Source organism: Monodelphis domestica, chromosome 7 (assembly GCF_027887165.1).
Source record: "Monodelphis domestica isolate mMonDom1 chromosome 7, mMonDom1.pri, whole genome shotgun sequence".
Taxonomy (NCBI): domain Eukaryota; kingdom Metazoa; phylum Chordata; class Mammalia; order Didelphimorphia; family Didelphidae; genus Monodelphis; species Monodelphis domestica.
Window position 1 is genome coordinate 2,831,143 of NC_077233.1, and position 62,877 is coordinate 2,894,019.

A 62,877-nucleotide genomic window follows, 5' to 3' on the forward strand; every position below is an offset into this window, starting at 1 on the left:
TAAATCATTTCCCTAATGAAAATTAGTGCAAAAATTTAAAATATTAGCAAGGACATTACAGCAATATTACAAAGGTCAAGGTGGGATTTCCACCAGGAATGTAGGGCTGGTTCAATATTAGGCAAACTACATCATAGCTGACTATATCAGTAATAAGAACGACAAAAGTTGTTTGTTTATGTCAATAGATGCAGATAAGACTTTGGTCAAAATAGAACACTTGTTTCTGTTAACACTGGGAAGCATAGGAATAAATGGAACCTTTCTTAAAATGATAAGCTATGTCTTATCTACAACCAAGCATTATCTGTAATGGAGAATAAACTAGAAGCCTTTCCAGAGATCAGAAATGAAACAAGGATGTCCACTGTCACTATTATTCATGATTGTGCTAGAAGTGCTAGTTATTGCAATAAGAGAAAGAGAAGGAATAAAAACAGGCAGTGAAGAAACAAGACTCATTTTTTTGGAGAAGTCATGTGGAAGGGGCAGTTTGGATGGTTCATTGGATTGAGAGCCAGGCCTAGCCACAGGAGGTTCTAGATTCAAATCTAGCCTCAGATACTTCCTAGTTGTGTGACCCTAGGCAAGTCAATTAACCCCCATTGCTTAGCCCTAAATGCTCTTCTGCCTTAGATGGAAGGTAAGGTTTTTCTTTTTTTTTTAATGTCATTTGAATATACTTAATAAGGAAAATAATTTAACCCACAGGGTGGGTAGACTAGAGAACGTAGTTTGCTTGGGGAAGAACTCCCTATTTGAGAGAACTGCTGAGAAAATAACAGCATTTGGGCAGAAATTAGATTTACGCCAACATTTATGCTACATGGTACAATAACCCAGATATAGCACCTGAATATTAAAGATTAGAGCATAAAAAATAATCAAGACTAGGTCAGTTACCTTTCACAGCTATGCCTGGGGGTGAACCACTTTGGGATACACATCTGTATTCTACAGTCCAGCCATGGTGACCTACTTATTGCTCCTCACATCTAATTTCCACTTTCCTTCTCCTGGCTATCCCCCATGCCTGGAATCCTCTCTTCCTTTCCCCCCTTTTCATCCCTGGCTTCCTTCAAATCCACTTGGTGTCACTTCTTGTAGGATGGCTTTTCTGGTTTCCAGAACTACTAGTGCCTTTCTTTAAGGTTGCTTCCCTTTTGGTTACTCGCTGTGCATGTGGATGCCTGTTCCAGCCCATGTTAAGGATGTCAGGTCCTTGAGGCAAGGGACAGCTTTTGCTTTGTGCCAGGATGTAAGCATCACTGTAGGAGTTTAACAATAAATGCTTCTTTAGTTTCTCCAGTCATACCTCAGCATATCTGATCTTATCTTTTCCACCTGGTTAATGCTTGGGACTCCTAGTGCTTTGAGCTTTTCAAGAGTGTCAGGAAGGCCTGAATTCAGATGTGGCCTTTGGTATTTGGGAGCTTTCTAGCTTTGGTCAAGTCACTTAATATCAGAACCTCAGTCTCCACATTTCTTAAATGAGTGGGAGTCGGACTTGACTGACCCTAAGGACTTTTCCAGCCCTAAATCTGATCCCTTAAATTCTTGATCAGCACTTTAAATATTTTCCTGAAACCCAAGCATTCTCTCAAGTTAAATCTAGCCAAGTTTAGAATATTTAAGATATTCATCTGTTAACCTTCACATTTTAAGTGTTTTTTAGTTAAAAGGCTCTTGTCCCAACCTGAAGAAAAATGCCTGTAGTCCCTGATGGGGAGGTTGAGGCTGGTGCATCACCAATTAGATATTTACAAGATGTCTGGCTGCCTAAGGAGAGGTGAAGCATTCCACCTCAGAAATGGAGCAGGTCAAGGCCACCATGTTAGTCAGCTGTAGATTTGAAGCCTGTGATTAGTAGTGAACTTTTACCCTGGGCAAGACAGGGAGAGCAGGTCCTCTGGGGTCCTAATCCACGCCAGAGCCTGCTAGGCAATCTTTTGTAACATGTCGAGGGATTTTTATGAGCTCTGGGCACTAAATTTAGAGATCTATTACTTATTGCTGTTATTCATTTGTACATAGCCAGATATAAGGTATACCCCTACCCCCAGCCATCCCTTGTCACAGTAAGAAAGGAAGACCAAAAGCACCGGGGCAAAACTAAGCTCCTGCAACCTGACAGCTGGCACCGTGCGCTGCCTCCCTGAAGAGAGAGAGCTCTTTTCTCACAGCTGGGGAGCCACTATAGAACCACAGGTTCCAGTTGGGCAAGTCCCCTCCCCTTCGTGGGCCTCAGTGGCCTCTCCTGTAAAATGATAGAGTTGGACGAAGGACCCCAACAAAATGACCATAAAGCTGGGTCCCCAGCTTCTTCCCTTCTACCCCCATTTCCATGATTAACCTTTTGCTGGTTTTCATGATTCTACTCATTTCACCATTCCTGGTTCATGTCAGCCTTTCCTTGCTTCTAGGCATGTGGTTGTGAAGTAGTGGATAGTTAGGAAGGCCTGGCATCCAGCCCTGCTTCCGACCCTGACTGTGTGACCCCAGGCAGTCACTTCACCTCTGCTGGCTGTGATTAGTGGTCTAGTGAAGTAGTAGTAGCAGTTTGTCGTGTGTCCCATAAGGATGGAATTTGAACTCGGGTCTTCTGATTCTAAATTCAGTACCCTTTCCATAATGGTCAGGGGAACCTTAGACAAAGCACATGGTTTACTTTTCATTGTGGGTTCTTCGTGGGTAGGGCACATGTTTGCCTATCTGCTTTGATCAGGTAATCATCAGATGACCATATGTTCAACTTCTAAGATTTAGCATTTCTTTTCTCCAGTGAGTTAATTTAAACATAAAATTTTGAATTAATTTAGGCTTTCACATTTTCCTAATAGATGACTCTGATTCGACTTAGAGGGAGATACAATAGGCCAAGAAGTTCTTTTTATTTTATCTTATTTTTTTTAAGGAAAAATTCTTTTTATGCCAACAGATATTAAAGAAAGTGCTTGGGCTTTTGGTTGTAGGAAGATTTTCTGGTCATCTCTAGCTTGGGAGTGTGTAGATTGATAGGAGATTAAATTGAATTTTATTCTCTGTGGGGTGAAATTTAGGTTTGAGAGGTTAATCTAATGATATGATGAAACAGATTTATTCGTTGAATACATTTGAAACTTTATCTTCTTGACAGGAGCAGGTCTTGCATTAGAAAAATTTTGGTTAAAATATTGATAAGAAGTTATACACTGTTAGCAGTATGGAGATAGGAATATAGCAGGTAATTTTTTTTAAAGAACAATTATCTCAGAACAGTTAGAAATAGACCAGATTGAGGAGAATTCAACCAAATTCAAGTCAGAAAAAAAATCTCTGAATGCTTGAAAGACCCACCTTCTAATCAAAGTAGAATGTGAAAATAATTTGATACTAAAGTTCAGACATCTAGATTTAGTTTAGGAAAATAGAAAGGAGAACAAGCATCTGGAAGTTCTGTGTTGGTTACACAGAAAGGGGCTTAATAGGTGTTTGTTGGCAGAATCTCTCTGGCAGAATGCCCTCTCCTTTTCTCACCTGGGATGGGGAGGGAAAGAGCTTTCAGAACAAACATGAACCCAGACTAAATTAAAATTACTCAGGATATGGCATCACTTGAATGTTGTAACATGTTGGCTCTTTGGTGAGTGTGAATCTAGCTGTTTCAAAGGGAAGATTATATTTGAAGTATTTGAAAAATGTAAATGGTAAAATTCTTCCACTTTTCCCTTAGGCTATATGGGAGAGGAATTTATGTAGGAGCAAGTGTCAGTTATGTTGGCTGTGTTTGAGACAAGATTTTTAGTAGGAAGTTGTGGAGTATAGACATTGCTGAATCTGTCTATTGTACCGTCTTACATAAAAACTTAAATAATCGCACATGCCTTGGTGCTAGGTGAAGTCTAGGAATGTAGTGATGAAAAATTGGCTCTCAAGTCCTTAAGGAGCTTCCCTTCCACTTGGGGATAGTGGGGGAGGAGATGGGTAAATCCCTAAATAGATGGAAAGCGATGTGGGATGAAGGAGTCTCCAAAGCTAGGGGAATGAATTGGGAAGGGCTTTCCTGAAGAAAGGACTCTGGAGCTGAGCATTGAAGACAAGCATTCTAAGAGGACCATGTAAGGGAAGTGAGAGTGCAAACATTCCAGGTATGAGGGCCACATGGGAGAGACGGCATGCCAAGTTTGGGAAGCAGCAAATAGGCTGGACAGAATGCATGAAAGGGAGTAATGTGATATAGGTCTGGAATTCCCAGAATTTTAGAATTGGATGGAATCTCAGAAGCCATCTTGTCCAGCCCATGCATGTCTGAAACAAACCTCATTGGCCTATTGGATAGCCTGGAGCCAGACTGCCAGCGAGAGGAGATTTTATCCAAGAGGCAGCATGGAAATTTCTTAACCAGGGTAGTGAGCCTGGGCCAGACCGATGCTTTGGGGAGGTGAGTTTGGCACCACTGGAGGACATGCAGATGCATGTAGGCAGAGTATTATGTGCAGACATGTATGTAGAAAGCACTGTTCAAGTGCTAGGGGAAAGACAGAGCCTGCTTGCAAGGAGCTCCCGTTCTAATAGGGGAAGGCTCTGTGTCTCTGTCTCTGGTTCCAGAAGCCAGCCAGGTGGCAAAGCCCAATGATTCATTGGGGGTTGCAGCAAAGGAGATTGCAATGCATCATCTTTCATATAATTTCCAATTATAAAACCATGTCCGTTTCTCGTGTTGAGTCATTTGCAATGTACCAAGGTGGCAACTGACTTAGTAGTTCTGTGTGGCTGCTAAGGAGGCTGGAGCTGCAGAAGAAGCAATTGGTAGGTCATATCTTCCCAAAGGTTGCTCCCTTGGAAGATGGATGAAGGGGCACCAGCACAGGGTGCATTCCCAATGGCAGTAACTGGTCAGCAGTTGGTAGGGAAATATTTTTCCTCCATATTTTAATCATAACTCTACATCTAGAGTAAATGGGGATTGTGGGTCTATTCCACAAATGAGGTTATTTCTCTTGATGACATGACTGGAGTTTGCTCAGTGGGTAGAAAGCTAGGCCTGGAGACAGCAGGTCTTAGGTATGTGACCTCAAACACTTCCTACCTGTGTGACCCTGGGCAAGTCACTTAACTCCAGTTCCCTAGCCTTTACTGCTCTTCTGCCTTGGAACTTATACTTACTATCTATTTTAAGACAGAAGGTAGGAATATTTTTTAAAAGGTCCTTATAGTTCAGAGGAGAGGGAACAGCTTCAGCTGAAGCTGGTGACTCTCTTGAGTGGAGATAAGGGTAGATAAAGATGGTGGAGAGAGAGAATTAATGTTACCTGGCTATGAATTGGGTTAGGGGAGTGAGTGGGAGAGGAAAGACAGATCTAGGGTGGGGAATGAGAAAAAAAAACATGCTAGTGGGTTGTACAGTATATATTACATATAGGTCAAAAGCAGCTCTTCTTAAAAATTAATTTAGTCAATTTAGAACTGTATTCCTTGGCTACAAGAATCACATTCTTTCCCTCCCTCCCCTCCCCCCACCTTTTGTGTAGCTGACTCACAATTCCACTGGGTATTACTTGTGTCCTTGATCAGACCCCATTTCCATGTTGTTGGTGTTTGCACTGCAATGTTCATTTAGGGTCTGCCTCCCCAGCCACATCCCCTCGACCCATGTAGTCAAGCAGTTGCTTTTCTTCTGTGTTTCCATTCCCACAGTTTTTCCTCTGGATGTGGAGAGTGTTCTTTCTCATAGATCCCTCTGGGTTATTCAGGATCACTGCATTGCCCAAAAGTAGCTTTTCTAACCAGTATAATCTCCCACATTTTCTGAACAAAAGTCCTCTGCTAAGGTAGTATCTTATGTAGGGGATTGTGGTCACTTTGGATGGTTGGCACATTTGGCAGGGATAGATGGTTGATACATGCCAGAAGATATTGACCAGGATGGTGAGAGAAGTGCTATAAGGGGTTAATTTAAGGAACCAGAGTTGTTTAGTTTTGAGGTTAGAAAAGAGGAAAACTATTCATTTGGAGGACTGCATTTTTTTCCTCATCGTAGCTATCTGTTCATTCATTCATTAATTTATTTACCAATTACATGTAATGACAAATTTCTACCCAGTTCTACAAGTTTTCCAAAGTTATGTGATTGAACCCCCCTCCCCCCTTTTTTTTAAACCCCTACCTTCCGTCTTGGAGTCAATACTCTGTATTGGCTCCAAGACAGAAGAGTGGTAAGATCTAGGCAGTGGGGGTCAAGTGACTTGCCCAGGGTCACACAGCTGAGAAGTGTCTGAGGCCAGATTTGAACCTAGGACCTCCCGTCTCTAGGCTTGGCTCTCAAGCCACTGAGCTACCCAGCTGCTCCCCCTTCCCTTTCCTGGTGCTGGCAGCCAATTCAATCTGAATTATACATGTATTATGCAAAACGTGTTTCTATATTTTTGTGAGTATCTTATGAAACCAAAACCCCAAAACAAACCCAAATAGACAATTGAAAAAATCGTCTGATTTGATCTGCATTCTGACTCCCAGAGTTCTTTCTCTGGAGATGGATAGCATTCTTTGTCATAAGTCCTTTAGAATTGTCCTGGATCCTTGTATTGCAAATAATAGCTAAACCTATCTCAGAGACATTTCTGAAACACCATCTTGGGGAAGAGGGATTCAGCTTGTTCACTTTGACCCCAAAATGTAGGACTTGATAAGGTAGTGATAGAGGTTGGAGAGTTAAGAGTTAAGATTGAAATATGGGAAAACATTCTTATATTTGGGAACTTTCTAAAATTGGAACATGCCAAATTGAAGATCTTTATGTAGAAGGAATTGCTGTTGATGTACAGGTGGACTAGATGTTCTATGAGAGAAGGGTGATTAGATTGGTATAGCAGTCAGCAAGCATTTTAATATAGTCTTATAAATATCTTGTTTTTACTTAAATACTTGCTGAGTAACATCCCCAACATTTTCCCCATGCTCTTCCTTCCCTTACTTACAGAACCATTCCTTCGAACAGAATTTTTTTTAAGTAGAAAAAGTAAAGAAGAAAAAATTTCAGCAAAACCAATCAATCCATAATCAAATGCGCAGCAGTCCACACTGTAGAGAGGATCCCTCTCTCAACCCCCTCATCTCTCCAAATGAGTGAGATCCCCTGGGGATTTTGGCAGATCTTTTTGGGGAAAAACTTCAACAAGCATTTATTAAGTGGATGCTAAGTGCTGAGGATCCCTAGGAAAACCAAAGCAGTCTTGTCCTCAGGGAGCTTAAATTCTTTTTTTTTCTCCTTTTTATAATATATATATATATAATATTTGTTTTATCGTTGTTTTAATAAATTTCCATATAAGGTTTCCGAAACGAAATGATTCATGTTGTCTCCCCCTTTTCCCCCTTCCCCTCCTCCTGGAGCTGACAAGCAATTCAGTCTTGGTTATTCCTTATTGTTACACAAAAAGTATTTCCACATTATTCATTTCTTATGAAACCAAACCCTAAATCATATACCCAAATAAGTAAGTGATAAATTATGTTTTAATCAGTATTTATACTCCTAACAGTTCTTTCTCTATAGAGGTGGATCGTATTCTTTTTCAATAGTGCCTCAGAATTGTCCTGGATCATTGTATTGCTGTTAGTAGCAAAGTCAATTACATTTGATTGTTCCATAATATTTCAGTTATTGTGTAAAATGAACTCCTGGTTCTGCTTATTTCACTCAACATCAGTTCACATAGGTGTTTCCAGTTCTTTCTGAAATCCTCCAGTTCATCAGTCCATTTGTTTCCAAGTCTTTGCCACCATTAAAAAACATAGCTATAAATATTTTTGTACAAATGGGTCCTTTGCCTTTTCTTTTTCTTTTTTTTTTTTTTTGGCCTCTTTGGGATACAGATCTAGCAGAGGCATTACTGTATCAAAAAGGTATGCATTCTTTTTATAGCCCTTTGGGCATAATTCCAAATGCTTCCAAGAATGATTAGATCAATTCACAACTCCAATAGCAATACATTAGTGTCCCAATTTTACCATATTCTCTTCAACATTTATTATTTTCCTTTATTGTTATGTTGGCCAATCCGATAGGTGTGAGATGGTAGCTCAGAGTTGTTTTAATTTGCATTTCTCTAATTAAGAGTGATTTAGAACATTTTTTCATATGATTATTGATAGCTTTGATTTCATCTGAAAACTGCCTATTCATATCCTTTGACCATTTATCAATTGGGGAATGACTTGGATTCTTATTTATTTGAGAGATAAGAGAAATTTATATCAGAGAAATTTGTTATAAAAAATTTCCCCAGTTTGTTGCTTCCCTTTTATCTTGGTTACATTGATTTTATTTGTTCAAAAATTTTTTAAATTTAATATAATCAAAATTATTCATTTTACATTTTGTAATGTAAACTTTTTATCTCTTTTTTGGTCATAAATTCATCTCTGTAGATCTGACAGGTAAACCATTCTACATTCCCATAATTTACTTATAATGTCATTCTTTGTGTTTAAATCTTATACCTATTTTCACCTTATCTTGGTATAGGGTGTGAGATATTGATCTAAACATAATTTTGTACTCTTTCCCAATTTTCCCAGAAGTTTTTATTAAATAGTGAGGTCATTTACCTCTAATCTATTCTATTGATCCACCCTGTTTTGATGATTACTGCTTTATAGTACTATAGTATAGTTTAAGATCTGGTACTTCTAGCGCCCCCCCCCACCCCCCCCATTATTTTTCTGGATACTCATGACTTTTTGTTCTTTCAGATGAATTTGGTTTTTATTTTTTCTGGTTCTATAAAATAGCTTTTTGGTAGTTTGATAAGTATGGCAGTGAATAAGTAAATTAATTTAGGTAGGATTGTAATTTTTATTACATTAACTCAGCCTACCTATGAGTAATGTTTTTCCAAGTGTTTCAGTCTAATTTTATTTGTGCAAAATGTTCACATGATTCCATTTGTCACGACAAGTAGATTCCCAAATGTTTTATATTGTTTCAAGTGATTTTCTGCTGTTCTATTGGAAATTTAGGAATCCTGAAGATTTGTGTGACTTTATTTTGTATCCTACAACTAGTTTTTAGTTGATTTTCTAGGATTCTCCAAGTATATCATTATATCATTTGGAAAGAGTGATAGTTTATTGCCTACTTTAATTCTTTCAATTTCTTTTTAATTGCTAAACATAGCATTTCTAGTACATAGTAAATAACAGTGGTGATAATGGGCATCTTTGCTTCATTCCTGATCTTATTGGGAAGGCTTCTAACTTATCCCCATTGCAGATGATATTGCTGATGATTTTAAATAAATACTGTATTATTTTAAGAAAAGGTCCTTTTATTCCTATGCTTTCTTAATGTTTTCAGTAGGAATGGGTTTTGTATTTTGTCTAAGGATTTTTCCGTATCTATTGAGATAATTATGTGATTTCTGTTGGTTTGATATGGTAAATTATGTGGATGGTTTTCCTAATTTTAAACCAGCCTTGCATCCTGGTATAAATCCCACTTGGTCATAATGAATAATCCTTGTGCTATATTGATGTAGTCTCTTTACTAGTATTTTACTTAAGATTTTTGCATCAATGTTCATTAAGGAAATTGGTCTGTAATTTTCTTTCTTTGTTTTTGGTGTTCCTTGCTTAGATATGAGCACCATATTTGTGTCATAAAAAGAATTTGGTAGGACTTCTTTGCCTATTTTGTCAAAAATAGTGTCTGAAGTGACTGAGGCCAGATTTGAACCTAGGACCTCCCATCTCTAGACCTTGCTTTCAATCCACTGAGCAACCCAGCTGCCCCTGCATGGGATTTTTTTTTCTGGGAAAATTCATTGATGACTTATTCAATTTTTTTTGAGATGGGATTATTTAAGTATTTTTTTCCCCTTTTGTTAATCTAGGCAATTTATATTTTTGTAAATATTCATCCATTTGACCTCAGTTATCAGATTTATTGTCATATAATTGGGTGAAATAGCTCCTAATAATTTAATTTCCTCATTATTAGAGGTGAAATCACTTTTTTCCTTTTTGATACTGTTAATTTGATTTTCTTCTTTTTTTAAATCAAATTAACCAATACTTTTTTTTTACCCCATAGAACCAGCTCCTCACCTTATTAGTTCAATAGTTCTTTTACTTTTATTAATTTCTCCTTTGATTTTTTTTTTTTAGGATTTCCAATGTAGTCTTTAACTGTGGATTTAAAATTTGTTCTTTTACTAGTTTTTTTTTTTTGGTTTTGTTTTGTTTTGTTTGTTTGTTTGTTTTTTGATTTGCACACCCAATTCATTGATATGCTGTTTCTCTATTTTATTGATATAGGCACTTGGGGATATAAATTCCCCCTCCCCCCCCAATACTGCTTTGGCTGTATCCCATAAATTTTGATATGTTGTCTACTTATTGTCATTCCCTTCAGTGAAATCTGTGATTGTTTTTACCATTTGTTCTTTGACCCACCTGTTTTGAAGAATTAGATTATTTAGTTTCCAATTAACTTTTAATTTACCTCTCCATGAATCCTTGTTGATTATAATTTTTATTGCATATGATCTGAAAAAGTTTTAATGCCCTAATACATGGTCAGTCTTTGTATATGTACCATGTGCTGCTGAAAAGAAGCTATATTTTTTTATCCCTATTCAGTTTTCTCCTGATATCTATTATATCTAACTTTTCTAAAATTTCATTCACTTCCTTTACTATTTATTTTTGGTTAGATTTATCTATTTCTGATAGGGGAAGATTGAGGTCCATCACTAGTATAATTTTACTATTGATTTCCTCAAGTTCCTTTAGTTTCTCCTTTAAAAATCTGAATGTTATACCATTTTGGTACATATGTTTTATACATGCAAAACATTTCCATATTAGTCATGTTGTGGAAAACACATGTAAAAAATTCATGAAAAAAATTTTTTAATAGTTTGCTTCAATCTACATTTAGACTCCATTAGTTCTCTCTGGAGATGGATATCATTTTTCATCATGTCTTTGGGAGTGCCTTAGATCACTCTTGCTGAGAATAGTGAAGTCTTTCACAGTGGATGCTGTTTCTCTGTACAGTGACCTCCTGGTTTTGCTCAGTTCCTGTTAAATCTTTTCAGATTTTCTGAAATCCTTCTGCTCAATTTTTATAACAGTATATTCCATCACAATCATATGTCCTAATTTATTTAACCATTCACCAATTGGTGAGCAGTTTTCAATTCTTTGCTGTGTTTTTGTACTAGTAGGCCCTTTCCCCTTTTTTGGCTTTCTTTGGGATACAGATCTTATAGTGGTATTGTTGGGACAAAGGTTCTGCACAATTTAAAAGTCCTTGGGGTATAGTTCTAATTGTTCTTCAGAATGGTTGAATCAGCTTACAACTAACTAGGAGCTTAAATTCTAATAGGCAAGACAACAAAAATAAATAGCCATGACATTTGGAGTTAGGACCTGGGTTCCAGAGCCCATGCTCTTCTCCTTATGTGTATAACCTGAGTGACCTCAGCAAGTCACTAAATTTCGCTGGGCCTCAAGTGTCCATATTTGTTATCTCTAAGGGGTCTGGCTTGGATGATCTCTGAGTTTTACATTTTTTAAAATCTCTAAACCCTTTAGCTCTATAGTTTATAATGATTTACTGGCCTGGTTGAGATGAATTGACTTCAGCCTTGTTTATGAAATCATCTTTGTTTGGCTTTTTCAATAAAGCAGGAAGTGAGGTCATCTTTTGTGAGTTGGGTTGGGGTGGAGTTGGAGTCTTGAAGATTTGAAGTTGTTGGGTGCAAATCATTCTGAATGGGGAAACGGATGGGAAGTAGTGAAGACCCCAATTAAGGTGGGTCTGTATTTGTAGGTAGATCCAGGCAAGCACTGACCTCAGTTTTCCAACTATGTACTCTTTGGGTCAGGTGAGAGGGTAGGCTAAGGATCAGCAGGGTGGGATAGACAATTAATAACTGCTTATTGGGGCAGCTAGGTAGCACAGTGGGTAGAATGCTAGGCCTGGGATTGGGAGACCCTAGGTTCAAATCTGACTTCTGATAACTTTCTTGCCATGTGATTCTGGACAAGTCATTTATTATGGGTGGATGGTGAAGTGGTCTTGCACAGTCCATTTTATGAGGAAAAAAGTCTGATTACTGTTTGCAACTGTTTGCAGTGTTCATAATAAAACCACAAAAATGAGCCCCACATCTTTGTGTGTCATGCCTTTGCCCGCATTAAATGGGCATGAGGTAAGCATATTGCCTATATATTACATAGGCATAAGTGAGTACATTCTCGATTCTGAAGATGGTCTTGGTATTTTGGTGTCTATGTTGCTGATTGGGTATATATCTAGAAGGTTTATTGCAGGTGATATTTTAACTTATTATATATAAATGTAATTAGATCCAATACTATAGAGAGCTTCAAAATAGCCAGCCATCCCTTTGGTTATGAGTTCTTGGCCCACCAATAAATTCCCTGCCACTCTATATCTTAGTAGATAGATAGTTGCTATGGCAATCCAAAATGCTTTGATCTCATGACCATTTGAACCTCTCTAAGCTTAGAAAGACAAATCTTACAGCGAGCTAATTAGTAAATATTTTTTATATGCCTACTATGTACCAGGCACTGGGTAAGTGCTCAGAATCCAGAGAGAGGCAAAAGACAATCCCTGCCCTTAAGGAGCTCTCCCTGTAATGAGAGAGACAACAGATACATACAAACAAACTATAAACAGGATAAATAGCAAAAAATTAATAGAGGGAAGGCACTAGAATTCACAGGGAGGGAAGGCTTTCTCTTTCCAGATGTATAAAGCACACTATAAAATTTAAATCAATATCCAAGAACTCCAAGTATTATTTTAAGGGATTTATTAATAATCACTTGAAGTAAGAATTAAAAAGGAAATAGAAGTATAAAAACCTAATTATCTAACAAAAATAAGACCACATGAGTGAGTAAGTTCTTCTGCCTGGCCCAAAGCCAGCTACTTGCAGCCCCATCATGGGAAGAGATAGTGAGAGGGCGGAGTTACACAAAACTTACATCCTCTGTATGTTAGCACAGAACGTGAGAAGAAACATAGGAAGCTGGGATTTAGAGTCCTGGGGAGAAAAATCTAATTATACCATGTTGTTCACAATTGTGTACACCTTTTGGGGGTCTTCTTGGCAAAGATACTGGAGCAGTTTGTCCTTTCCTGTTCCATTTTACAGAGGAGGAACTGAGGCAAATAGGGTTAAGTGATTTGCTCTCAGGGTCATCTAGTAAGGGTCTGGGGCCACATTTGAACTCAAAAAGATGACTTCAGACTTGGTTCTTTAGCCACTGTGCCACCTAGCAAGCCCATTTAATCCATGGCCCTGGTCATTACCCTAAGCTTTTTAGAATAGTGTTGGACCAGTTGTCAGGAAGTTCACCTGATTTCCATTTCTCTCTCAGACACTTAATTACCCTGAACAATTGCCTTTGTTACTACCCATAACCCTCAGCTTCTCACTTCTTGGACTCATTTGCTAGATGGGCATGAGAATAGCCTGCCTTTCCTAGGGTTGTGTGAGGATTAAATGAGGTCTCTGAAGTACTTTGCAAAGATTGAAGCACTATGGGAATGATTCTCCTAGCTTCATCAGAATGCTCCCAAGCTGCTCAGGATGCAAGTTTCAAGACTTAAAAAGTCCAAAACTAAACTAAAACTAAGAACTCATGTGATCTATGACTCACGTCACCTCTTCTTATCAGTGGTGTTCTGTTCACACAATACCCTCTCCCTTTTTAACTTTTGCATACTGTCTTACCCCATGGGGTTTTAATTCCTTGATATTTAGGGACAGTTTTTCTTATTTGCATCCCCAAATGCTTGATAGTGTGCTTGCCATGTAGTGGGCACCTAACAAATGCTTATTGAGTAAAATGTCCTGTTCCTGTATCTCTGTGGCTTGGAGATTCTTGGAGACAATAATGATAAAGTAACGATGGATAGATACTTGCTTATATTTATATCGTCCTAGAGAGTTTCCAGGCTGGTGGAATTTCTCTTCCTTGCTTGTGATAAAAGCATTAAACAGATGTACTAATATGGTGCCATATTGTAAGTCTTTGTGGATCATATATTTAGCTAGATCTTTCTTTGGCATCCATTATGCCATGGCATTGCATTACATATACAGTAAGAGGTAGAGTTTGGGTTAAATACTTAAAGCAGGAGGAAACTCATTCATAGAATTCAGTTAAGTCAATCAAAGCATTTAAGTGCTGGGGATCCAAAGAGAGGCAGACAGACCCTGCCCTTTAGGAGCCCACAGTCTAAGGGGAGAGACAACATGCAGACAGCTCTGCTATGTACAGAATGTGTACACAGATGGAAGTATACACATACATGGGAGAGATGGGAGGTAATCAACAAAGGGAAGGGGTCTTGCATTAAAGGGGGTCAGGAAGAGCTTTTTGTAGAGTGGAATTTTAGCTTCATTTTGAAAGTATGTTGGAGGCAGACAGTCAGTGAAAATGCATAGAGTTGGGAGATGGAGTGTTGTATTCCAGAAAGAGCAGAAAACCCAGTGTCTCTGAGCCCTGGAATTCATGAGATGGTGAACAACATTTAAGAAGACCGGCACAGTGTGTGGGGATGTGTTCGATTATGATGGGCTTTCAATGCCAAACAGGGTTTTAGATTTAATTCTGGAAGTGAGGGAGAGCCACTAAAATTGATTGAACAAGGCAGGACATGTCTTGGCTAAGGTGGTGGATGGATAAGGCCCAGCAGGCTAGTTGTGTAGTCCAGGTGTGAATTGATGATGAATTGAAGAGGGTAATGGCAGTGAGAAAGTGTATTCAAGGGATAGTCCAAAGTTAAAAATTGATAGACCTTGGTAGCAGATTGGCTATGCCAATGAGAAAGAATGAGGAATCAACGATGACAGTTGGGGACCTGATGGTAGCCCCCGGACAGTAATAGGGAATTTTGGAAGAGAAATTCAGTTTTGGATGTGTCTAAGAGACCTCCAATTTATTGGAAATGTGAGCTTGGAAGTCAGCAGAAAGTGTAGGGCTGAGAAGTCGGTTTGAAATGGGATGGGAGGTCCAAGTGAAATAGGATAATGGGAGAAGATGGAGTCCATGATACATGAAGAGCCAGCAAAGGAGACTGAGGAGTAACTGTCAAAGAGAGGAAGAAAACCACAAGAGATAGGGCAGTGTCAGGAAAATCTGGAGAGGACTGAACCAAGGAGAAAAGGAGATGGAAAGTGTCAGAGGCTGCAGAGAGGTCAAGAAGGATGAGGCCTGAGAAAAAGCCAGGAGATTTGCCATTAGGAGGTGATTGGGAACTTGAGAGAGAGCAAAATAAAGTTGGAGACCAGGACACAGAGGGTGAGAGGGAAGAAAGTAAAGGCATCTGTTGGGGTTAGGGGTGGAACTGCCTTTTTGAGGGGTTTATCTATGAAAAGGAGAGAAGGTTGATAGCTGATGGTGGGGATGGGTGCATTAATCGAGTTGAGAGGTTTTTAAGGATGGAAGAGACAAGGGTTTGTAGGCACCAAGAAAAGCAGCCGTTACACAGGGAGAGAATGAATTGGGGTAAAAGAAGCAGGATGAGGGAGAGGGCAAGATGAAATGGGGTCTCTGGTACAGGCAGAGGTTTATCTTGACAAGGAAGAGGACCAGTCAGTTCTGGCATCCATGAATTTGTTTTAGTTTTTCTCTATATTCAGAACAGTCATCCCGTACCATATTGCAGTTCACTTATTGCTGGGGTTTTTTTTTTTTTAGAAGTATCTAATTCTTATCATAAAGTTTTTGCTATGTCACAGGATTTTGAAGATGAATACCATACTGTATGCAATGGAAATGCAGTATGCCACTACCGCTTACACAAGTTTTCCAGCGTGCGATTGTATACAGCACACTATTGGCTGATGGAATGAAAGGGGACCAACCACAGGGCTCTGTTCTGTATCCTGGGTGCTGATTAGCACAGTGGCTGTATCACTGGTCTGTTTGCTTTCCCACACTATGCTCATACATTCAGAAAGTGTTTAAGAGCATATGAAATGTTTATAAGAGTGTGGAAGAAAGGGTTTATAGGAGAGTGGGAAGGATTTATAAAGTCTTAAAATATATATAAATAAAGTAAATACAACACCTCCACTTTGCGGATTTTCACCTCTCACGAGGGTCTTTGGAACGTAACTCCTGCGATAGGTGAGGGACCACTGTAATCAGTTTTAGCTGACATTTTGGTTTTGCTTATTATTATGTGTCTGGCACTTTGCAATTATCCACATTTTGCTGATGAGGAAACTCAGGCAAATGGATTAAGTGACTTCTCCAAGGTCACATTGCTAGGAAGTATTTGAGGCTGGATTTGAACTTAAATCTTCCCATCTTCAGACCCCGCACTATCTATTTAGCCACCCAGCTGCCTCCAATAGTTATGTTTTGATAATTATTTTTGTATAATTGTTTTCCTTTGTATATTTTGAATTTTTGTTTTCACTAGAGGGCCAAAGTTGGATTCATAACATAAAAAGGTTAAATCTTAATCAGCCCTGTCCAAGTTATTTAAAGGCATCATCCCATAAGTCCTAAATGTATGAGAAATATTACTCTTTATTTTCCGAAAGGATCTTGCCAGCCCACATCATCAAGATAGTAGTAGTAAAATACAAAATTCTCGGCACTTCAAGTAGGCAGGAGTTTCTATAGAGCCATGATTTGTTGGATTAGGAATTGCTAGGAGGGAGGGCCAATGTGCGGGAATAGAAGTGCCTGGTTAGGCTTGCCTATGTTAACATGGCCTAAATTCAGGGGCTCAGATATCATTGGATTGAATCATTCAGGCCAGGAAGTGAAATCAGGTGCTAGAGTGGAGGAGGAGAGGCTGTAGCTGGCCTGAAGCAGATTACAATGCAGTGGGAAATGCTTAGCTGAACAGTCAGTAATACAATAAAACATAGATACTATTAGCTTGGGGGTTTTCCAAGTCAAAATGCCTCTGTATTCTAGTAGTGTGTAGTACATAGAGGGCCAAAAGCATGGGTTTGTATTCTGCCTCTGACCTTGGCCCAGCATCCCTCTTAACCACTCAGCGCTCTGTGCTTTTTTCCAAGTTGCGGAGAATTCAATTACTAAGAATTCATAATTCAGTTAATTCAAGGGAATGAATTTCTCCATCAATAAAACCACAAGCCTAGTTCTTTCCCTATATCGATAGTAACGCTATTATTCCAAAGGGATGTTACTGCCCACCTAACACAAGAAAGTTATAGCCTCCATTGTTTATTACATAGCTGGAATTGGCTGAATAAAGTTGCATTTATGTTCTTTTCTTATCCTTTTACCATTAGTTCATTTGTTTTATGCCTCATAAACTGCCTTTAGCTTTGTTTACTTTATTGTCACTTGTCTGAGTTTCTGACCTTTATTATCTCTATTCCCATTCATAAATTTAACCACAGTTTCTGGATTTATCTGATCCCACCTAGTCTAGCCCCGTGATTGTAAAATAGCACTGTGCCAGGATTCTTTGCTGGGCAGGGGGTGGGAGGGAGGTGTCAGTAACTACTCCTGTATTCCATGAGCTTTAAATTTGGATTGTAACTTTATTGTACCTTTTGATACATTCCCTTACTTCCTTTCCCCCCTGAGAGAAATGACAAGTAGGGTAGTCTACTCACTATTTAAAAAAGAAAAAGGTATCAACATTTTGGTAACAAAAATTTCAAAAGAAAATGTAGTGTTTCATGTTTTTGCCAACAGTAAAATATTAAGTCGCTACCTTTGGCATAATTGTGGTTTATTTTGTAATTAACTGAAATAATTTTGAGTTTAATTTGATGATTACACGTAAGTAACTTTCCTTTTTTCCCCCCCTTTTTGCTTTTTGTTCCATTGGATTATATACTTGTCCTGATTTTGCAACATACCATTCTTGGAATTCCTCATTTTACCATGGCTTTATGGAAATAACTCCACTGATATTTGGAACACTGGAATGATGGAAATATTCTTTACAAAGTAGCTGTGAGTATCCTATGTGATTATTTTAGTCATGTAAACAATAGATTTTCTCCTTCTGCAACTGAAGTCATAGTACTAAACAGAAAAATTATTTGAAAATTGAGCTGAGGCAAAAATTTAAATGAAGTTTCATGCACTGTAGCTGTTGATGTCGATTTTCATACGGGATTATGATGCAGAATATTCAAAACCCCCCAAATGAGAATATTTCAGAAATTTGAGTGGAGAAGAAATTTGGATTTAAAATGTCTTAGTGAATGTTACAAGGAAAATGGGCCAGGAGGAAGAAGGTGGTAATGAGTTTGAAGTTCGAATTTTCTCATGTTGAGTCTAGGTAGAAATAAGATAGTAGCAAAGAATTTTATGACATGAAATTCTAGTTAATATTTTCTCATCATAACAGTAATGTCAACAAGTTGGGTGAAATCCAGTCATAAGACTAAAGATAACCAATGTGATATCATTTTAAGCCTTTAGGATGAAAGATCACATTTATTTTTATAATCCTTTAGAAGTATTCAAATTCCAGTTGGATGCATCCACTTGAGATGTTGAAGATTTTTAACAAATTGAAATAAAACTGGCTTTGACACTTGATTAAATTTGATTTCCCTGAAGATAAGAACAACAGAATCTTCTGAAACATCAGGCTTTAGAGTCATTGCCCCAGCATAGTTGCTAGATAGGGTTACTGACTTGACATTGGCTATAAAATCCTTCAGTTTTATGGGAACCAATTATTAAGAATTCAGTGCTATGTTTTTCCTTTTTGACTAGGCTCAATTTCAAGAAAAGCACCCTGTAGGGATTAAGCTATTGTGAGCCAAGTGACTTTATAATTAAAGGAGCACAGAAATAATTCTCAACAGATTTAAATTTTTGGCGAAAAATTCAAGCAGTTTGCTGTTGTTCAGGCAATCTCACTGTGACTAACCTTTTAGGCTGGTCAGGTACAATCATTGGCCTGAGATAGATGGGGTTCTTTACTTTTGTTATGAGGTAATCACCCTGCTGAAACATTTCAGATCAACTCTGAAACTCAATTCCTTGTGCCTGGTGGGGCTATTCTCTAATAAGGACCTTTTTTTGGATATGAAAAATTGATGCGATTTGTTGTGAATAATGATTTGTTATGTAATTTTCAAAAATAGCTTTAAGGAAGGGATTGAGAGATTTATAGCAATAGAAGCTTTTTAATGACTAACTTTATTCTCTTTCCTTTTAAAAAATAAAAACAATGAACAGCAACAGAAGAACCTTGAAGGCTATGTGGGATTTGCGAATCTCCCAAATCAAGTATACCGAAAATCTGTGAAGAGAGGGTTTGAATTCACGCTTATGGTAGTAGGTAAGATGCTTTTTTGGTTACTAAAGTAAGCCATATGCCTGGCACATAGTTGGCACTTAATACATTTTTCCTTTCCTCTCCTCTTCTTTAACTTAGACTTTTGAATATAATATAAAAATTCCCTCTGTAGGAAAGCATTTTAGAAGATGGAAGTTATTGATGTGGAGGGAGTTTGGGGAAGGGCAAGGATAAAAAGTGAAGTAGACACGGAAAGAAATTACAGTTTAGTCCCTTTGGGCACTGAGGTGATCTCCGGGGTAAAACATTTGTGCCATGGCAGAGGATTGCCCAGGATCCATCCGAGGTACATTGGGCTGGTAGGTACAGAGGCTCTCCTTGGAAATGTCAGTGTGTGTTCAAAATCCCAGGGGTGCCTAGTGGTCTACACTGACAGCCCTGACTTAGGGCATCATCTTGGTAGATGTCATAGGCTGGCCAGTGGACAGACACCCAATAGGCAACAAGGGGTAGGTCTAGTGCAGGTGACTGGCCTGCCACAGCTGGGAAGCCACGAGGGAAGGACTTTTTTTCTCTTCCCTTGGGACCTTCTCAGTAGCAGACTTGGAAGAAACAAACCCAAGTCCAGAAGAGAAGACCAGACCGCCTCCTTCATTAGGATAATTTTCTAATGTTCATACTTTGAAGATGAGGATAGGGTTTTAGATAGCATGCTCTGGTCAGTGAAAAACTGTTTAAAACTGATATTGAACTGCTGATGAAGCTCCTTGTACCCATGCATAATTCCCATTGACACTCAGGAGATTTCAGCTTCAAAAAAAACCCAGAAAAAACCTTGCCTGTGAATCAAGTGGCTCCATGAACTCATCAGCTCAAGCCTTGGGGTCTGACACACATCTGTGGCTGCTCATTCAGTTTTCCTTATCCCTGTCCATTGAAGGGTTCTCTCCTGGTGGGGTGGTGTCTCATCTGCACAAGGTTCCCATTCTTGGGACTGCTCACATCATGTGACTGATTCTTGGCTGAGCTCTTTCCTATAAAAATAGAAATTAAAAAAATGGAGCCTTAGTCTAGGGCTTCACCTCATACCTGGACTATGGTCTTCCTGACTCTAGGCTTGCTGGGTGCCACCAACCACCTCAGAGCTGGATCACTCTGACATGTTCAAGAGTTCCTTTAGTTTCTTTGACATATTCTCAGATGGGCCTGTGCTCTCAACACTTCAAATGCTCTTTTCACCGAGGAAGATTTCTGCATGTCCTTGCTTGTTCATCCTGTGTGGCTCTGATTTCTCCCCACAAAAGGGTCCCGTGGCTTGCTGGAGAGTTTTGATCTCTTCTGACAATGTTCAGCCCATCTCTTGACCTTTATTTCCTTCCTTGGTGCTGTCTTTCACGCCCTTTTTTGAGTGCCTGATGGGTTATATATTGCCTTTTGTTCATATTCCCCATGTACCTCTCCATTGTCCGCTTGTGGTACTCATTTTGGATGCTAAGGACAGGGACAACTAAGTAGCCCAGTGGATAGAGTGCCAGGCCTGGAGTCAGGAGGATCTGGTTCAGATACTTTCCTCACCATATGACCCTGGGCAGTTCACTTAATTGCAATTGCCGAGCCCATGCCACTTTTAAGAAGTGATACCAACACAGATGGTAAGGGTTTAAAAAAAAAAAGAATTCGGAGGACACTAGTGTGTTCCATATCATGCAATCATAAAACAACACTGAGTGAGACATCTTAAAGGAGCCTTTCAGTTGCCAAAAGGCAATCCAGCTGTGTCTTTCTTCTTCCTGTTTAATTCTGGCAGCTGGTCTATATTCTTCCTGTCTCCACCTTGCCTACTGTTGGATAAACACCATAGGTTTTCTATCTAGCTGCAAGTTGTAGTCTGTGCAGTAGACATTCTTCATCTTTCTTTGGGAAAAGCTAAAGATCTCTTCTAGGAGGCTTTCCAGGCTTCCTGCTAATAGGGCAGTGTCATTCTCAGCTAGTTTTTGGAGGATCTCTCCATCCCCAACTTAGACTGTCCCGGATCCTCTTCCATTACACTTGGTTTTGAATTCCTTTAGTGAACATACATCACTCGTTGGATGTTTGTAACTTGGGTTGTTGACAATATATTTCTGTTCATGTGTTTTGAGAACTCTAATGATCATGTGGGAATGGGACACGTCTGGTTGCAAGAGAGCCTTTTATAAAAGGTAGGGTTCTGGCTTACCAAATTCAATGCTTTTTTGTAAACCCACTGCAAGTTGCATGGAGATCTTGTAATTGCCATCTTTTCAGTCCACATGAGAGATGGTAAAAGTGATGGGATTTACTGTAAACTATTACTTGTAAAAGTGTTTGTTCCTGACTCTGTCCATATCAGGATGAATCCCATAAAGGTTGTGTGCAGTTGGGTGAATATTGTTCCTAGGTCAGTAGGCTTTGTTGTTTCAGACTGTTGGCAGATAACTTGAGAATTGTCCCTTCAAAGCCCTCTCAGTGGCCACTTCATCCAGCCTTGGTCTGAAAATACTGAGCTTTTCCTGTTCTCACTCTGCATATCAGGATCCTTGCACATTTTGAGTTCAATTAAAATGGTTCCAAAGGGCTTTGCATATATTGTATATGTCGAGGAATAGTCCCCTGCCCTTTAGGGGCTTCTGTTTGATTGGGGCGAAACAACGCATTAAATTGCTACTAGTTAGCTATGAGGAGAGAACTCAGTGTCATGATTTATGGGGAGAGGGTAGCGTGGCAAGTTCAGTTTGCGATCTGTTGCATTTGATATGCCACAGAGAGGCCCAGTGAGAGATCTCTTGTCAGGGTGTGCAGAGCTCTCAGCCTTAGGGAGAGAGCTAGGAATTAGCTGCAAAGACAGAGCACAGGGAAAGCGCATCAAAGGATTATAAGAACTGCCTGCTCAGGGACCTCAAACACACTTCTGCCTCCTTAGTTATAGGGTAAAGGAAAGGCTAAAGGTAAAGAGAATGTCCAAGAGTAGGTCATGGCTAATGTAAAAGATGTCAAGAGACTGAAGGGGGAGACAGCAGGCTATTGTATAGGAGCCTGGTTGGTCCTTGGTGGCCTTGGAGAGAGCAGATTCCATGGAATGATAGGGAGCAGAAAGCAGCTCACCTGTAAGGGGATAAGAAAAGGAACATAGGGAGGGGCAGCTCGATAGAATTGGGGACCCCCAAGACCCCAAGTGGGCAGAGTACAGGGGCTGGGAGGAGGCAGGAAAGAATCTGTGGAATGTCAGCTTCTTGAAAGCGGGGACTAGTTTGGATTAGCTTTGTGCCCCTACTGCTTAGCACAGTCTGTGGCACATCGTGTTGAATAAATGTTTGTTGCAGTGAGACAAAGATCATTATAGAATATCATTTTCATTAGCCCACATGTTCCTTACTTAATGACTGTCCACTCCCCCTTTTAAAAAGATGAGCAAGGTTCAAGATGCTTTCTTCCCATATGATAACTTTTCCTCAAGTGCTTTGTGAATTGATTAGAGGCTAAATGGTGTAGGATTTAAGACCCAGAAGATATGTGTTTAGCTCATTATTGGCCAGGAGACTGGAGACAAATCACTTGATCCCTTGGTTTCTCAGTTTCTTCATCTTCAAAATGGAGGGGTTGGAATCATTGGCCCCAGAGGTCTCCTTCTGACCTAAAATCTGTGACCTGATGGTCTTGTACCCCTCACTTTTGGGGGATGCCTTTCCATACACTCAAATTCAAGCTTTTTGTGTTTCTTTTGTCTTCCTTCTAGGAGTATCTAGACATGGAGTATGGCAGCCACACTCCCTGGTCAAAAGTTGATAAACCTGTAGGAGTCTTTTTCCACATCACTTGGTTGTCATCTCCTGCATTTTATTTTATCTGCCTTTGGGATGACTTTGTTTATTTGCCTGTTTAAGTTTCTTGCCAAGGTTTCAAACTAGTTTTGCTTGCTGTGAGGTTTGCCATCTACCCTGGGATTTCTTTTGGGCTCCATCTCCCTCAACCTGATGAGTTAGTTTGATGACTGCCTCCAAGATGAGCATTTCAGGGCCTTGAGCCCCAGACTTCCTTTCCTTCTTGCCAACTGCCTCCCATCCCATATCAGCCATCAGCTTTTCAGAAGCTCCTCTTTCTGTCTTGTCTTCCTCCACTAGAACATAAGTTTCTTGAGAATTGGGATTTTGATTCTGTCTTTTGCTCTTGTTATAATAAGATGTCAAGATTCCTGGGCTTTATTTATTTTCTCCAATAGTGTGTCCACTCTCTGCCACATCATGTCACATTCCCAACAGACTTACATTTTTAGATAGTTTTAAAGCTGAGATTTGTAATGCCACCCACATCCCATGTCCTTTATATTTATCCAAATAAATGAATGCTGGCCCATTTCAGCAGGGAAGGAACACATAGAATTGGGTAGGATCAGGCTAGACCTGTAATAGGAAGTAGCACCTGACCTGTCTGTCCTTTGCAGGAACTGAAGGAGCTAAAATCCATGGTGGGGTGTGGGATATGGTGGGGGCGGCCCTTATGCAATGATAGAATGGCTGCATAAGGGATTGCCCTGATCATTTTGAGTTGCTTCTCCATCCCCAAATTCTTGTCAAAAGTGTCTCAAATTGGAATGTGTAGTGATAGCTAGATATGCATCCTAGACCAAGTCACTTGAGATGGCTATCCACAATGGTGTTTCATGGATTTGCTGTATGTGTGTGGCCTACGAAGGGATCCCATTGGATGATCAGCTTAGGAGTGTTTGTGTCAGGGGGGTAATACTACTGACTCCTGCTTTTTGTTTTCTTTTAGGAGAATCTGGATTGGGGAAGTCAACGTTAATCAACTCATTATTCCTAACAGACTTGTATTCTTCAGAGTACCCAGGGCCTTCACATAGAATTAAAAAGACCGTACAGGTACGCACATTTGTAGTTTGGGTTGTTTTGATATTTGATTTATGTTTCCTTGCAAAATAGACAGCCCACCTTCTGGAAAGCATTGCCCCAGAGAAATTGTTTATTTCTGATGTTCAAGGGACTTAAAAATACTGTTTTATATCCGCTGTGGTTGCCCCCTGGGCAGAATAAAGTTAGTTAATCGAATGCCTGATTCTTTCCAGATCCTGTTCCGTTTCTAATAAATTCTCTTTTTCTTAATAGTCGGCGTAGGTAAAGCACTTTTGTAGTGCCATGTAGAGAATTATTAGAAATGAGAGGCCCAGTTGACTTGCATTTTGTAGTGAAATGTTGGGAATGAAATTAGAAAGTATTTGCAGTGATGTGCCTCAACTAGAAATGCTACCTCCATTTGGTAATGACAGTGGTTTATTCTAAATAATAGCTCCATTGGATCTTAGACCAGAGCCTCAGTGATCAGTGATCCAGATCCAGCAAATAGCATATCAAAGGCTGTATGGGACTAGAACATCACCCATGGAGGAGAAATATAATTCTTAGCCTGGAATCTATGAACTTTTTTTTTTTAATATCTGAGAAACATTTCAATGTAATTGGTTCCTCTTGTAATCCTGGGAATTTTAAAATGAATTTGCAATTTACAATTAAGCATTCTGAGAATTCCCTGGGTTCCATTTGACCACCAAGGAGCCCATGACACAAACTGTACTGGCATTTGGTGACTTCTCTTGAGGTTTATGAACTTGGGGACACCCAAATACACTCACCTGGCAAATATTTCTTTCATAAAGTGATTTCAGGGTTTTCTTAATATTTGAATTCTCTTTCCTGTCAGGCACATTTGCAGACACATGCAAGTAAAGATGTTGGCTTTTCCTTCTGTTTGCCTTTTCTTTGGTGAAAAGTGTTATTGCCTTCTTGTCAGAATTAGAACCTGAGATGTTAAATGGGATTCTCACCAAAATTTATCTTTGTTTTTGCAATGAAAACTGATCTCGGTAACATTGGATGTGGATTGGACACATCTAGATAGCTAGGGAGATAGGAGAGTCTTGTATTCTTGATGAAATTATAAAGTGCCTCCTTTCCCTATCTTTCCTTCCATGGCCTTCCCTTCTCCCCTAAACTGTAGAGAAATACAGATTCAGAAGGGACTCTGAGACCACCTTGTCTAACCCATATTTGAATGAGAAACCTGGTAAGTTGTTGCCCAGCTTTTGCTAGAAGACACTTAAAATAGCTCAGTTTTTAAGAAGCATTTCTTTAAATCGAGCCTTCGTGTTTTGTCCCTTTGCCATTTTCTACCCATGACTTCTCTTTTTCCTGGAGTCAAGCAGAACGAGTTGAGCCATAGTTCTTGGTCAAAAACATTATTAAGAGAGAGAATTGCTTAGCACAACTGAGAACTACATTTTGTGTTGTCCAGTGTTGTTTTCTGAAAACACACCATTGCCTCATCTTTTATGTAGAGCAACAGTAGGGCCTTATTGTTTCAGCAACCAAAAGTTGTGAAATTTGTAATTTTGTCTAATTTCCTCCTAAGATGGCTTGTGGCCTTTTTGTCTCAGTCACTGGGAACTACCAGGGCCAAAAAATTCACCCCTTCTGTGGTCAATTGAGTGATAAGCCTCCCTGAAGATGTGGGGTTATACTGAGCCACAGATAACAGACAAGACATTTCTTAGAATGTACTGGAAGCATTTTTAGGGAGGGGGGCCAGCTATTTGGGATCCACCAACCTGGCCTTTGAGAATTCCAGATCATTTCCATTCCCATTCTATGATGAGGCACCAGAGAAGGGCTAGAATTGCCACAGGCAAAGTCCACCCTTGCTCGAGACTCCAGGGTTTTGTGGCGAATGATCAGTCAAAAAAATAACAAAAGGAAGACAGCTTAATCATTACAGCCATGGGACCACTTTGCATCTGATAGCTGCTCCACCATTCCCAGGTTTGGTGTTTATTTTTATACCCATTTTGTTGGCACACAAATACATTACCTAACACACATGTTCAAAGAGAGATAATTGGAAAAGTGATACATTAACTTTTAACAAATCACTTGATTAACATTCTGTATTCTTGTATTGTGATCACAGACAGAATAAAAGGTTGCACACAAGATAAATGATTTCGTTACAGGTGGCTTAATTTACTCATTACCCTGTGAGAAGTTTTGAGCTACAATCAAGGAAAATTATTGCTTTTAATAAAATGGAATAATTAATCAACAGTTCTTAAAAACAATTCTACAATCATACCATTGATGTTGAGGGGTACTGGGAATACAATTCAAATTTAGACTGATCATTTTTTAGGGTTTTTACTAGGGAGTTTCTGAGTTACTGATTTGTGTAATTGAGTCACTGAGGCATATTGAAGCTTGATGTACTTGTACTTATTGTATGTATGATTGATTTGTGTGCTGGCTTCATGAGAATAGGTTTCTGTGAGTGGGAAAGTTTTGGGCTTGGCCTGTAGCTGCGGTTTCACTGGGGATTATGTGTCTAAGTAAAAGTTAACCCATGATAGTCTTTTGGGATTGGGTTTGAGGGTCTGTCTTTTGGGGATGTTTTAGAGAATTAGGGTACAGGTATTTTGCTCTTGCATTATTCCTTTTGAGACTAGGGGGAATAGTAATCATGTCAATTCATAGGTAACGGGATATTGATGAGAGAGGTCATGCAAAGGGGACTGAGTGGGCAATCACATCTTGCAAGGGCCACTCTATGGCCTCCTTAGCTACCACGCGTGACTCTGTTAAGGTGTCATGGCCTGATGGCTCCCAGCATGGAATGAAGGAATAGAAAAGTCCTAATAATGATGTACTTGAGTCAGGAGGCCGCAACCCCCAGACCCTCAGGCTCCCAGGGGGTGGGAATAGTCCTGAACTCTGCCTGAGAGACTCTGGAAGAGCCAGGCTCCCAGCCCAGTAGCTTCTGTTATTGCCCCAAGAAGCTGTCCCTGGAGAGATGCATTCTGGATCCTGCTCCTATAGTCTGGGCTGCAGCTGCAACACAGCCACTGAAGGCCAGGAAGATCCCAGGCCTCTGTCCACTGGCTCCACATTAGGAAGCACTGTGACTTGTTCTGTGGGAATGACAGGAAAGAAGAGGCCTGATGCTGCATCCCTGGGACCCTGGGGCCTACAGCTGAGACCTTCCCCTGTGTTGTTTCCCCTGTTAGAGAAGGAGCCCCCCCCCAAGGACAGGGCCTGGTTCACTTTAAAGCTGAGCCAAGGACTTTGCAAGTGTTTTAATAAATTATTTTCTCATTCATTCAAGTAGGAAAAGGATTTATTTTTAATAGTGACTAGGATGGGCTAAAATACGGCTGTCTTATTCTTTTTCACCTATGAGTATGTCTCTGCTGTACATCGTTGCACATGGGATTGGGATACTTTCTTCATTTGCCCCTTACAGACCCTAAAAGAGCCCCTTTTCACCATCCCCAAACCATCATCTGACATCCCAGAGCTATGAGAGTAGGAAGGTAGAGCGTGTGATGCCCGGAGTCAGCACTGTGCCATTATTAGTAACAGGAGCTCTTGTGCTAGTCATAGAAGCCCCTTCTAGAGTCCAGCATGGCGAAGCATTCTTATCCAGACCATGGTATGTTCTCCCTTTTTCACAGCTGAGAGAGCTTTCTCTCAGAGACAGTGACCAGGCTAAGTGCTTTACTCCTGCTTTGAAGGATTGTGGCCAGAGTTCCAGGCTTAGGCTCCTGATGGCTTCTGGGCCCCCTTCATCACACTCTTCCTTCCCAGTGTTCTTGGCTTAGAAATCCTCTTTGCCAGGGAGCATTCTTCCCGAACTGAATCTCTGGTCCAGGCGGTCCCAAAGGTCTGAGAATTTTGACCATGTCTTATGTAATGGTGAAAATTTCACCTTTTTTAAGATTGTTGTAATATTGAACAATGGCCGCCAAGGAATTTACTTATGAAATTCCTAAAATGAAACACTCAAGTCAGAATGGAGTTTATGGAGGTTTAATCACACTGGGAGTAGGGAAAAGGAGAGGGAGAGATGGAGAGAAGAGAAAGGGAAAGGGGCTACTCAACCTCTGACCAAGGCAGAGGGAGTTTAGGCCCAAAGGGCCAAGGTGGAAAGAATTAGTCCTTAACTCACATGAGTGATCTGAAGGAAAGCTGTCTGCGGGCGTCCTCCCTGTCCAAGCTTCTAACACGAACTGGCGTCTAGCTCTCTCCACAGGAAGTGAGCGAATTCCAGAGGCTGTTCCCTACCTCACTTCCTGTGTCTCACAAGTGCCAACGGTTGGCTCTAGCTTGGCTTAGGACAGCCCAGGTGGGCAGTTAGTTATTTCTGATTTGTCATTGACTAGCACATGCCCGGGTAGTGTGGGTGTGCACAATTTTTGGGTGCTAGACCAAGATGGAGACTTTTAAAATTCACACTTATCAAGCCTTTTGACCCCAAAGTCTGTAAATTGTCAGGGGCAGGTAGGCATCCTGACACTCTGTCAAACAATTGCAAGCCTGAATGGATTAGCCTCATTTAAAGAACCACTTTGTACAGAGTATTTTATTTTAGGTAGAAAATTCAATGGTAAATCTCCAGCTTGCCCCAGAGTGAAGAAATACTAAATGCAAAGGTCGTTTCTAGCACTGTTTTTGCAAATGGAATATTTTCTGATGTCAGTTCTTGAATGTAGAGATAGTTTATTGACAAATACATCACAGCCAGTAGCTTGCCACTTTTTCTCAGTGCCTTGCAAATACTGACTTAGATATGAACTCTGAAATGTGGGAGGTGGGAATAATATATGCAGATGAGAAAGATAGACTATGAAGAGTTTTAAATATTAACTGGAGATGCTGAGGCAGGTAGGTAGTTTAATTACTAGAAAGCTAGAGTGAGAGTCAGGAGGACCTGTGTTCAAATTCTGCCACAGACATTAACTTTGTGATCTTGGTCAAGTCATTTAACCTCTGTTTGCCTCAGTTTCTTCTTTAAAATGGAGATAAAAGCACTTCCACCTCCCAGGGTGGTTGTGAAGTTCAAATTCAATAATATTTGTAGTGCACTGAGCACAATGCCTGACACTGTATAACAACATAAATGTTAGCTGTTATTATTATTGTATTAATATTTTAAGACTAGACAGAGTAGAATTATTCTTGGTTTTAAGTTAAGCATTATTGGGGCAAGATTTTTAAAAATGAGTCTTAATCAGCTTTTGAAGGATATGAAAAAATCTAGTATAGGAGGCAAGAATATTGGCCCTGAGAATTTGAATTCTGTAAATACTCTAGTGGAGTTTGAGTCATATTTGTTTTTCAGAAAAGTTAAGATTCTGAATATTCTTTGTTCCTTGCTAAAGGATTAAATTATATATTTAATCTTGGAGAACTTGGGGCGATGCCATAAAATGTTCTAACATGACCCCCTGTAGTAAAGTGCATGGGAAAATGGCCATTTGGAAGAGATTTGTTAAAAGCTTGAAATTCCTGCATTTGACCCAATTTGTTTTCCATGAATCCCATGAGAATACTTGTAAAACCGGATGATAGGCTACAGTTGAACTCTTGTGAATGACATGGGTTTACAGTGAGGTTTTCTGGATCTCCTCCAGATGTTGCGAGCATTTTGTATTTGACCATGTATGGACAAGCAACTCTGAAAAATATAAATAAAAAGAAACCATCTAAATAGATTACTTGAAGAACTTTACCTCCTAGCCTTCCATTTTCCTATCTGGTTAAGTCTTATCAGTCATATGGATTGTGGCTCTTTCCAGAGTTAAATGTTGTTTGAAATAGGCCAGATGTAGATCTCCAGTTGTGTGTGTTAAGATGTCACAGCATCCAGCATGACCATAGTTCTCTTGGTGGCCATTGACTGCCTCCTAGGCCTGGCAGTGCCTTACTGCAGAGGGAGGTTGACTTTGACAAGAGTCAAAAAGGCAGTCATATTTTTATGGAGAGAAGCAGCTTCAGTGTCCATGGGTAAAGAGTTTCTAATTGACCAGTCTGGCTAACTGAAAACGGAAATTTACTGGGGCTTCTTCATTTTCTCTCTTTACTACTTACTAGTTCTATTTAATTTTAAAAGAATTAAATTGGAATCAAGGAACTTTATCTTTTTTGCTGTGTAGTTGAAGCATAGTCATCAGATTCCACTTTCAGAATCATTTACTGTACAGAACAGTAGAGAAAGTAATAGGCCTGAACATCTGACCTGTGGCCTATCCTGGAAGTGACATTTCCTAGAAAAAGTCAGTCTATGTTAACAAGTTAGTAATTTCTCACGTGAGTTCATTGTAAAGTGCATAGGGAGAAAACCGGCTTGTTATTTGTACTTTCCCATTGTTTGGATTCCAGATTGAGGCATTCCCCATTGAGTTAGAAATCCTCCTCGGTTACAGAAGCAAGGGCCTTTCTCTAAGGCTTGGGATTGGTTAAGAAGTCAGCGGTTGGACTGAATTGTTGCCTATGACCACCATCTGAGATGATGTTACTGCATCAGTTTGCAGGGCTAACTCATAGGCTGCCAGGTGAGCATTAGGGCCTTGGCAAAAGTTGTCACAAAAACCTATATGGGAGTTTTTTGTTTTGTTATATTTCGTTTTGAAACCCTTCCCTTCTGTCTTAGGTTCACTATTGTGTATTGGTTGTAAGGCAGAAGAGTGGTAAGGCCTAGGCAATGAGGGCTAAGTGACTTGTCCAGGGAAACCCAGCTGGGAAGTATCTGAGGTCAGCTTTGAGCGTAGGACCTCCAGTCTCTAGGCCTGACTCAATCCACTGAGCCATCCAGCTGCCCCAGGAGTTTTAAATAAATTAAGTTAATCCTAAATTTCCTCACTTAATATCCTGTTATAATTATTTTAAAAAAATACTAAAATTTAAGCAGAGGAACTGATAACTGATCAGCATTCTGAAAGTTCATTTTAGAACAAGATTTAAAACAAACAAAACCTGTGTAGTGCTTCCAAGGCAGAAGAGCAGTAAGGACTAAGTAATGGGGTTAAGTGACTTGCAAGATTTGAATTATTCAGGATCTCCCATCTCTGGGCCTGGCCCTCAATCCACTGAGCCACCTAATTGCAAGATTTAAAGAAAGGAAATTATCTTAAACTCAACATGTCCATAACCAATTAATTATCATCATTCTCTATTAATACCCCCCGACCCCTGTTCCTTTCTTTTCCTACTGTCCTATTACTATAGAGGACGCCACCATCCTAGGGCCTCAGGCTCTCATCTTCCAGGAGTTATCCTGGACCCCCCCCCCCCCCCCCCCCCGGTCACCCTCCATATTGTATGGAATTAAATTTTATGGTTAGACTAAATATATGAGAATTTTAAGATAATACTGTGGTCACCAACTTAAAAATATTATAGCTCAAGTCAAACTGACTCTCAATAGTTTTATTTACAAAGAGGGGGAAAAAGTGAAAGTAAAGGAATGTAAAAGAGGGTAGAGAAAATGTCTAGCCTATCACCCTAACATTGCTCTGATCTCTGGCTCAACCCAGGCAGGGCTCGTTAACCCCTCAGCCAGAGGACTTGGTGATGATTTAAACAAGAGTTCGATCCATGTGGCCTCCTTAAGAAGGGGACTCCTCTGGAACTAATCTTTCCAGAAGCCAGGAAAGGAGAGTCAGCTTTTCACTCACCCAAGCCGAAGCTCCAAAGGGAGAAGATCCAGGAGCACTCTTAACAGAAGCAGTCCCAGTCCAAGATCCTCCATCCCAAAAATTCAGGAAGAAGACCTGTGATTCTTAAAATTTCTCAGACTTGTGAATCTTAAAAATTCTCAGACTCTACCTTAGAACATTTGGTTAAGGCCATTCCCCATTTTAAACAATGGAGGTACTTAGTCAGGAATGTATGTGAGAACTTTACATTACTCCGCCCATACTTAGACATACTTTAGGGGAAGATAAAGTTGTAAACTCCTTACTGAACAATGAAAAAGTACTTAACTCATACTTATAGTGAGGCAAAAGCCCTTAAGCTAGGTCTATTTTTAGATCTAATACAAAAGGGTGCTAAGTACCTATGAAGGTCAAATTAATCACTAAAAGGTCAGGCAACTTGCAAACTTACAAGGGACAAGCTTAACAAAAGAGGTGTGAAGTTTTAGTCTACCCAGAGAAGTTGAGAGCTAAAGAAGATGTGAATTAAGAATGGTCAGTCCTGTGAAAACGTCTACTGTGATTGGTAGATGTGAAAACTTAGGGGAGGTGACATAGGAGAAAATTCTCTTTAAAAGAAGGTCAGAGAGGCCTTTGAAGAGAATTCAGCTATGGAGCTGAATTGGAAGCTGGGCTCTCTTTCGGTGGCTGAACTTAGTTCAGCTTCCTGAGCTAAACTGGAGGGTCTCTCTGAAAGCTAAAATCTTGCTTGGAAGGATCTTGTGGTGAGTGATTAAAGACTGGCTTAGTTTTTTCTCGTAAGGCTCATACTATATTTCTTATTCTTTCTCCTTTTCCTTAATTCCTCATTTTATTAATTAAAATCTCCATAAAACCCAGCTGATTGGGTATATTTAATATTTGGGAATTTTCCCATGGCAACCACTATATTTTTGATTTGAAACCATATTTTTGTGGTCACAGTTTAAGGCAACCACTCTTTTATCTGTAACAGACCCTCTTGTAGAGGAAGTTCATCACCTTTTATAGTCCCTTTTTTTTTTTTGGCTTCACTTCCTGTCCCTTCTTCCACTTTATGGGACCAATTGCAGTCTTAAATTTGCTTAGCACTGCCCAAGGGGTTGTCAGTTCTATCTGAGTTGTCACGCACTTTAGCAAGTTAGTGTTAAGTAGGGGTTTCTATGCTTTTGGTTGATTAAATTTAAAAATAGACAAGGGGAGAGTCAGTCCCATCTTCACATTATCTAATCTGCTGCCAACGCCTTCCACCTTGGATCCTGCCTTTGTCCTGTTGCAGACCCTCCTCTCCTCATGCCTGGACTATTGCAATAGCTGGTAGGAGAAGGAGAGAGATCTGCCTGCTTCCAATCAATCCTCCATTCAGCCCCCAAAGTGTTCTTCCTAGAGGGAGCAGGTCCAACCATATCACCCAGTAAACTTGTTAGACTCGGGGGGGGGGCTCCCCCTGTGGTTCCCAGATGCAGAGAATGCTCAGTTGTGTCCCCTCCAATACTCTCCTTCCTCTACTTAACCACTGACTTCCCTGGCTTCCTTTAAGTCCCAAGCCCTCTTAATTCCAGGCTTCCCTCTGTTCATTCTCCCCTAGTTACCTTGTCTACAACTTGTTTTGTATATATTTGTATGTTCTTTCTCCCTCATTAGATTGTGTAAGCTTCTTGAAGGCAAGGATTTTTTTTGCCTCCTTTTGTTGTGGGGAGAGCGAGTGAATGCTGGTCCTCCCAAAGAATTACAGCTCAGACTCTTTCCTCTGAAGGCATGCCATTTCAAGGATAGTGTGGCCAGGGGTGGAAATAACCCGGGCAGTGGAATGTCTGATGCAGGGCTGGACTTGCAAATTGCTAGATTTTGTTGATGTCTGGGGGATCCCCTCCTTCCATCCGTGGGGACTCTGCCGTCCCTGGAGGAGGGGAAGGAAAAGAGGAAAGGGACGTGGGACTGACTTCCCCTAACCCTAAAGACCTTTCCTTAATCACAAGGATATCTGGGTGCTCCGGTGTCCTTTCTCAGCCTTGCAAGCTCTTATCCTAGGAGAGAAAGCCACAACCTTCAGGTTAGCTCGGGCGCTCCCCCTTCAGGCAAGTCCTGGTCCCCAACAGGACACAGGAACAGCAGAGTTGGAGTTTCTCTTCTAATTGGCGGTCTCTATGAACCAGTAAAAAGCATCAGGTCCAAAAGCGTCCTTTGAGAAAGGATTTCCAAGCCCCGTGTCTCACAAGCACATCCCCTGTGTCTCCAGCACTGAAGCAGAGGCACGTTATAGATGCTTACTGACTGGCCCACTGCCTTGGGCACAAGTAAGCTCTTTCTTGGCTTTTTAAATTCCTTGCCTTCTGTCTCAGAATTAGTTCCACGGCAGAAGAGCAGTGAGGGCTAGGCAATGGGGCTAAGTGATTTGCCCAGGGTCTCCTAGGGAGGAAGTGACTTGGGGGGATCTCCTGAATGCGAGCCTGGCTCTGAGCACTGAGCCACCCAGCCACGCCCCTCCCCCGCTTATCTTGCAGTGTCATTACTAGTCACTCACATTTCTTTGGGCTTCCCCGACCCTGTGTGGTGATGGGCTGCGAGTGGGGACTTCATTTTGAGCCCAGTTCTGGAGGGGTCCTGGGGTGGCCTGGGCCTGAGGAGAGCGGGGGAGACCTCAGTTCAAAGACCGCACAGTGGAGAGGACAGTGGCTTTTCCTCATTTGTTAGGCTGCTGGACGACTAGCTGAGGCTCTGAGGAAGGGGTTTTCCAGGCTGCCAGCTCTAGAGTGGTGGCTGACCCTCTACCTCCCTCCCGCTGGCTGTTTTACTATGTAAACTGGAACCCTCAGAACAAAAGAATTAGAATAGAGGTTCCATCAGGTCTGAAGTAGGGGCAGCACTAGGCCTGCTGTCAGGAGGACCCGAGTTAAAATCTAGCCTCAGATACTTAGGACAAGCCACTTTGCCTCAGTTTCCTAACCTGTAAAATGGGGGATAATAATAGTGGCTGCTTTCAGGGTTGTTGTGAGGATCAAATGAGAAAACCGTTTAGCCTGGTGCCTGGTACACAGCAGGTGCTCTATAAATGCTACTGATGCTGCCGCTGCTGCTGCTGCTTCTGCCACCTTCCAGCTGGAGAAAGAACCTGACTGAGTGTCAGCTGTGGTGGTTGAAGCATGAACTTGTTAGCTAGTCATTTTCATGAGTGGTTTCCTTGGCAACAGCATATACCTAGGCATTGGGTCTATATTTGTCAGGGAGCCAAAGTTTGAATTATGCTAGAAACTAGTTTCCTTTTTTTCCTCTTTAAACCCCCCCCCCTTTTTTTTTTCTATCTTAGTGTAACAGCTCTTCAGACTGAAGGGCAAGGGCTGGGCAAATGGGGTTAAGGGACTTGCCCAGGGTCACACAACCCGAAAGCGCCTGAGGCCATATTTGAACCTGGGACCTCCAGGATCATCTCCAGACCTGCTGGCTCTCTATCCCCTGAGCCACTTTGCTTTTCCTTTTCTAAAACCAGTCTCAGGCATTAAAAAAGAACCACTTTCTTTCCCCATCTCAGATGAAATGAGCTACATTTCATTCAAATAGAACCGCTCCTTTTTCTATAGAGCTTTAGGTGAGAAAGGGAGTGTGTATGGGCATCGTTAGGCACATGGCCCGCCAAGACCACAGGGCCCCTGTTCTTAGAACCCAGACTGGTGCGCTTTCTGTAGACCAGCTTTGTTGGATTTCACTCGGGTGGGTGGGGAGTGCCTGGGAGGACGCTGTCTGTAATTTGTAATCTTGGAGATTTCCTTTGGGGCACAGAGAGGAAAGAGGGGAAATGACTTACTTGTTCAGGGTCATTTATGACAGTGTGAAAGGTGGGGCCAGAGGCCTCTTCTCCATGGAAGAACCGACAGTGACACCTTCTGGTCAGGATTGCTTGAACAGCAAGTTAGGATACTTGGGTCTGGGTCAGGGGAAAAGAGGCACCAGGATGAGGAAGCCTTGTCGGGCTAGAGAGAAAGACACACCAGTTCTTTCAGGACAGAATCCTTAAAAAAAGGCCGTTTGCCAAGGTGAGCCTTGTGAGCACAGTGATACAGATCCAGAGGCAGAGAACTGGGTCCTGACTTGAGAACAGCAGCTCGGGGGGATTGCAGAACGTTCAGTGATTGTGAGCAGCTTTTGGAGCGGGAGAATCTGGGGCACGTCCAGCCAGGATGATTGAAGGGCCTGCACTCTCCCGAAGGATCCGTCTCTTGGCTAGGGAGCGTTTCAATTTCTACCAATGTGAGTTCAACTTAATTGGTCCTCAGTTTTCAAGGCAGCCAGGGCTAGACTTAACCTTGGCGTCAAGAAGGGCCTGCTGTGGTGTGTGTGGCCATAACACCTTGGTGCTCTCAGGTAGGAAGGAAGCAGTCCTCATTTTGGAAATGAAATCTGGGGTCCGGTTTGGTACTGCTGTTCTGAACCCCGCCCAAAAAGCCAAAACCAAAACCAGAGAACAACCACGAGGCCAATGCCGGCTGCCTTCCCTGATCATTGGGAGGAGAAAGCCGTGATGACCTAACCTGGAACGTATGAAGTCCCCACAAGCCAAACAGACTTTTGGGATCCGAGTGGATATTGGAAGGACCGAGTTTTAAGCTGTTAGAAGAATCCTGATAGAGACTGTTAAGATGTTTGGAGCAGGAGAGTGGCTCCAGGCATGATCGCTCTTCTGGGCTCGGACAACTGCCCAGGAGGGCGTTGGGGAAAGCCACAAAGATGGGGAGCCCCTGATAGTGACTTCCACTCGTCCTGAAGGACCCCGCTTCTGCGTGCTTGGTCAGAGCGTGGAGAATGAGTGCATGTGCCAGTGATGGATTCAGTTTTGATATTGATCTGTTGGATCTTGCAGGTGGAACAAGCAAAAGTTTTAATCAAAGAAGGTGGTGTGCAGCTGCTGCTCACAATAGTGGATACGCCTGGGTTCGGTGATGCAGTGGACAATAGTAATTGGTAAGAACACCAGAATCCATCTCATTATTGCCAAAGCCTTTGGGGTCTCAGAAGCTTCTTTTCACTCAGCATTGCTTTTTCTCCTTTGCTAGTGGAGCTGAGGTTTGCCTTTTTGTTAGATGGCATTTGGTCTGTCATCAGCATCCCTCACCTCCCTTTTGAGGACTCTCTCAGTTCTTTGTTTGATCCCTTAATGACCAGATCAAACAGTTTCTCACTCCTCCTTCTTGACCTCTGCACTAGCGAGTATTGTTATATTGTTGACTGTTCCTTTGCTGCATCATTCTCTATCTGATACTCTCCAATTATGACTGTCCCCACTTTTCTGTCTCTGTGCTCTCAGCCGGTGACAGCAGCTCCCCAGAATTTAGTGATCACTTCTGCAGACATCCAGCCTTTGTCTCCGTCCTGCACTCTCATCTTCTGAATTTTCCCATTTTGTCAAGACCGAGTGCGTCATCCTTAGTTCCTGTTCCTACTTCTTGGCAGGTGCCAGATGTTGGCCTTTCAGTGTCTATAGCATGTCTCTCATTCATCACCTTGGCCACCTCCCAAGACATTGGGTTCCTTGTCTACCCTGAGTCATCCTCCCCAGGGCCATCAAAGTGCGCTTTTCTTCATTCAGTTAATCTCCTACTCTGTATGTGCCAGGCACTGGGCCAAACCTGTCAGTCACTTCTGGTGACTCCCTGTTACCTCTAGGATCATTTTAAACACTTGCTACTCAATTACATTCTTCTCTTTCTGCCTACATATGTTATTCCTCTCCATACATTCCACAGTTCCACCAGACTGGCCTTTTAAATTGTTTTTTGGGGACAGTGAAAACTCGTCTACACAAGTTCTTCAGTAACTAACTTCTCCCTGGTATGTCCTCCCCATCCCAGAAATCCTGACCCTCCAGTGTTCATCCCTCAAGCTTCATTCCCTCTGAAGGGGGTCGTTTTCTGGATCCTTCCTGTTGCCCACCTCACTGAGCTCACTAGGGGAGCTTGGTTACTTCCTCCTCCCCCTCACCACTTCCAGGTTCTCTACTGTTTTTGCTTCCTGACCTCACCACATTTGAGATCTGTTCAATCCCTATTGATCATGCAATCAAAATCCCGGTAGCTGTCGTCTTCCAGCCTCCAGGGAACTCCCTTTCCTTCCTCAGTGAGGAGGACTCCTGTTCATTGACTCCTATGTCTTTCTTTCCTGCCTGATAAATACATTGCTGCTCCCTTGAACACCCTGACCATCACCCTACCTCACCTATACCTAGAAATAGTCATACCCTTGACTGGAGCCTCTTCTTTTCTCCTGCTAGACCATTGCCCTTGATGGTCTCCTCAGCTCCCGTGGATTCAGGAATCCTTTCTAGGCTGATGCCCAACTCTACTTAGTGGGCTCTGTTGACCTTTGGATACCTTGGACTATGTGTGTCCAGAGCTGCATTCCATTTCTTTCTCCGCTAGTGAGGCTCACTTCCTCTCTTCCTTATTACTGTTGAGAGCACCTCTATTCTTCCTGACATGACTCTTCCCTTTCCCACTGCTCACATGCAACTTGGTGCCAGAGTCTTAATTATCGACTTTTCCTATCATCCCTTGGGTGAGTCTCCTCTCCTCTGCCACTGCCCTCTCCTGGCCCTCATCACTTCATAGCTGGGCTATTGCACTAGCTGCTGGGAGGGGGTCTCCTCCATTTAAATTGTCTCTAAGCTCAGTGGGCTTCCTTTAACTCAATTCTTATTCCAATACCCCCTTTTCTTTCCTTCCCTTTCCAGGGTGAAATAGGAAATCCTCAGTTTTTGTCCTCCTCCTTTTTCTAGCCTTCTTACACCTTACTTTGAGTCCAGTGACCCTGACCTCCTGGATAGGCCCCATGAACAAGACCATCTATCTTTGGGCCCTGGGTGTTCTTTCTAGCTGGCCCTGGGGATGGAATGCTCTCCCTTTTCTGCTCTGACTACTGCCTTCCTTGAAGCCCCACCTAAAATATCATCTTCTACAGGAAGCCTTTTCCTGCCTTTTTTATTCTAGTGTCTTCTCTCTGTTCATTATTCTTTATTGATCCTTTTTTCTTTTTTAAAAAAAACCCTTACCTTCTCTCTTAGTATCAATTCTAAAACAATAGCAGCAAGGACTAAGTAGTGGGGGTTAAGTGACTTGCCCAGGATCACACAGCCAGTAAGTCTCAGGTCATATCCAAACCCAGGACTTCCCATCTTTGGGTCTGGTGGTCTTGTTTTTTTTTTTATTGAAGCAGTAAGTTTTGTGGTACAGATTAAAGTCCAGCACCATGAAGAGAGAAATTATGACACCAAACTTCCCCTCTTCTGATCATCCTAGATTAATTTAGATTAATATCCATGTAACAGCTTTCACTTAGAGGTTTATGTTTTCGTACTTATATAAATCTGTGCATTTTTCAACTAGTTAGAAAGGGATCTTCAGTATATTAAAAAAAATCAGACCTCAAGCCAACAAATGTCATCATCAAATCTCTTGGTTCACTGTTGAAGAACAAAATCCACTTGAATTATTGGTCCCCCAAAATATCAAGCACCAAAAGGTATCAGGTGCCACATTACTTACAAATTACAGAATCAAATTGACCTCGTTGGTAGACTGCTTCTTCAATGAAGCCTTTAGTCAACAACATGCTTAAAATAAAAGTCAAAACAGTGTTCCAACCACTTGATTACTAACCAAGCAGATTTCAAAATTTAGAAACACTAAAAAAATGTTTCTCATGCACTGCCCACACCCTGTTTGTTCAGGTTGGTTTGCTTCCTTCTCATCTCCTTGAGACTGTGAGTCCTTAAGGACAGGGACCAGGTTTTCTGCCTCTCTTTGTATCCATAGCATTTGGCACAGTACTTGGCACATAGTAGGTGCTTACTAAATGCTAATTATCTAACTTACATTTCGAATGGATCTGGGTTGCTTTATGTAGAAGAATTTTGGCTTATTCATCCTTGAAGAGTAATTTTATTGACATACTTTGACGGGAGAAATGACCGTTTAAATGACTCGCAGGAAACGATGCCAGCCATACATCCATGTATACTCACATAGACCTGACTCTGCAGTGGAAATCTAACTTGTTTTCCTGGCTTTCCTTTTCTTTTTCTTCAGTTGGCAGCCTGTTATCGACTACATTGACAGTAAATTTGAGGATTATCTGAACGCAGAATCTCGGGTGAACAGACGGCAGATGCCAGACAGCAGGGTGCAATGTTGTTTATACTTCATTGCCCCTTCAGGCCATGGGTTAGTACCTTACTCCTTCTGTGCCTTGTTTTGGGGGCTATCTGAGTATTTGCCATGGCCCAAAGACTCCTTGGATGATGCTTCTGTACGTCACGATTTCTGATAACCTTGAGCCAGGTATACTCACCACACTGTGTGGCCGTACTCTCAGGGGCATTATCTTTGGATGCTGAGTGAATGGATGTTTATTTTGCCTCATTAAATGGTGGTAGTGTGGCCCGTGCCATCTCTTTCTGAATTTCTCAAATCAGAATGGTGCTAAATAGAACCAAATGGGAACCCTCTCAGGAGGCATATAGGGGTTCCTGAATCTCTGTTTTGGCCCCCTGATACTTCTACCAGGAGTCTAGGTTCTCGGTCCTTGCTGAAACCTTGATGGTTGTCGTTGGGAAGGACTTTCTTATAACGGGAAGGAGACCGAGAGCACTCTTCTTCTGACACACCTATTTTATGTTTGGTTAGCTTGATCCACATTTAATAGGAAAACAGATGGAGTTGCTCTATAAGTTAGGCCTTTGTGATTGTATGTCGTTTTCTGAAAATATAAAAAACCCCGAGACCCTGGGATCCTCCCCAAGCACTGAGGATGAGGAGTTGTCCTAAAATGCCCAAGGGCTCAGGGTGGTTGATAGCCAACATACGGAATCACAATTGAAAAAAATCCCCAAACTTCTTTCTGTCTTTTTGATGTGACGGAGATCAGATGTAAGAGTTCTGCTATTTTGGATTCACTCAGAGGAAGTTCTTATTCATTGCACACAGCAGGTTTTCATCTTGAGTCTAAAATTCTCTGGGCAGAGAGGAGACATTTCAGGTCCAAATGGGAGAGTCAGTGCCAGGAATTGCCATACTGCCCGTGTTGGGCTGGGCTTTTCCTCCTTCATGCCACTGGCCGCCATGTGAGCAGAGAACATGGAGCCTGCAGGGTACTTGAAGTAGGCTGGCTCTCCTGAGCTCGGGTGAAGCGTGACTCGTGACTGATGCTCTTTCCCTTCTCCCCATTATTACGTCAGTTTAGTCACATCAGCGGCGTCAGCAACAATCATGACAGGAGGGTAGGGACGGGACCCGACATCTCTAGAGCTCCAGCGTGGTGTGCACCAGGCACTGTGCTAAGTCCTCTACTACTCATAACTCATTTAATCCTCACCATCCCTCTGTGAGAAAGGTGCTATGATGGTTCCCATCTTACTCCTGAGGAAACTGAGGCAGACGGGTGAAGTGACCTCTCCAGGGTCACCCAGCTTCGATCCACCTGAGCTCTGTGTCCTGTGGGGCCCCTGAGTGATGATGCTGGTGATAACCTCCAGCATTTCTGATTATCTGGAGGTTTGTCCAGTCCTCAGCCATACTCTGGGCTGAACCCTCACCTGCTGCTGTGCCCCTGACTCCTGGCAGTCCTGCAGGTGCTGAGTGTGAGTCCGCTGGCCAGCAGGTACCCTTTATGGGGTCTCACACAAGTCCACAGAACAGCCAGTGAGGTGGTTTCAGTTCCCGAGTTCTCTGGACCCGTCTGTGCACTTCACTTCTGCCCTGGCAGAGGGGCGACAGTGAGGCGAGCCCGAGGCCGTGGTGGTCAGGCCCAGGCCCCCTTCATTCAGGGGCGTGTCTGCATGAACGGTGCCGGCAGACAGAGGGTGTGAGAAAGACGGCGGCTCAGCGCTTACCCTGACTCTCCTGTCTTGCAGCCTCAAGCCTCTGGACATCGAGTTCATGAAACGCTTGCATGACAAGGTGAACGTCATTCCGCTCATTGCCAAAGCGGACACACTGACTCCTGAGGAATGCCAGCAGTTTAAGAAGCAGGTGGGAGAAGCTGCAGGGAAGCACTGCTTAGGTCCCTTTGGGCCGCTCAGGGCTGCCTTTGCCCTGTGGGCCAGAAACCCAGGCGTGCCTGTGTCCTGCTGCGCCTTTGATAACCCAGGGCCTTGCTCTCTGGTCTTACACCCCCTCCAAGCTCCCCAACAGCTTCCCCAGGCACCCTATTTCTCCCTCCAGGCATTTCCTTGTCTGTCTCCCAGGCCTCAAATGCTCTGCCTGCTGGAGGGCTTCCTTTCCTTTCCCCCCTCCCCATTATCCCAGATGGACTGTGCATAGGTGAGTACATTTTGTCTGCCTCGCTAGATGTGTACCTCCAGAGATGGCCTAGGACCACCCTGCACATAGTAGGTGCTTAATCAAGATCCCCTGACTCAGTGTTGGCTTCCTAGCCCTTCTGAAGCCTTAAGGTCTGCTTCAACTGCTATTCAGACCAAAATAGCACCCATTCATTCATTCTTTCATTCTCTCTATGTCTGTGTCTTTCTCCCTCTCCCTTTTCCCCTCAAGGGTATGGATGCCCTTCATCCACTGGGGGTGCTGCTGCTGTTAATTTGTTTCAGCTGTGTCTTATTCTGTGACTCGGGGGTTTTTTGCCAAAGGTACTAGAGTGGTTTACCATTTCTCGAGCTCATTTTACAGATAAGATAAGGAAATGGAGGCAAATGGAGTGAAGTGACTTGTCCAGGGTCACACAGCTAGGAAACTGAGGTTGGATTAGAACATAGAACACAGGTCTTTTTGACTAAGTCCAGCACCTAGCTGCACAGCTTTCACATAGTAGGCACTTATCAATGCATTGTTGACTTGGCTCAACTTATGTTGTATTCACTTTTATTCATTTCAATTCTGTTTTAGATAATGAAAGAAATTCAAGAGCATAAAATAAAAATATACGAGTTTCCAGAAACAGATGATGAAGAAGAAAATAAGCTTGTTAAAAAGATAAAGGTGAGACATTCCTAGCCTCTCTTTTGATAGTATGGCTCCTGGAACCATCTGCATTTAGTGTTTTTTCCATCAACTGATGAAGATTTCTCTTTTTAAACGAGTTGCTCAGAAATTTTCAGGGAGTGGCGGGCGGTGGATTCCTTTAAAGATGTAAGTCTTTGGCCAAGAATAGGTTAAAGGGAAAGAGATCACTTAGCTAAAATGTTGTTCCTATGTTCTGGAATTGACCGTGCCAGTCTTTTTCATTTTAAGCCCATGAGGAGCTCTAGGGGTGGTCCCAAGGTTAGTGTTGGTGGGCCTTCTTCACTAAAGTTTGGCAGGCAGAATAGGTGCCCCATATTTTGAATGCCTCTGATTTCCTTCCCTTAAACTCTGGAGGCTTTTGATCCTGAAAGCTTTGTGGTCCTGATTTAAACAGCAGTTGATGGTCCCTGCGCACTGAACATCTTTTTGGACTAGCTAGTTGCGGGGAGGGAGTGCGATAAGCAAGGAAGATCCATCCAAGGCCCGGAGGCCACAGTCTCTGTCCGGTCTGTCCCTCAAAGTCCCAACAGTTTGGAAAAGCTGTTCTCATGGATCAGGATGGGTCCAACCCAAATGAGCCAAGGGGGCACTGTCTGGGCCCCTGAGCACAGACTTTCGGGGAGCAGTGGGCAAGGGGCAAATGAATAAGCCACCAGTGCTTTTCCATGAAAGCTGCCACCACATAAGAGTGGTTTTATTTAGTCTTATGCTTTTTGGCCTTGTTTCACCTTGATGTGGGTTAACTTCGTCATTTTATTCTGCTTTAGTTTGTAGTATTACTGGTTGAAGAAAAGATTTGTATGGCTATAAACTATTCATAGTAGAAAGGGCAATGTTGGTCTTGTTTTTGCCCCCGACTCCTCCTTCAAGGACAGAAGGGGGATTCTTTGTCAGCTTTTGTTTTAGGCGATGACCCCTACCACCCCAGCTTACTTGGGGCTAATCAAGGTAAAACAACGTGCCTGCTGTCCCATTACAGTGGGGCTGTTAATGTCTCCCATTATAGTCTAGGCACCCGCCGAGACCATTGCAAATATTATCAGAACAAGGCCTTCCCAGCATCCTTCCACTGAAGAATGTAATTTTTATATTCTGAGGGCAGCAGAATGTATTTGAATGGTTCTGTTTTGCTTTGTAGGACCGTTTGCCTCTTGCTGTGGTTGGTAGCAATACTATCATTGAAGTTAATGGCAAAAGGGTTCGAGGAAGACAGTATCCTTGGGGTGTTGCAGAAGGTAAGGTTTTCATCAGCGACCTTCTTCCTCCCCTCCTTCCCTCCTTTCCTCACCTTCCATCTTAGAATTGATACTAAGAATCTGTTAAAAGACAGACAAGTAGTAAGGCTAGGCAATTGGGTCAAGTGACTTGCCCAGGGTCACCCAGCTAGGCAGTGTCTGAGGCCATATTGGAATACAGGACCTCCTCTCTCTAGGCCTGGCTCCTGGTCTCCTGAGCCATTCAGCTGCCCTATTGGGTATGCCTTTCCCTGATACAAACCACAAATTGGACCATCTTATCTTCTTGCAAAGTTCCCACATTTTCTCCTAAATCCCCCAAAGGCCTTTTATCATCTTGAGAATTCCAGCATTCTGAATCTCAGGAGTTCCTGGTCCATTGGTGTAGAAGCAGTCTGCCTTTTTTTAGGTACTGTTTCTCCTGAGTGAGGTTGTAATATAACTAAAAAAACAAAAATGCCTGGGCACGTTTCATTTGTTTTTGGAAATATCTTGGCATTTCTCATTAGCTTTGGGTCTTGTGATTCACCTGAGATGGCAATGTGCAGTAATTTGTGAGAAGCTTTCTCGAGTCCTAGGAAGACTTCACTTGGATCCAGGAAGAGCTGGGTGCACATCCCACCCATCCCATTCAGTGTCCCTTCCTCAGGTTGGGTTTCATGACTATGGAACATCTCAGTTTGTCTCTTACTTAGTACTTTGTGCCATGGATTGTGTGCTTTAGATTGTAACAGTTAAATTAGCTTCTCTACTAAAAGAATTATATTTTTAGAGGTTTATTAAAGATTTTTAGAAATTAAAGATACAAATCAATAAGCCACATTTCTAGGGCTGATAAGCCCATTCGATTTCACTTACTCTTCATCTTGAGAGACCCGTGTGCTTAGAAGAGGAAGCTGAGAGACCAAGTAGGCGTTACAGTCAGTTTAAATATAAATGCCGATCTCACACTCAGGTGAGATTATAGGGCATTCTGGGAAGTGCCAAGGACTTCTGGGGATTGAAGTTTGGGGTTCAAATCTCCATTTTTACAAGATCCGGTCTCCATGTTGGTTCCTATAGATGTTTTTCTATTTCCCCTGGAATCACCTTCTCCTCAAATCTAAATATAGGGTTGAGACTGAATATAATTTTAGTGGTCACCAGGGATTTAATTCTAAATCCCAGTGAAATGCTTAAGTCAGAACAGAATTTTATGGCAGTTTATTTTCAATAGAAGGAAGAAATTAAGAATGAGGGAGAGAAAAGGAAAAGGGAATTAGATCTACTCTGGCTGAGTCTTAGCCAGGGGCGAGTTCAGAGGCCTCTCAGCCATGGGGCCTACCCAGAAGATTAAATCTAGCTCTGCTTTCAGCCACGAGGCCTCCTCCAAGATGAGGGGTTACATGCCTTGGAGGCTGGTGCCTTCAGAAAGGTCATGGGAAAGGGGAGTCAACCTTATCACTCACCATGTGGTGCCTTAAGGGAAGCAGCCTGAGGTACCAAGCTAGAGCTCCAAGTCCCATTCCACTGCCAAAGTCCCTCTCACAGGAAGTGACATGAAATATAAAGGCAGTTCTTTACGTCACTTCCTGTGTCTCACATGTACCAATGGTGGCTTAAACTTGGCATAGTCCAGCCCAGGGGGTCAGTCAGTTGTTTCTGATTTGTCAATTGCTAGTGAGTCATAGACCATCCTCCCCCACAGTTAATCTTTAAGTGGGGTGTCTACATTCCTGGTTGCTAGAATTCTAAAGACTAAGCAGGGTAGAGTAAATCTAAAATTCACAACCCCCCCTGCTTTTCCTTCAAAGTCCAATAAATTCTTTCTTGATCATTCCAGCCACATCACTCTCTCTCCCCCTTTCTGATATTGATTCAGGCCCTAAGATCAGGATAAAGAAGCTAGTGAGAGTGCCTTGTCTTCCAGATAATGTTGGGTAGCTCCATGGTTTTCAGAACTATTGGTTAGACTAGCAGCCATGTCCCATGTCAACTGAAGAGGGTCTCCTCAGACTCTCTGTCTTTTTCTCTCTGGATTACAGGTCAGAGGCAACATTAGATGTCTGTTGTTTTCTTATGTTCAGAGTGTTATGGTGGGCACTGGAGAATGGGACATCATATGGATGCCTGAGAATGATGAAGTACCTAGACAGGTGGCTACTGCAGGGACTCACTCCATTTCACAGATGAGGCTCAGAGGGCTTCATTGGCTTGGTCCCACATGTAGTTAGTAGAGAATGTGGCAGTCATATTTTCTTCTGGGGCATTTGGTGATGTCTGGGAGACATCTCTGTCCATGTCTCATTTTTCTAACTTGTCTGGTGCCAGCAGTTACCCATTTAGTAAGCATTCTAGCCATCCCTTTCTGGCTTTCTTAGGCCAGACCCTGTTTCCTGATCACCAGTGGGAAGTTCTGATAAGCCTTTGGTCCCCCTTTGATTGTCAAGGAGAGTAACTTTCTGCAGTTTATGGAGACAGAGACATTGGAACCATGTTACGCCCCAATATTTGCTCACAAAGTTTCATTTCACAGGCTGGGGATTGGTTATAATGTATTATTAGCATCATATGATACTGAAGCCAAGATTAGGGCACTGCTTTGTATGTGCATCTTCAAAGCCCTTGTCCTTTAGGGTGTTGTGGGGTCTTGTGATCCAGTGACCAGTGTTGTGAACAATTCAGTTAAGTTCCCAATGTGAGTAGCTATGCTTTGCCACAACCCAGAAGATGGCTCAAGTATCAGATTTTAACTTTGCTCTTGACATTTGGGGATTTAAAATGTGACCAGAAAAGACGCCGGCCTCATCAGAGCATGATGGTCATTGGAGAACAGAGCAAATGAAGAGTGTTATCAAGGTGGGAACTTAGACATGGGGGAGGTCCTTAGTAAGAAGACAGTCTTAGCCCTTGGGTTTATCTTTCTCTCTTGCCTTGAATTGGTGGGGAGAGTTCTGGTCATCGTTGGGAAGCTTAGTGTTCCTGAGTGAATTGACTGCATATTCTGTGTTTTTCCTGCAGTTGAAAATGGTGAACATTGCGATTTTACAATTCTAAGAAACATGTTGATAAGGTAAGTGTGAACAATAACATGGAATTTAAACTGGTTTATTAAATAGTTGGAAAAGCCCAAGCATCCTTGGGGATGATGTTCTTAGTGCTGGTCTGTTAATCAGTATATGTTCATTGTGCAGCAGAGCTGATTTCTGCCCCAAGAGGGTTCCAAGTGTAGTTAGAAAATGGGTGTAGTAAGGGTCAGAAAAGATTGCCCCTGAACAACAACCAGGTTTTTTGCTGCTTGGATACTTCAGAAGACCTGGGATTCCTTAGTCTCCATGGAGCCTTAAGTCATTGGTCTTTTCTGCATTGCTTTGGCCCGTGTTCTGGTGAGGAAGTTTTTTTGGGCTCAGCTAGGTTAATCCTAGAAAGAGAGCCATAAAAAATGTTGCTAGATGGTGGAGGACACAAGGAATTCATTTGGAGCTGGAGAGGCCTAAATTTATGTTTAGATTGAATATATTTAATTGATCACCAGGGATTTTAATTACTAAATCCCAAAAATGAATTACTAAAGTCAGAATGGAATTTATGGTAGTTTATTTTACAATCGAGGGAAAATATTAAGGGAGAGAGATACAGAGAGACAGAGACACTCCAGAAAGGCCAAGGAAGGGAAGTCAGTCAGCAGATTCTTTATCAACCTCAACTCCAATAGAACTGCTTCTTACAGGAGGCTCCACTCCAAGTGTGTCTCTTTCAAACTCCCAGAAGAACCATGTTCGGCCCTTGTCTCGTTCTTTTAAAGACCTTTTTTCTTGCGTCACTTCCCCTATTTCCACATCTACCAATCACATCTGACACTCTGCTCTAGGACTGCCCAGAAGGCAGTTAGTGGATTCTAATTTGTTCCCCACTATTGCACACAAGGTCACAGACCTCCCACTTCATGATTAAGTGGGTTACTTCTACCTTTGGTGATTAGATCTAACATGGGTAGATCTTCCCACTCTACTTTAAGTATTGTATTTGCATTTTGGGGGATTAAATCTAAAAAATGTACAGGGGATTACAATTTAATCTTCACAATCAAGGAAGAGCTAAGTAACTTCATTGTTACAATCAGGAGAGAGCCAAATCCAGTCCTCACAAGAGCTTGGGAGCATATCCTTCCTACCTGTCCCACCACTTCTACTTTGTTGGGCCTCTTTGCTCATCCAGAGTTTGAGGGGGTTGGCTGGACGAAGTCTCTGTTCTTTTTAAGCTTTAAACTGATGCTTCAATGGCCTGCCAGAGATCTTGTTTCAGTCTTCGATGTGTGGGTTCTCTGCCCTTTGCAGGCTCTCCTTCAATAGCCCGTTAGTCACCTTTATATTCACAAGAGACAAGATTCCTAGAGGAACTACAACAATCAGTGCATGGTATACCGTAGTGTTCACCCCCATCGTGGAGAGCATGGCCTGGGCAGAGTTCAAAGGGAAGAGAACCACTTTGTCTCTACTGAGGCCCTCCAAATGTTCCTCTTTAGGGCTAGCATTGTACCCACTTTGTCAAAGCCCAGAATGCTGGAGGCCTTCTGTGATACTTTTTATTCCTTGACCGTTCAGAGGATATCAGCTTATAATGGATGGAGGGTGCTCACTGTTTGGACCGACCCACCAGGAGAGGGACAGCACATTGAGTTGGGCTCTTTGATGGACAGTAAACCGAGCCCAGAATTGAATAGCAGGATACGGATTGCATCTTATTTGAGAAACTACACAGCCCTTTCAGGATTCCCAGGTGTATGGATTAAAAATAAGTCCCTAGGACAAGAGCTTTAAATCGTCAGGCATGCACCATGGCAGGGGAAATGAAGCAATTTCCAACTGGCCTTGTACTGCCTGAAGTTTTTTTGTTTTAAATCAATGAATAAAAGCCTAGATGGCACATACATCAAATGACAGATGACAAAATGAGACAAAGAGATAATAATTGGTAATTGGTCAATAATATGATCTCTTGTCTTGCTGCCAGGAAAGCTCATATAAGGACTAGAGAGGTGGTTAGACCTCCCCAAAGATGATGGGTTCAGATCTGAGCATCCCAGTTTAGGAATGATGGACTGGAGAGCAAAGGAGAACAGTGAGGGACAGGAAAGAGACTCAGGGTCATGCCATTGGCTGTAATTGGCTGAAAAAACTGGTAATGGTTACCCTGGAAAAGGATAGGAGGACATAACTGTCTCCAAGTACTTGAAAGGATGTCATGTGGAAGATGAAGGATGAAATGGCAAACCACTCTGGTATTTTGGCCACAAAAATTCCCAAAATGGGTCCCAGTGACTGACCATGTAGAAAAGGGTTAGTTAAATTTGTTCTGGTTAGCCCCAGAAGGAACAAGAAAGCAGCAAGGAAGCATTGATGTCACAAGAAAAAAAGATCTGAGTGATCAGTGCTCCCTACAAGGGCTGTTTGGGAAGATGATGGACATCCCTTTAGGGCTCTGGTCACTCTGGACAGAGTAGAGAAAGTATTGGTGGGTGTAATGGAGACTGAGGACTCTTGAGTCTCTTGGAGTTCACCCAGTTGTGAAAAGAAACCACGGAGGGCAGGACTGTCCACTACCTGATCCCAGGCTGGCAGAGTGGGCTGACCCAGTATTGAGAGGAGGCGTATCATTTGTAGGGTTTGGGAAGCCTGAGATTTACGAACTCACTGATTGGGCACAGATCACGGTTCTCAGACATCATCTTCTGTTGGACTTCCCATAGAGGTGGCTCGTTGTGTGCAGTCCGTTGTCATCCAGACTGCTTATAACGTAGTCTTGCTGTAGGGCCTGCCCAAAGGCTTTTCTCACCCCAGTCTCTACAGTAACATCCTTTAAGCTATTTTTCTCGCAGAACTCTTTGGTCGAACACTTCATGGCCTACTCACATCCACTGTGGATGACTTGGTTTTTTCCATTTTACGCTTTCTATCTCTGTGGCCCCATTGGAAGAACATTGCTGTTTAAAAGATGGGCCTTTGTTTCCAGGAGAAGCATCAATAAAAGCACTTTTCCTCCAAAGGTGTATTTCAGCTCATTCTTTCCTATTTTTGGCGAGTCCAGCTCATTGTTCGTCCCGCTGTTGAGGTAGATCTGTTGTCCATCCAGTGCGTAGCATAGCGTAGCCAAGGCATTGGGTGTTTGCCGTCCTTTTGTTCTTCCTGTGTGCCTAGATAGGCCAGCGCCTTTGACCCGTGAATCAGGGTTCTGCAGCTTGGTGTGGTTCACACAGTGCCATCCATAGATAGGAGAATCTGATGGAGCCTCCTCGTCTTGAGGGAATCCTTTTTCCAATGAGACTCCACCATGATGATGACAAACCCCTTTGCCAAGCTTACATTTGCCCATGTGCCTTGCTTGAGACAATAATCGGAGCTGCCCAACAATACTGCTTGGATGGTTTTAGCATGTGCGTGGTGAGCACCTGTTGGCGAGTGGGCACCTCAAGGGGTTCTGCTCTGCCAAATCACACGCCCTTTGACAGCCAGTGAACCAAGCACGTGGGGTCTAACGTGGAGTCGCGACCTTCATCAGACCGAGGCTCTAAAGAGTCAGTCAGTAGCCCTTGCCTAGTTGATGCCCGAGAAGGCCCCAGGGACTTACCGCCTTGGGCACTTGGTAGTGAGACCCTCCGTGTCTACTCCTGAGGCTCCGTGGCATGAGGACACGTGCCCGCGTTGTTGGGAGGCGTCGATAGGTGTCAGCCATTGCAATGATGGAGCCAGTGACGCCCCGGGGCGGTGTTTGAAGTGGGTGAGGTCAGTCTAATTCTGGGGCAGGGCCGAGATGATGCCAGGAATGCTGGGCCTGTGGGGGATCAGTAGAGCATTTCTTTTAGGTTCTAGTCAGATGCCAAGTCCTTGCCTTGGCCAGTCGGCTTCCAGAGGCAGGAAGCATTGAATGTGGAGGGGTCACTGACGATTAGCCATTTGCATTCCTTTCCTGCAACCCTTTATTTACGCATTCTGTAAGTCAGCTTGCTTTTCTGAAGCATTGCCTATGTGCCAGGCCCCGGGCTAAGTGCTGGGCAGACAAAGAGAGCTAAAAGAGAGCCTCTGCTCCCAGAGGTCTGGAAGGGAGGGTTAACGGACTGGCTGCCCCTACGGGTAGGGTCATGAGACCAATAAAATGATTTCTGTCCTTCTGCAGTTTGTGACATACTGCAGGAAGAACACACATATTTACCTTAAAATATTCACAACAATTTTCAGGTTAGTGAGCCCGGATCAGCCAGCCTGTGTGCCATCATTGCAAGCGTTAGAGGAAGGGCACTCCCCGGAGGCAGCTCCATCGTGGTCAGTCAGGGCTCTGATGGGGGGCATTTAGAGGGTCTCAGTGATCCTCGCAGCAGTCCTGGGAGGTGTGAGGCCCGGCATCCCCTGTTACAGATAAGGCAAAGGAGGCCCAGAGGGCTTTCACAGGGGTGATGCGTGTGTCTGAGGGCCTGCCTGAGAAGCCCCAAGGATGATAACTTCAAGGAGCTTCTTATAAAAGTGAGATAGGAAACAGCCCTTTGTTTTCTTCTTTCAAAAAGTGACCATCGAGAATCTTAAGGGAAGATGTGAAATTTTACAGATCAGAATTAGATACTGTCTTTTGTTAGGTTATGATTTCTAGCCACGTGATTTCCCTCTCTGGTGGGCATTGGGGCTTCCTGCTACAGGCCTGGCAGTTCTCACCCAGGCAGTGGGTTGGACTTAGAGACAGAAAGCCCTGAATTGCAGCAGATACTTCCAAGCTGGCCGCCCTGGGTCATCTTTAGTTTCCTCATCTGCAGAATGGAGATAAGCATGGCCCCCCTCCCTGGGTGTTTGTGGGGATCAGCTGAGATGATATCAAGCAAGCTGCTGCCGCCAGTTATTTACTGTTATTGTCGCCATCTTCGGCATTTGAGTTAGGTGATCTGTCATATCTGGACATGAGGGTTCCAGGGTGTTGGGACCATCTGTCTGTCGGGCCTCTCTGGCTACAGGTAATGGCCATACAATGACTGATTGAATGAAGTCAGGCTTGGTACATCCTACTGGAAACTTCACTGAAACCATGAGTTTTCCATCGCCTCGTCCAATTGCCTGGTGCTGGTAGAAGAGTTTGGGTGGGAAAGTGTTTCTGGTGGCACGTTGAGCCCCCTGGTAAGACACTCTCTGCCCATCACACCCCAGAGCCTTCTGGGAATTGGCTTCTCTTAGGGACACGTGATCCTTTGAAGACCGTAGAGGGGGCTCCTTCAAGCGAGGTTCTTGATAGTCTGGCTACAAAAACCAGTCGCTCATCCTAGAGTCTGTGGGGACCGTTCTGTCCTGGCATGTGAGAGCTTGGACCAGACTCTTCTCTAGCGGGAGCAACCTCTCTTGTTTTCTGTGTTGAGACAGAACCCACATGCAGGACCTGAAGGACGTGACGAACAACGTGCACTACGAGAACTACAGGAGCCGGAAGCTGGCAGCTGTGACGTACAACGGTGTAGATAACAACAAGAACAAAGGGCAGCTGACCAAGTGAGTGGCGCCAGGTGGTGGTGTGTGTGTGTGTGTGGGGCCCTAAGCTGCTGTCCCTGGCCTTCCCTGGCCCTTCTTGATGTCCTCCTCCTCCTTCCAGTTGCTCATTAAAAATGCTGGCGATTCCTTTGTCAGGACAGGGACGTTGTTACTGTGGGAGTGATTATATGTTAGCAGGGCTTTATTTATTCAGTTAGTCAGTATGGAATTGTGGGAGAGGGATTCACTTGCTATTGCACTTAGCCCCTTTCCCTGGTTTGCCTTAGCTTTCTCCCATTTCAGTTGGGTTCAGAGGAATCATTAGGAGTTACCTAGGCCTATTCCTTTCACTTTTGCAGAAACAGCATTCTTTGAAGGGAAATGACTTGGCCAAAGGCACCCTAGGTAGGAAGCAGCAGAGCTGGAATTGAGGTTCCTACTTTGAATGCTCGTGCTCTGTTCCCAGCTTCCTCTCCTCCTGGTGCCCGGCAGCCTGTCTGTGTGGCGAACACGAGCCAGCTGGATCCTAGTGTTTGCTGTTCTCATTTCTCTTTCTTCTGTTGGTCTGAAAAACTCTCCTCTGCCTGAATGTGAAGCTACTGATGTCAGGACAGCAGGGCAGCCCCTAGTATTCCGTAGCACAGCTCGGGGCATGAGACTGACCGATGAGGCCCAAGCCACACCTTATTCTCCCCCTTTTGCTTTCCCAACCTGCTTTGCCTTGGCAGGGGACTTGGGACTCTGGGATCTCTTAGGTACTACCTGCTCTGCCCACCTTGCCAGCTTGTCTGGCCTCCTCCACATCGTGCAGAGGCAGAGCAGGCAGTGCCGTTGGGGTCTTGCACTCTTTGGCTCTCCTCAGACCGTTTCCATTTTTGCTTTGGGATTGGAGAGGAAGGCTGCTCAGGGTATGTTTGCGATGATGGCAGCCACCAATTGGGAAAGGAGGCCAGTTAGCTTTAGGTATCATCTGAGAGCTAGAAAGGAGGAGGAAGGAATTCAGGAAGTGGTTGAATTGGTTTGGAATGTTCTGTCAGATTCTTTTAGGTGAAATGGAGGCTTTTTTCCTTGGAGGTCAGAACGGTAACTCCAGCCTCTCCAGTAATGCTCTTTGGAAAATGCCTCCCTCTTCCCGTGTGCTCTGGGGCTCTCTTGGCCAGGAGCCGTTTTGTTGTTCAGATGGGCATTTTTTTTTAACCTCCCTTTTGTTGCCAAAATGGAATCATCCTGGTTTTCTGCTACTTCCATCACGGTGCTGACTTGGAGCTACTTAGAACATCAGTAACTCAGATCAGCTGGAAGGTTCCTGAAGGTGTTTCTTCTCGTTTCCAGGAGGACAGAAAGAGGCCTTCTTTTATTTCAGTGTCCCTTTTCCACTTCTCCAGCACTATGCTTAGAAGCCAGTGGTATTTCCTAAGCCTTCTTCCTGTTGCAATCCCAGGAACCTTTCAGCCTGAGCCATAGATTCCCTCTTGAAGCTGCCATTTTGTAATAGAGTGATTTAGGGAGCCCAGAAAAGGGGATGAAGAGTGTGTGGAAAATGGCCTTCTGGTGCAGTCTCTTGTACAATTGCAAGTAGCACCAGACTTCTGGGTGAAGACCCTTCACCCGGCTTCATTTCACTCTCACTTTTCATCTACAGCACTGTGGGATCAAAATGGCCAAAACAAATATTTTCACTTTTTGTTCAAATTAAATGAGCTGAAGTTAGGCATCTGGTATGAGTTTATTGAACACTTAAGTATTTCATTTCACTGGGCATGGTCCCAGGCCTGGGGGACCCTGAGGCTCTAAACCACTTCTGATCTGCTCCTGCAGGGCTCAGCTGTCACCGGAGAGTAGCCCGAGTTCCTCTCATCTTTAGGCTTCTGGGATTTCTGTGACATTGTTATCCTCATAGTTTCTAACACGATCAGCACTGTCCTTGCCACCCGCTGATGGACGGTTCCTAACCCGTTTGGGACATCTGTAAAAACCCTGAGAGATGTGTTCTTGGTAGAACCCACGGGATGGTTTTCAGTATTTCTTGGTTGCTGCTCGCTCTTCTTCAGCCCTTCCTTAGGCTTCTCTCTCCAGGATTTTGATGCTCTGGGCCTCTGTGGCTTCCCCACAGCCATTGCCTCCTTGGGTTTTTGTGGTGCTTTTCTTGGCTCACCTCTGACCTGTCTGACCTCTCTGTCTCCCTCTCTCTCATGCTCTGCTCTCCCCTTCCCCCTGGACTGTCTGCCAGTCACCATTCAAAGACTCTTCTTGTTCATTCCTGTTTCTTTCTAGGCTCCTGCCACCTTCTGGTCACTTCCCCCCAACCCCCAGGCCCTGGATCCTAGCTCTAGTAGGGGACAAATGAGGGTGAGGGTACCGTGGGGACCTAACCCCCTCTAGTTTCCAGATGAGGACACCGAGGCTCAATTAGTGACTGTCTTAAGACTTCGAGGAACTTTTGTTCTTCGGGGGATGTAGCATGTAAACACACAGGGGTATCCAAGTAACTGGGAAGGTGGGAGCACAGGGGAAGAGCTGTGGGTGCCTGCCAGGAATGGCCACTGAGCTTTCATGACAGAGGGAGCCAGGAGTTCTGAGAGCTGCTGGGGAGGAGGGGAAGCAAAGCCTGCAAGGCATGGAGTGGAAGATGGCATGTACCAGAAACCTCAGGTCAGTGTATTGGATAAGCCTGTAGGGACATCTTGGTTCTCCCTCCTGTGGCTATCACTGTACTAGCTCTTGGGATAACAGGTACTCACATTTCTTAAGTTGCTTACTCTGTGCCAAATGCATTTGCTTTTGTCTCATTGGAGCCTCACCACCACCTTGGGAGATAGGCACGGCACTTTAGACATGAGGTAGGGGTGAAGAGACTTGGCCAGGGTCCACCAGAAAGGAAGGGTTTCAGACTGGATTTGAACTTGGGGCTTCCTGCATCTCCAAGTCCCATGCTTTGGGCCCTGTGGAGCTCCCTGATGGCCTCACTGGGATTTTAGCTGCCATTTGAGGGACAGAGGAGAGTGTTCTGGTCATCAGCTGGCAGAAGAAGCTCTCAGAGTTGGAATGGAGCATCTGGTGAGAGTGCCAGCCAGGAGGCCAGTGTGGCTGGGTCCCAGGGTCATGGAATGGGGAGGATGGTCAGGCATGTCACTGTCTGAATCCAGATTTGGATGCGTCTTCCTGATTTCAAGCCTAGCACTCTGTGTTCTGGGCCACTAGCTATTTCTGGGGTCTTCTGAGTGTCGTAGTGTGTGTGTCCCCACCCCGTTTATGCTACCTTGTGTAGCTGGTCCTGTGCTAGAAACAAGCTTACCTGTGGCAGTGCAGTAGTGTTTCTGGACATTTGATTGAAAATGGGCATTGATGTACCAAAAGAAGAATGCCCAGAGTGTTGACAGAATTGAAAACTCACTGTTTGCTGTTGACTAAGTCATCTCCAGTCTTCAGTCACAAAAGAAATATGCCCTGCTGGTTTGAAAATGTGGGTTGGATGTTGGGAGCTGGAGATCCTTCTGTGTTCAGCATTAATTAGATGTTTCTGACAGACCCCCTAAGGTAAAAACACTGTAAAGGGGGCTCAGGGATGTGGAAAACATTGCTGGTGTAATAGGGAGACTTCCTGAGAACCTCTTTCCAGGAAGTCCAGCTCAGTCACTTCCTGTTGTAGTGATTTCCTAAGTGCAATTAAGAAATTACCCCATGAATCCATTTTTGGTTGCCATCTTGAGTTTGCCTTAAACCGGGAGCTAAGTGGACCCTTACTAACTGCTGCCATCTTTTAGATAGAAACACTCAAAAATATATATTTGTTATGTTTTTATGAATTGGCTGCCCTCCCCACCCCAAGAAAACAAGTGTTACAAACGAGGAAGTGTATGTATCCTTTTACATCTTGATTTATCTGAATTCCAGATTCTTGAACCCAACTGCTTTGACCATCCTTCCCAAATGGGCACCTGTTACTTGAGAGCCCAGAAGACTCATCAGATTCGACACGAGTGGGCATTCTTGCTCTTCTGAGACATTTTTGGGAACACACGTTCCCACATGATGAAGTTTCTAGTCCCAGAGCTTAGAAGGTCTTTGTTTTAAGAGGACATTTTTGTGCCCTCTTTGCTTCTTCAGGAATCCATCAAATCTCTAGTTCTTTCCCTCTGCCTCTTACCTGTTCTGGTCTTTTTTGTCCTGGATATGCAGAGATGAAGCTGCCAGCTGCCCATCCCATGTCTTTCTTCATGCCCACGGCTGCCCTCCCCACCTTCATTACCTTGTACTAGAGCCAGTAACTGGGAGCCTTCATAGCTCCCGTAACCCCATGTGGTGCTAGCCTCTTTTAGACTTTGTGCCAGTATGTTGAAAGCCACCCTTGAGCAGGACGTGTTTGTGTCACCCTTTTTTTGCCTTTTCTGAATTTTGGTTATCAAGTGGCCTTTGTTCGGAGACTTGGAAATCCTAAGGATGGTGTAAAAAAAAATGAAAATGAGTGAGGGATAGAGATGGGGTGGGGGTGGGGGGCCCAGAGGCTCATAGCAAGGAGGTAGGGCACAGGCCTGGGGGTTGGCTTTTAGAGGGTCAGGATTGCCCTTTGGCATTGAGAGAAAGCTCCTGCGACTTAGCACAAAAGGTCACTGGCCCAGCCAGCCATTGTCTTAGAATAAGAAACAGACATTGCTCAGGATTTTAATATTTGAATTACTGAATACAGGCAACTTCCGTGACAATAATTCATTGCACTCCCTTCCTCCCCTCTCCCCACAAGGACAGAAAGGCCACTCCGCTTTTCCTAGAAATGCCTTTTGGAGAATTCTCGGCTCCTATGGTGGACTTTGCTTGCCCGGCTTTCGTTCAAAGGCCACCTTTATGCTACTTCCCACTTGCCATCAGTGGAAGCCAGCTTGGGGCCTGCCTTTGCATTTTATATTTAAATAACATCTTGGGTTTTTGGAAGTCTTTGGACCTTTTTTCTTTAAAGACAAGTCAGAGCACACTGTGGGGTCTTTCCAGTGACTGATAGCTTTCAACATCGAAAGCCTTTGAATGGTCGGTGTCACCGTTACTGAAATCCTGTTAGGGCAGTCGGGGAAGAGAGGGGGCACATTCGCCCACTTGCTTTCCAAGCCAGAGGGAGACTGAGCCCACCTGCCATCTTGGTTTTGGCACCTCAACGGTGCCGGGGCTGTGCGGTGGACTTTTCATCTTCCCCATTAACTAGCCAAACAAACTCCGGTTCTGTTGTGCTTGCAGGAGCCCTCTGGCCCAAATGGAGGAAGAAAGAAGGGAGCATGTAGCGAAGATGAAGAAGATGGAGATGGAGATGGAGCAAGTGTTCGAGATGAAGGTCAAAGAAAAGGTTCAGAAGCTCAAGGACTCGGAAGCCGAGGTATTCTCCCTAAAGTACCACCAGCTCCTTTTGGGCAGTGAGGACCATTTCAGTGACCAACAACCAAGAATCTATAAGCTTCATTTTAATTACTAGCTGCACCTTTTCCAATAAATCTTTGATCAAAGCCAGCAGTTTGAGTTTCTTTCTAGCCCTGTCCCAGCAAATGACCACGCCCAAGGGTTCTTGAGGAGGTTAGAAGAGGAGTAGTGGCCCTGGACCTGGTAATGCCATCCCCAGCCTGGCAGAAATTGCCATCAAGCTCCAGCTGTCTCCCTTTCTGGAGCGTATTTTAAGAGATGGAGGGCAGCACAGCTAGATTCCCAGACCCTCCCCAGACTGTTGGGGTCATTAAGGACCAAATCGGCCATCATTCCAGGATGCTTTAGAATCAGAGCTTGATGATGGTGTACAAGGATCTGGGGCTCTTCTCAGAGGGAAAGACCTCTTCCTGGCACATTTTTCAGAGTGGTAATGGGTGAGACCAGGAACGTTCCCATATAGGAAATGCCTTGGCAAAGGTTGCCTAAAATCTGCATTCAGATTCAGCATTTACCTGGGGCGCCACTGTGGGTGGTGATGGGGGCCCCTTTGGCCACAGAGCATCTCCCTGGTGTACAGTGGACGGCCCTAGTGTTTTCTGTAGAGGCTGACGTAAAGGCGGCTCCCATTTGTGATTGGGGGTGGGGGAGGCCCTTGCTGTGATGCCTCCTTTCACTTCCTCAACTTGGGGCTCTTGCTTTTGTGCTTCAGCTGCAGCGGCGTCATGAGCAGATGAAGAAGAACCTGGAAGCCCAGCACAAGGAACTGGAGGAGAAGCGGCGCCAGTTTGAGGATGACAAAGCCAACTGGGAAGCTCAGCAGCGGATCTTGGAGCAACAAAACACTTCCAGGTATTGGGATACAGCGATGGCGGGAGTGTGGGAGTGCTGCTGCTTCCTTAAGTCTGATAACCAAAGCCACAAGGAGCATCTCTCCAGCCTTGTCTGCTGGGGGCGGCCTCAGGGCACGTCTGGTTCCCGAAACCTAGAGCAGGACAAGAGGGAGAAGCACCTCCTGCACGGGCAGCCTTGGCTGCCGGAACCTCAGCTCAGGGCAGGAGAGTCAAGGGGGAGCGGGAGAAATCGGTCCCTGGCCTGTTGGGCTGTGGTCAGAATTCTGGCTCTGCCATCCCTGTCTTTGGGCCTCGGTTTCTTGTTTCTTCAAGTCGGGAGGTGACTTCAGAGCTCACTAGGTCCAAGTCTGGGATGGGCTGGGAGTGTGGGGAGACCCGCTGGAGAAGGACAAAGCCGAAGGAAGTGCCTGTTGGGGTCTGATGACTGGCCTGGGCTGGGGAAGGAGGGAAGCGGGGCCGAGAGGATGGATCAGCAGAGGGGAGCAGGGGGAAGTGGACTAAGATGGGGCCGCCGATGGGTTGGGGGAAAGCTGCGGAGCTGAGAAGGGGGCCTCTTCCCCCCTGGGAGCCTCGGTGTCTTCGTCTGTTAGTGGGGGGACTTGGGTTGCGTGATCTCCAAGGCCCCTACTCATCTGGGGGTTGGGCCAGCGAGCCCCTGGGAGGACTAGCTTGGCTTCCTGTTCCTTGAATGGGCCCGTGGTGGGGAGAGGGGCCTGGCGCGGGCTCTGCGTGTAGTCCGGGCGCTGGTGGTGATCTAGGACGCTTTCTTTTTCCTTTTCTAGAACTTTGGAAAAGAACAAGAAGAAAGGGAAGATCTTTTAAACCCACTCTCGACCACCAGTTATGTATTAGTTGCCAATATGCCAGCCTGGACGTCAGTGTTTGTTGGATCCGTTTGACCAATTTTGCACCATTTGTATCCATAATGATGGATTTAACAGCATGACTTTTCTTTTTTGGTTGTTGTTGATGGAGATTCCGATGCCTTGAATTGCCTACCGGTGTCATGTACTTAGGAGGAACCTTCTCTGGGTACCTTTCCACTTTCCCTTGTCTTCACTTTAGTGCAAGAGAACATTTTACTGTTGTACAATCATGTTCTGGCGGTTTGATTGTTTACAGGATATTCCAGAATGGAAGGACTCTGGAAGGTTTGCGTGGAGGATAAATCGCCGTTCTCTGATACGAGCTCTGCTTCTCTCTTAGAACCCCCGAATTCAGTGCAGCATCCTCAGACGAGAAAGGGACCCCGTCTGCCCCAGCTGACCCTCTCTTTGACACTTCCATTGTTTAAGCGTACACATGGAACAAGGACATCTAAGCTTACAGCGCTCTCGCGCTTCTCTAACAGCCCTCTTGTTTGGGATTCTTTCAGTATATGCCTTTCTCATTTAGTGACCTCTTTAGCCGGAAGACTCATTACTGCTTCATTTTTGTAATACCATTTAAGTGTAGCTATTTTCCGTATATTGGCCCCGCTAAAATAGAATATAGCGTCTTTCCGACGGTAGGAACCAGCGAGTAAGACTCCCTTTAACTCCCTTTTTACACTCTGGTAAGTAGCAGGAAAAGTGCATTCATAGGTCATTTCTAGACAAAAATGTGGAGTTAACTACCGACTTGTTTCTACCTGTGTGCAGTCTCTTCTTTATTTTACTAGAAATGGGAATCATGGCCTCTTGAAGAGAAAAAGTCACCAGTCTGCATTTAGCTGTATTCATATATTGCATTTCTGTATTTTTGTTTGTATTGTAAAAAGTCACATAATAAACAAGGTTGTGATGTAGCCGTCTGGCCTGCAGTATTCCGCCCGGCCGGCCGGCGGGGGGCGCCCGTTGGGCTCGCTTTTCTCTCCTTCTGCCCGGATTCTTTCCTGGCAGGGAGAGGCTCCGTGGAGGCTGCCTCGCTTCCTGGATCCTCTTGCTGGATATCGGGGAGCCCCGGGGCGGGATGGCTTTCGGCTCCCCTCCGCTTGGTGGGGGCTTGAAGTACGGCCAGACTAGTGTAAGGAGGCGGGCCCCACGGGGGATACCCGATTGAAGCAGTCACAGCTCACGTTCCCAGACCCCAGATGGCGGCCCAAGCACATCCTCAGGTTCGGGGAGCTCCGGGCCCTCGGCAAGGCCTCCCACGCAAGATGGCGCCGAACCTCGAGCTGGGATGCGGCTGGGGGCGGGGCAGGGAGGGGGCTCCCCACTGGGGGGATGTGAGGCGGAGGCAGAGCTCTCGGGGATAGGCTTTGGGCCTCCTGTGGGAGGGTAGAGCCCATCTCGCGGGCGCCTTGGAGCGGCGGGAGCCAGACTGGGAGGTGGCTCAGGAGAGCTGCATTCTGGGAGAAGAGCAGCGGCAGCCCCTTGCCGGGGTCCTCGTGCCGGGTCTTCTCCCAGCGCCCTCCCCTGGCCCGGCCCTCCAGACTTACCCCTTGATCTGGCGTCTTGCCCCGCGAGGGGCCTTCGTGCTTTGGGATGGAGCAAGCGGTCCCTGCCACAGCCGGGGCCCCACGCCAGGCCCCCACCGAGGGCCGCGAGACCTGGGCCATGGGGGTTAAGGGACTTGCCCAGGGTCACCCCACCCCACCAGGAAGAGTCCAGGACCTCCCGTGGCCCCGCCTGGCTCTCCTGAGCCGCCCAGCTGCCCCACGCTTTGGGGCTTCATCACGGAGCTCCCTGGGAAGAGGCAGGGCAATGCTTCGAGCCTGTTTCTGCCCCCTTGGGGCTCCCCCAAAGAATGGAGGGGATGGGAAAGAGGAAGGCGCGGACGGGCGGGGGGAACCTGCAGCCCTCCGAGAAGCCCCCCACCTGCAGGGCCCCCCCTTCCCACCGAGCCGCATGCCGTGAAGCCGGGGCGACCCCTGGTGGGCCTCCGTGTGAGAGCCCCCACGAGGCCTCTCCCTAGGGGCGAGCTGAGGGCGAGGGACCCACAGGGGGCCAAGGCCACGCTTCCTCGGCTCCGGGGGGCTAGTTCTGAGCGCCTGGAGGACCCCAGCGCCATCGCGGCCACGTGGAGAGGGAGAGGCGGCCTGCTAAGGCCTGAGGGGAGCCTACTGGGGGGCAGGACGCGGGATGTGGGGCCTCCCCTCGAAGGATCCCCGTTTCCTGGGCTCACTCCTGGCCCTGCTTCACTTCCCATGACGAGGGCCAGCCACGGCGGTCATCCCGCAGGAGGCCCGGCCAGAGTCCATGGAGTCGCGCTGAGCACTCCCAGGCCGCGTCCCCCAAATCCCTCCCCTGCTGGAGCCCCCGAGGCTGCCCCGCCAGGACAGAAATCGGGGTCCAGTTTGTTCTTTCCCGCCCCCGAGTGGGTGATGGGCGGCAGGTGCCAGGGCCGAGGCTGGGACTGGGACTGGAGGGACCCTGGGGAGCCCCGGGCGAGCCCCTACGGTTTTCCCCTTGTTTGGGGCACCATGTTGTTTTGGGGGGTTTCTGGGGTTCTCAAGGGGACGAGCCTCTTGCCCGCCCGCCCGGCCATCCCCAGCCGCCTTGGGCAGCCCCGCTTGGCCTGCGCCCAGGGTGGAGATTCGCTTCCTGGGCTGGTCTGGGGGTGGGGGAGGGGGAGCCCCCCCAACGTCACCCCTCCCGCCCGGGGAGCAGGATGCTGAGCCCTGCCGGCTGGGTGCTGGGAGGAGAGCCTGGTGCGGGCACAAGGGGGCAGCATTTCCCACTCGCTCGGCCTCCCTCCCCCAGGCAAAGAGCTTCCCTGGGGCGGCCTCCAGCAGTGCTCCCCAGCCTGGGCTCGAAGGGTCCTGGGCGAGGTGCCCGTGCCAGCCGGGGTGCCTCGTGTTCAGGACGCGCCTCCCCTTCCTCTGGGGTCCCCCCCGCCCGCCCCCGGGGGGCTCCGAGAGGCCTCGGGCACCGCCGCCCCCTGGATGTGCCCGCCGGCCCGGATGCCTCGAGGTCCAGGCTGGCCTCCTCTGTACTTGTCTGGGGCCCTGGGGGAGTCACGGAGCGGCCGCTGGCCTCAGTTTCCTCCTCTGTAGAACGAGAACACCAGCGCCAGCGCCTGGCAGTGAGGCTTGGCGCAGTGCCCGGCCCGCAGTCAGTGCCGAGTACACGCGAGGGACTGTCCTAGGAATCCGAGGCCCCGTC

At 44.4% G+C, this 62,877-nt stretch overlaps 1 protein-coding gene across 1 annotated transcript; it reads left to right on the plus strand.

The window, feature by feature from the left end:
* The first annotated feature begins 4,283 nt into the window (after positions 1-4,283).
* SEPTIN7 (septin 7) lies at positions 4,284-60,578 on the plus strand. The gene is made up of 14 exons (XM_056804728.1): positions 4,284-4,420; positions 17,940-17,982; positions 19,225-19,327; positions 24,077-24,183; positions 36,673-36,773; positions 39,893-40,027; positions 41,716-41,833; positions 42,704-42,796; positions 43,959-44,055; positions 47,056-47,107; positions 52,431-52,556; positions 57,762-57,897; positions 58,651-58,790; positions 59,575-60,578. Exons 1-14 carry the CDS (start codon positions 4,284-4,286, stop codon positions 59,612-59,614), a joined length of 1,428 nt encoding a protein of 475 aa, XP_056660706.1. The 3' UTR covers positions 59,615-60,578.
* The last annotated feature ends 2,299 nt before the right edge of the window (positions 60,579-62,877 follow it).

Coding starts and splice junctions, on each gene's coding strand:
- SEPTIN7 (XM_056804728.1), top strand. CDS start 4,284: ATGTCTGAAACAAACCTCATTGGCCTATTGGATAGCCTGGAGCCAGAC. Junction 19,328..24,076: donor ATTCACGCTTATGGTAGTAG/GTAAGATGCTTT, acceptor GTTTTCTTTTAG/GAGAATCTGGATTGGGGAAG. Junction 57,898..58,650: donor TCAAGGACTCGGAAGCCGAG/GTATTCTCCCTA, acceptor TTTGTGCTTCAG/CTGCAGCGGCGTCATGAGCA.